General features: G+C 38.8%; 1 long non-coding RNA gene across 5 annotated transcripts; it reads right to left on the bottom strand.

Moving 5' to 3' along the window:
* Nucleotides 1–35,201: 35,201 nt before the first annotated feature.
* On the bottom strand, nt 35,202–43,845 carry LOC143154266 (uncharacterized). Of its 5 annotated transcripts, none has more exons than XR_012994033.1 (3): nt 43,742–43,845; nt 37,892–38,117; nt 35,202–37,055 (listed from the first exon to the last, which is right to left on the bottom strand). It is a non-coding gene; the product is annotated as an uncharacterized LOC143154266 (long non-coding RNA). The 5 variants fall into 5 exon arrangements; XR_012994035.1 differs by lacking the exon at nt 35,202–37,055 and adding an exon at nt 37,239–37,336; XR_012994034.1 differs by lacking the exon at nt 35,202–37,055 and adding an exon at nt 37,520–37,770.
* Nucleotides 43,846–72,089: the final 28,244 nt, after the last annotated feature.

Below are 72,089 nucleotides of genomic sequence, written 5' to 3'. Positions count from 1 at the left end.
TACGAAAGAATATCTCTTTCAACGTCCCTTGCAAGGATTTTAATTTCTTTGCATCTTTTAATGGCTTTTCAACACCAACGAATACCGTTCCTTGTTATTTTTAATAAAGGAATGTATTCATCGTTTCTCACCTTTATTTTTTCCCTTTCTTTGCATAAATATACAACCATTCCTTCTCTTGATATTTTCTCGAGAAAAATTAAAAAAAATAAGAATACAAGCGTACACATAATACATCCCGCGCAAGAACTTACCCTATCGAGTTTCACTTGCCGCGAAACTGAAACAAACCTCCTTAATTTATTCAGTACTCATTCCCTGCACCGGGATCTCGTTTCGCGATACAGTGGTCGTTGAAAGATTTGGTAAAAAACACTGCTGCCAATCGAGTTCGACGTAAGGAGAAAGGATTCGAGTCTCGCGAGATCTTCCTGTCACTTTGCAATGTTTTTTATTACGCAATTCCGTTCGATCGATAATCGGTCCGAAGTGGCCCGTTTCCTCGCGTCTTTCGTTTCGCTCTTTCATCGGCGTTCTTCGGTTATGTGCGCGCCCGCTGACTTCACTGAAAACATTTAGTCCTGCAAACCGGTTTTAAAAGGTCTAACGAACTGTGAAGTCGGGCTAATTGAGACCGTTGCAAAACGCGGCTGTATCTCCTTGCCGGAACCAGTTTACGGCACTACGACAGGTGTAACGCGAGGCTGTTTCATTGCTTTACGAGTGCTAATTATCTTAAACGGGGGAGGTGGAGGGAATGTCGACGAGAGGAACAAAAAAGGGAGTAATTTGCAAATCATTCGTCGCTTTGCCTGTCTTCCCCCGTTCGCAACGTGCCTGATTATTTCGTCCACCCTCCTAGTCGCAATTTATTTCTCTTGAGGCGCGCTTTTGTCGAATTTTTACGTTTTAGAGGGAAACACCGTGTTTACACCAATTACATCGGAACGGACGCGATTTAATAACCTTTTCTTTGTTAAAGTTATTTCGTAACGAATAACGCGCGGTTCGATACTCGATTTCGATGTACTCGGGGTTGTTCGTTTATTTGGTTACTCTCGATGGCGATAGGTTGGGTATTCTTGAAGAATCGAACGAAATGTTTTATAAGTTATTTCGTAACGAATAACGCGCGGTTCGATACTCGATTTCGATGTACTCGGGGTTGTTCGTTTATTTGGTTACTCTCGATGGCGATAGGTTGGGTATTTTTGAAGAATCGAACGAAATGTTTTATAAGTTATTTCGTAACGAATAACGCGCAGTTCGATACTCGATTTCGATGTACTCGGGGTTGTTCGTTTATTTGGTTACCTTCGATGGCGATAGGTTGGGTATTCTTGAAGAATCGAACGAAATGTTTTATAAGTGTTTGAAAAAAAGATTACCGACAAGATGAAACAGGAAGCTCGAATATTTCAACGCGCGAACTGACAACCGTGTCGCGAATATTCTCGTGTAATTACGAAGGGTACACGCGATGTGTGTCGATGTAAAAAGGACATCGTGTACACGGAGCATTGGCTGCGTCAAAGGATATATTTTCGATTTCTTTCGAATAATGCGATATTGAATTTCGTGTCACGTTGGATTTAATATTCCTTATTCCCTTTCGACGTTCGTTTCATCGCGCGAAATCTAAAATCGCGATGTCTGATCGCGTATTCCTTATTTGCCTCGTATACAACGTTGGATATATCTCGTACGTTAAATGACAAATTCTACGTTCCCTGAACTTACCATCGCTTCAGCGACGCTTCGACGAACAACGTTTTCTCATCCGTTGTATCGGAGAGAATACACTTTTTTTTTCGTTTAGACGCAATTTATCGTTTCGCCGTGCAACGACTTTATTCGCTGTATAAAAAAAAAAAATAAAGAACAGAGTACGAGTACAAGAAGTATTACATTTTATAAACGCTAGGTGAAGGGGCGAGGTTCGCGGACTATGGCTGTTCTGTAACCTAACCCAAGGTTGAACCTCGTTTTTATTACTGATAAGAATATATGAATATATGATTTCACTGTCGGTGTGCCCCATAAATTGTTAATCCGATGATCGTCGTAAATGCAAGTCGAGTACTAAAATACCGTGTAATATTGATCGAAAGTAGAGTGAGAAATATTTGAATATTTCTTTATTTCAATCTTCGTACAAAATTCATATTTCGATTGGTCTTGATGTTAAACTTGGTTACTCGATATGTATAAAACACATCTGCTTTCAGAAACGTGTAATTAATACCAAGTCTATTGTTAAAGATCCATTTTCCACGAAAATAACCTGTCAATGATCGTGTGGGACGTAACAATACAATTTTTACAACTGTCACATTAAAGATCAGAACACTAAACGATCTGTTTTCCTCGAAGTTAACCTGTCAATGATTCTGTGACATGTAACAACACAATTTTCACAATTGTCACATTAAAGATCAGAACACTAAAAGATCTGCTTTTCTCGAAGTTAACCTGTCAACGATCCTGTGGCACGCAACAACACAATTTTCAAAGTTGTCACCCTGAAGATTAGAACACTAAAAGATCTATTTTTCTCGAAGTTAACCTGCCAATAATCATGTGGCACGTAAGAACACAATTTTCACAATTGTCACACTAAAGATCAGAACACTAAAAGATCCGTTTTTTTTTTCAAGTTAACCTGTCAATGATTATGTGGCACGTAACAACACAATATTCACAATTGTCACCCTAAAGATAAGAACATTAAAACTTCTATTTTACTTAAAGTTAACCTGTCAATGATCATGTGGCACGTAACACCACAATTTTCACAACTGTCACATAAGTTACTATATATTCCACGACGTTAACGATCGAATTCCAATACTCGAGTTCTCGTCACACGTTGACCGAAAGATCAATTTCCCACAAAGTTAACCTGTCAACGATCGCGTGAAACGTAACAACACAATTTTCCCAACTATCACACACGTTGTTATAGATTCTTTGAACGTTTTCGATGAAACCCCATTATTCGAGTTCCCACACGTTGACCAAAAGATCAATTTTCCTCCAAGTTAACCTGTCAATGATCGCGTGGCTTGTAACAACACAATTTTCACAACTTCATTATATGTTATTATACATTCCTGGAACGTTAACGATCAAATTCCAATACCCAAATTCTCGTCACACGTTGACCAAAAGATCAATTTCCCACAAAGTTAACCTGTCAACGATCGCGTGACACGTAACAATACAATTTTCCCAACTATCACACACGTTGTTATAGATTCCTCGAACGTTAACGATGAAACCCCAATACCCGAGTTCTCCTCACACGTTGCCCAAAAGATCAATTTCCCACAAAGTTAACCTGTCAACGATCACTTGGCACGTAACAACCCAATTCTCGCAACTTCGTAACACATTATTACCCATTCCTGGAACGTTAACGCTGAAACTCCAATCGTCGAGTTCCATTACACGTCCAGTTCGTCAAGGTTTCCAGGTACGAGTCGTTGGTTCGACTCGCTCTAAAAGAGATTACGAGCTCGTGGTCCATTCCGCGGTTTAAAAATTTCCTTCCCCGGCGCACGTCCCGAGCGAAATTTCCCGACGATACGGTGCCCCGTTTATCCATTACTCCCGTGTCCCGTAATAAACAAACAATGAACGTCCCCGCCGATTTGTCGAGCGTAAATCGGGCTTTCGGTCGAGCAAAGATCCGACTACGGTAATCTTCCCTTATCAGAATGGATCGTATAATGCCTCGTAACGAGGATGCAATGTCATCTGAAATCCCTGCCACGTAGGGCGGCTCTGCGGAGGATCGTTGGATTCGCAGGAATGACGAAACGCATTTCTGTATGTAACGGTAACGGTACACACCTACGTACGCGTATTTCGGAGCCACGAGCAAGAAGCGCGCGGCCAGAAGGGACGACGCGGGACAGAGATGGAGAACGTTGGAACCACGAGGCCTGGACAGAGAGGGACCGTAAACGGACGAGCATGCGAGCCAAAGGCAACCAAGCGGGGAATCGGCGGGAGCTAGAGCTGAATTAGCATGGCTATCTGGGTAATATATTGGACTGTATCGTTGGACACGACCAGCCAGAGCCGCGTGATATACTGACACCCCGGGTTTTATTGGCAGTACGTAGTCTACCCTCTCCCTTTTCAGCTGGCCTCACCTCTGCCGGCCCTTGACGCCCGGCTTATCCACTTTTCCCCGTTAATCCGGCAACCGGAGTCGGCCATCGACTCGAAAAACTGTATTCCCTTTCCATTACCTGGTTTTTTTTTTTTTTTTGCGAGGGCTTTTTTTCCCCGCGCAACGCTGCTATAGCTCCTCGCTGCGACCATCGAAAATCGAGACTGGTAAATTTCCAAACCGGTCGAATCCAGAGCGAACGTTCGAAAAGGAGAACGGACGAGATGCAAGATCGGAACGAGAGAGGAACGTTGTTAATTACGTCGAACGTTGACACGAGCGGATAGAAGCGGAGAGCTTTTTCCGCGAGCGGAAAAGTTCATTCGAGAATCGTAGATAGAGCCTCGATTAGAGATAGAATTCTCGCGCGAGATCGAAGAGATTGAATCGTTACGCGCACCGTTTACGTATGTTTCTTCGATACGAGCCGATGTTTCTTATGTTAAGGTTGTGTAATTAAAATCTATAGCATATCTATCAATTACCAGGAAGTTAGCCACCTGTTTAATTATATTTGTGTCACGTTAGAAATGAAAGAAACAACGAACGAATCGAACGTCGAATATAGTTACTTATTTCTTTGAGATGGAATCTGACAAGTAAATCTCAACAAGTAAAATAATAATAATAATAATAATAATAGCACTGCGATAGTGATTCGCGAATGAAAATAATTAGATACCTCGAAAATTGATCGCTACGTTATATTTCCATTCGTATTTCTTTTTCTTTTTCAATTTCGACCGGCTATTTATCCTCGTCTCTGTACCAATTATTCAACCGTAGAATTTACAAAGTCTTAGACCGATTGTTTAATAGAATTATTGCTCGGTACGGTCGCGAGAACTCGCCGGTAAATTGCGTCAAAAATGAACCTACAGCATTAGCGTGATTTCGTGGCCCGCGCGTGACTATCGATCGCGGGCGGTAATTAACGCGCGGTACACCCGAGAAAAATCGAAAGCGATCAAGCGTCGGTACGCGCTGCTAACTAATTACCCGCCATGGATCGTGATTGCATCGCTTTGTCAGTCTCTCTGACTAGCCCTCACCTCGCCAGCTGGATTTGCATTCCGATATTTGTTTCACGAATCCACCGCTCCACCCTATTTTTAACCGATATCTCGATCGCAACTGAATTCGTTAATAGTCTATCGTAAAATATACTATCCGCTGATACCTCTACCTTTCGAATCAATTTTTCCGACTTGCCAATCGTTCGCAGCTTCGCTATTTATATCTGGTTCCCGAACTGGATCGTAATTGGGTCAGCGATATTTTTTTTCAACGAGATTGCGTACTCTTATCGTCGTCACGTGGCTGTTAGGGTTCAAATCCAATGATCTGTAATATATATAATATATATTACCCTCGTACGATCTTCGATACGAGAAATACGGAATCGAGAATAGATTTAATTAACGAAGAATCACGATAGGGAGATCGGCGAGAGAAAATTGATTTGAAGAAATGTTGCAAACGAGATAGACGTGTTCTTATAAATATTCTCGTAGAATTCATCGAGTTCGATATATTCTTCCAAGTTCCTAGAAATTGTTGATTGTTCTAAAGATTGATTAGTATCGGTAAGCACGTTTTTATCGCTCAATGTCAAATAGGTAAGTACTTCGATGACGTAGATCGTAAATACTAGTAAATATTTAGTAGTATACATTCTATTAGACGATTATGAACAATTACGCAATTTTTGCGGAATAAATCATTGCACAGCCTACCTGAAAAATCGACACGCTTCAACTCCAAAGTCAGCTACCAAAATAACTTCACGCAAGATGTCGATATCCAAAGTAAAATCATCCTTTCCACGATCAATTCCCCATCGATCCAGACAATGGGTCGAGTTTCAGGTAAATCGGTCAAACGTTTTGAAACCACTTAAAACCACTCATAGAAAAATTCTACTCCAAAAAATTTCACGCAAGATGTCCGATATCCAAACTAAAATCATCCTTTCCACGATTAATTCCCCATCGATCCAGACGACGTGGGTCGAGTTTCAGGTAAATCGGTCAAACGTTTTGAAACCACTTAAAACCACTCATAGAAAAATTCTACTCCAAAGTCTGCTACCAAAAAATTTCACGTAAGATGTCCGATATCCAAACTAAAATCATCCTTTCCACGATTAATTCCCCATCGATCCAGACAACGTGGGTCGAGTTTCAGATAAATCGGTCAAACGTTTTGAAACCACTTAAAACCACTCATAGAAAAATTCTACTCCAAAAAATTTCACGCAAGATGTCCGATATCCAAACTAAAATCATCCTTTCCACGATTAATTCCCCATCGATCCAGACAACGTGGGTCGAGTTTCAGGTAAATCGGTCAAACATTTTCAAACCAGGGAGCAATTCAAATCGACCGGTGACGATTGGGACACTGTAGCGGAAACGGATCACCAGAATTCCGAACACGGTGCCCCGGTGCAGGTTCGAATTTACACGCGCAGTCTCCTGGAGAACTTGCGGCTCTTAGGTTCCAGGAGTTTGTTTTCATCGTTTCGAATCGTCCGCGCATAAAATTCGAACGTGGGTGCCCGGCGCGTAACCGAGGGCAATTTCCAAAAAGGGACACGTTCGCGAACGTAACGTAAAAATTGATAACCGCGTCCAGGGTATCGTCTCGTGAATTGATTCGCGTGTTCGCGACAACACTCTTACGGACGAGGTAACGAGTGATATTATACCGTGGGCTATTCGGCGCAGGTGCGCGTTGCCCTCGCCCCCACGTCTCACCGTGTCGCGCAACTTTTACGTTATTGCGATCTGCTCTTCGACGGAATCGACTTGTCCCCGGGATTTACTCCCTTTTAAAACGGTCGGGGAACGCCCCGGCTTTACCGCGCAGCTCGTTCCTTCTGGTTTCTCACGGGCGGGGAAGTTTTACGATTCAAAGTTCCTTTGTTGTGCGTTAAAGCCCGCGCGAATTCACGGGCGGAAGATTGGCGACGGGAAAGCCACTTTTCAGGAAACGCACGATCGTATTATTTTACTCGGAGCCCTCGCACGGTACCCAATGTGTATATGTGTGTATGTATGTGTGTTAAAACTTTACGAGCACCGGTCAGAGTGCGGCGGAATTCTTTCGATCGTCGTCCTCGTAGTGCCATTTCCTTTTCGTTTTCTGATCGGTTGCCCTTGGATGCAAACGTCGCGATATTTGCATCCACGTTGTCCGCGATCTCTGTATTCTTTAAAAATAAAGCTTTATTTTAAACGTACCGATACGTTTAGCCGTCTCGGAGTAAATTAATATTGACAATTCCATAAAACGTGGCGTCGTTATCGGGTAGTACTTTGTACTATGAAAAGAACTTTATTTGCGTTCGATAAATAGAGAAAGCGCCGCGAACTGAATATTTAATAAAAGCATATTATTGAATATCGATTTCAATCAAATGCACGATTGAACAACGAACGAAGTGTCTGCTTTTTAATTCGCAATCGAGGGGTTACAGATTTGTATTCGAACGGATGGCCATTTCAAATAGATTTTCGAACGTTCGCGATCATTTTTAACGCGCTATCTGAGAATCGAATCTCGAATTCGATTTGCGGGTGTATTTAACGTGTATCGTTTATCATCGAATTATCCGTCGCGGATTGTATTCGGTTCACGAGGAGACATAACTGACCGAATGAAATTTTACGTTGATTCGATTACGTTATCGGCTTTCGGGACCGGTTCCCTTGTGTTTTATTTCTCGATAATAAGGTCGATGGACGATTCTCTTCGAGCAACTCTCCCGAAATTAAATAAAGCGACCAATTAGTCAAAGTTTTCTCGTAACAATTAGCCTACTTTTACCGCAACTTTGAGAAATTTCCAGTTTTCCTGGAAAAGCGTACAAAGTAGAATTGACCCAATATTGGCCGAGCTCTGTCCCTTTACTTACTCTGTTACTTTCGAGACCGAAGCCAACTGTGGTTTCGCGGTAATCAGCTTTCGTACTTATCAAAAATAATGCAGTGTATTGTTTATTCAGTGACCGATGCTAAGTATTACAGTCAAGATGTATTTTCCAAAAACCATTACGGAGTCGTATAGTAATAATTTTGCTACCGTAGTTATTTGGGTTAGGTCTGGGTTAGGTTAATTTACTATTACCATTATTTTAACATGTCCGTGTTAAATAGTTAAAAAATTGTTTCGAAAAACCGTTTATTCTCACATTCGATACGACTATCTCTGTTACAAAATTTACGACTCGATGTCGTTTATTGTATCGAGTATTTATTTGTAAGAAATTTTGAAAATACCACAATGGAATTAAATGTTTGGAATGATTCTTGCACCTAGGACTATTCAACTTTATAAACCGTATTACGTGAAAAATTTTGTGGTAGAAATATTTTAAACGAATCGTTTACAATTATTTTCAAATGTTTCATCGAATATTACAGCATCGTGTAAGTTTTTCTCAGAATTCCGTTATCGACAGAATATTAACAAGGTTAAATTTTGGGTTCAGAATATTCAACTTGGAAGATTATTTCTATGTTCGATTCTTTAATCAATAAAAAAGCAACCTTTTGCATCGTGTTAGTTATTCTCGAAATTCTGTTATCGACAGAATATTAACAAAGTTAAATTCTGGGTTCAGAATATTCTACTCGAAAGATTGTTTCTATGACCGATTCTTTAATCAATGAAAAAGCAACATTTTGCACCGTATAAGTTATTCTCAAAATTCCGTTATCGACAGAATATTAACAAGGTTAAATTCTGTGTTCAGAATATTCGACTTGGAAGATCGTTTCTATATTCGATTCTTTAATCAATGAAAAAGCAACATTTTGCACCATATAAGTTATTCTCTAAATTCTGTTATGGACAACACAGAACTCCAGCAAGATTGAACTCAGCGTTCAGAATATTCGACGTGGAAGATCGTTTCTATATTCGATTCTTTAATCGATGAAAAAGTAACATTTCGCATCGAATCGACCAGCAAGACGAAAAATTAAAGAAGGTGAGCAAATGAAAGAATAGAGTGTAACGTGGGGTGAGCGTAAAGCGTACCAAGAGGGGTAGAACAAGACTGTGAAGAATGTTTGTCTAACCCCTGCCTCGAGGTGAGTGCAAGTTGTCTATAAAGCCCTTAGATCGGTATATAGAGCTAAAGAAGAAGGGAGGAAACGAAGGTTGACTGCGCGCACACAGAGAGTGAGACAATGAATGATGAGATTGCGTGTGTTTGTGTATGTGTGCGGTAGAGTGGGACAGACGTTGGCTGCAAAGGGAAGAAGACAGAGGGATGAGAGAAAAGGGCCGATAGAGTCAGGTGGAAAGATTGAGTCTGTTCAGCGACTACCATCGGTTTTTACGCGCGACCTGTTTACACGACAATACCTTTGACACACTCGACTCTGCGGTATCACGACTTCAAGTGACATTTCTATCCACTGTGCGTTCTACCTCGAATTGTACGTCCCCCTGCAACCGTGTACCATTGTATTCTTTAGCAACGTGCCTTGCGAGAGGTGTTTTCGAACAGTCCAACGAGTAACGCTGAATCGCTCGTCGAGAAACTCTCCCGATTTTCGAGGTTCTTATAAGCACGGAGAATTGTTCTCGGAATGTGTACGAGACTACGGGAACCGTGGCGACGGCTTACGAGTACTTCTTTTTCGGTGGGGTTTATTGCGAAGCTGGAGGTGCACCATGTTGACGCATTGTATCTACACGAGTCTTCCACCGTTTCTTGAATAACGCTGCGAGTATGTCCTCGTGCGTAAACAGATATTCGAGCAATTTCACCGTACGTGTACTCGAGACGCGTCTATTTCATATTTTTTTCTTCTCTTTTCTTTTTCTTTCGTCAAATCTAATACGTTGCAACTTTCGAAATATTACAAAGTATCGACGATTCTTTTTAATTTCTGAACAGTGTCTTGTCGAGTTATGAAAGTCGTTTCGTTTTCCAAAATGGAGAATATAGAATTGAGTAAAATGTTTATACACTCTTCAAAAATCGTGTTTCATTTTCACCAAAAAAAACGAAATTACTTTCCGAACAACCCAATGTTTAAGAATGTATCTTTGAAACGATCGTACGATAAATTAAAGTTAGTTCAAAGTTTCCCTTTATTTTATCAACGCGATTAACCGTCCAAGCCAGTGATTTTACTTTTTCCAATTAATTTGATTTTTACGCGACAACAACGACGCGATGATAATATATCTTTCTAATATCGTACCCTTGTAGTTATCTAGAAGTAAAATTATATTCTTAAGATTGATTCGCAAATGGACAATAAGTAGAAAAAGTATAATCGTCGACTCGAACAGACCAAGGTTTGTAATGCATGCACGATTAACTGAAATTTAAAAATGATTTCACGTCCACTCGCTACCGATCGAGGTGGCAGGCAAGTGGCGTTGCCTCTTTTTGCGAATCGTGACAACATAATGCAATGTTGTTTCTGTTAGATGAATTCAGACGTCTTATCGTCTGAAGTTGACAGCTACATTACAAATCAGACCGCCAGCAACAGTTGTGACAGCTTTTATTCCTTTTGTCGACGAATGGAGTCGACTTATTTCCCATTTATTCTCTTTTTAAAATTCCTCGGTGACTAGGTTGCTTTCTAAAATGTGACCAAAATATTATCAGCATTGTTACAAAATAGAAAGCGTATTATTTGCTCTTTCTTTCGTACGTTACACCTCAAGGAAATGCAGTTAGTTTTTCAATTAATTGACATCAAATTCCCACTTATTCGATTCGGTAGTTATGTATCTTATTATTTATCGATTCAGTTCTTGTACTCTTTCTTTTCCATTAGTTAGTTTCTTTCTCTTTGTACAGTTACGAGCTATTCACGTATTAACTATCTCCGACAGTAATTTGTACCTTGTTAAAACAAGTATTGTAATTATGGCTAATAGAAATTACTATTTTCCCGCGAATTAAATAGTTTCTTTTCGATGAATGAAATACACAGCAAATAATCCAACACTTTACGCGTACACAGTTTAACCAAATAATTACTTCCATGGGAAATGATGTATTTGCGTAAAAAGATCCGGTGAAAGAAACGGAAAATTAAAGCAGAGAACGTGGAACAATAAAATTCGTTTGTACAAAGTCGAGAACACATCGAGTGGCGAGTAATATGTATATTTCGTAACGTGCGAGAACGTGTCAGCTAATTTGAACGTGTACATAAAAACTGCAACAAATTCCCGTAGTTTGAATCGCAAGTTGGAATTTAATAACTGTAATTTACAACTCGTACGAAACTTGGAATATTTGTTCAGATTTATTTGACCGACAGTGCAGCGTATTAACGCGATGTCTCTGGCCGGTAACGTTCAACTAGGTTGATTTAACGCGCGCGAGTTAGGAAAACATCAAACCATTAAACAAATCTGCTCACCAGGGTCGAAACGTCTGTTTACGGAAGTCTAGTCTGTCGGTTGATTTCGGAAGGCGAGGCCATCCAACGCGTCGCCAAAATGGCGAATAGCGACGCTCAGAGGGCCTGAACAATATTACGGATGATCGCGTAATAGTGTACTCGAAAATCGATGATAAGTCACGGAGCACTAATCGCAGATAATGGAATCATTGAACAAAGAAGTGTAATAGTTGTGCATCGACGAAGATTAATGTCAGGATAGAAGATGTACGTTAAATCGTTGTAATTTACAATTAATTACATTTGACACTTCTATGGTGCTATTGTACAGATCTCTCTAATTGATATTTAACCACGATTTTGGCTGTTGCGTTTATTAAGTAAATTTTTCAAAGAATACGAGTTTAGAAAGGATCACAGCATCGGAAGAGATAACAGAGTACGCGCAATTTCACGCACATACCTCTAAATGATTTTTACGGACACAAAGGTTTAGAGAAAAAATATTGTCTTGTGTCTTTCATTTATTTTTCCAACCACCACTTCAGTTGTACCCGCGCAACTGAAACCTTTATAACTCTGTAAATATCGACAATGAACCGATACAAAAACACGATCCCGACGAACATTTCGCGTTTCAAAGGAGCTACACGCTACAAATATTTATTGTTTCCGATATTAAAGATCGCAGGATTATTTCGAGTTTCTAGAGAAATCATTTTTCGCAACGAAAATTGTAACTTTCATTTCGAGAGTAGTGAGCATAAAAATTGCAACAAATTCCCGTGGTTTAAATTGCAAGCTGGAATTTAATAACTGTAATTTACAACTTTGAAGTATGAAAGTAATTTTGAAAGTAACGTTGAAAGTAATTTTAATACCAACTTGTATATCTCTGTAATCGTTCGGTATTCTATTCGACAATTTTCCCTGATATCGATATTAATAATATTATCAACTCAATTTTCATAACGTCAAATCTGAGCTAAGTCACGTTACAATACATCAAGTATTGTACACACGACTTTGGAAAGACGGTAGAATTTAAAAAACATCCAAGCTCGAGTAGAACTGACGAAATTATCTTTCCTCGTTCAACTTCCATCAACAATTGGAGAAATATTCGCGTTAAACCGACGATTAAAAAACGTAGTGTACAACTAACGAAAAATAGAAAGAGCTGGTTGTGTTCAAGACGAATCAGCGTCGAACGATTCCCAGCGGATTAAATTAACTTCAGTCAATTCCGTAGGGATTAACTCGTCATTAAGCGGATCCCTGGTTTGATGTATTTATACAATTTGTTTTTTTGTTTCGCATTCGCCGGCGGCCCTGATGTAGCTGTAACTGTAATATAACCATGGTCAAACGAAATCCGCGGAGCGTACATCCGGCGACGGTATCGAACGTTTCAACCTAGTAAAACGATATACAAGCAAACGAATGAGGTAGGGAGGCGCGGAGGGAGGTCTGTGACATCGAAGCCAGCTTGTCGAGTTTGTTTCCGATGTTTGCCGAATGCAGTCAAAGTGCATGTGAATTACCGCATTAACCTGGAGTCAGCCTCTACTCTGTCAGCGTCCCGTGTAATTAAAACATTCTTGTCACCGAGCGAAACGTCACTGTAAACAGAGATGCCGATCATTTCGATTTCGATTCGTTCGACGATCGAATTGATCGCGTAGCGAGCTTTCTTTTCACGGTCGTACCCGGAAGTCGTGCACGGATTCTGCAAACAGAGATCGTGTTTGGAAATTACAATATCGTCTCGTACCATGTCAGAAAATCGGAATCACTGACTATCGATACGTGAAACACGAACGAAGTTTTTATAGGAACCGGTCGAACTGGACGATTCCTGATCGCGAGCAACAAAATATTCTCAACGCGAACGTTATCGTAAAACGAACCTCGTTCGAGGCAGGCTCGAAACTCTCTGCAACCGCTAGGTTATCCATGGAATTGAACGAAACCAGAACTGGTTCGATCGGATCGAGACAATCGTTGGGACCGAATGCAGATGATCTCGGATCCTCGAGATTTAATAGAGGTAACCTGTGTTACCGGAGCCTATCTACGAAACACCTTGCGGAAGATTAAAGACCGAATATCGATGCAAAGTACACCGAACACGCGACACAGACGGTCTGTGGGACCCGATACGGGTAAACAGTGTTCCTGGAACACAGTGCACGGTGGCAGATATTGGTTAAGGTGAAACCTAGGTTTACGACACGATGGTGCGTGGTATTTTTGAATCGATGAGAGTAATTTTGAAAGTTACGTTCAAAGTAATTTTAATACCAACTTGTACATCTCTGTAATCGTTCGGTACTCTCTTCGACAATTTTCCCATATATCGATATCAATAATATTATTAACTCGATTTTCATAACGTCAAGCCTGAGCTAGGTCACGCTATAATACATCCAGTGTTGCACACACGACTTTGGAAAGACGGTAGAACTTAAAAAACACCTAAGCTCGAGTAAAACAGACGAAATTATCTTTCTTCGTTCAACTTCCATCAACAATTGGAGAAATGTTCGCGACCAGGTCGCTCGATTATATAAAATAAGTCACAAGGGATCGACAAGTTGAGTCTACTGTATATATCCGTTCGTTTACAGCGAAGAATGTAACAAAAAGGAAACTGTCCATCGAAGCAGAGTTTCGAGAGAGATGAACCGAAAAATTTCATCTCGAAGTGGACGAAAGAATTACAAGTAACAATATTATAAATAAAAACTTTGTACTGTTGAGAGCGGTCAGCAAATACGAACGAAATGTGATGTCTAGGAATAAATGATTGTTGAGAAAAGTAGCTTCTTATTTCCTAATATACAATCGCGTGTAAGTTTTCTAATACAGTCAGGGATCTGGAAATTGTAAATCGGTCCTGATCATTCGTTCACATCTACTCGTGGGACCGATTATAGATGTTTTATCAGCGTAAAGTTTCTACACATCTGGTAGCCACGTGCACTACTCTCATTCTCTCATCCTCAATTACGATCGACGTATCGTGAACCCAAATGGACGACAGTTAACGACCTCGCTGAACGTACCATCGTAGACTTCCTGTACCCTTCCACATCGCATTTGAGAACTTCCGTACGCCACAAGGTGGATGGTAGATGACTTTTCGTGACGAGTGTCCCACGAAACTCGGTCACCGATTTGCCAATCCTGCGATCACCTATACGAGACTGTATTTAAGTATCCTCAAAGATTCGTTTCAACGGTTGAGGATCCTCCAGGGTTCTATTTTACATCGAGGGATCTTCAAAGATTCGTTCCAACATTTAAGAATCCTTAAGAGTTCGGTTTTACGTTCGGGAAACCTTCAAAGATTCCTACGTTGAGGAAAGTAGGGGCGGTGAAAGCACGCTGGTACCCACTTACTCCCTTCCTTTTTTTTTTGCGTTTCCGTAATTTAACGTTTAGGGCGTCCTCAACGTTTGAAATTTCCATCGGCGATAAAAGGAAGGCCATTTGTCTTCGAGAAATATATGTCCGGCATTCTGGAACCGTTTTTCCCTTTCGTAACGATACTGTGAGTTAAGGAGCTGCTCGACCCAATCCGAATCGATTCTGGATTTGGTCCGCGAGCGTTCCCGCGTTTCGAGGGCCAATAAATAGTGAGAAAACGACCATCGGGCAAAGAGGTTCCGCATAAATAATCCCGTGACTCTGACAGTGGAGTACTCAGACTGCATGGCGGTTCTGAACGTGCTGTAGCCATGACGAGTGCCATGTTTTATGCAATGTTGAAACGCATTTAAAGCCCAACGCGACAAGTCTGACTCGAGAGACACTTTACACGTTGCGAATTGTTCGGACGTAGCTCTTCCAAGTATTAACAAATGTCGTTTCGATAACTTCGTGGACGTTTCGAGATGCTTACGTGTTTTAATCACTCGTTATTTATCGGATTTCTAGAAACGAACGAAACAAGATCGCACGCATTATGGTGGAAGTTTTGAACGATTACTTTCACAGTGTAGTCACAATCTACAAACATTTTCATTGATAAGAAATTAATCGTTCTCGTTTACAAATGAATCTGGAAAAATAGTATTCTTACTTTCTATTTTGCAATGTCGTACACTGTCACGTTGGACACTGATCCACTATACATTCTAACAATGCTTAGTTTGCGAGTCAATTAGTATCGCTTCGTTCTTAGAAATTAATCGTTCTCGTTTAGAAAAAATCTGTAAAAATTTTTTACTTTCTATTTTACAATGTTGTACATTCTTATGTTATTTCACGATTATTTCACGATTATTTCACGATTATTTCACGATTATTTCACAATGATTAGATCTTACAACTATTCCATTATTTCACCATTATTAGATCTTACAACCATTCCATTATTTCACAATGATTAGATCTTACAAGCATTCAATTATTTCACGATTATTATAACCATTTCAATCAGTCGTAAAGTATACTACCACCCGAATGTACGAAACAATTTTTACCCAGATGTGAAAATATAACTCAATTCGGTTTCTTAGAGTAGGGTAATACCGTAATGACTTTCGGTTAGCAATAAGTCCGGTGAAACATTGTCCCGTCTTAGTACAACAACGAGTTCCGACAACTCTGTGCCGAATACTAACTTACGAAGCACTATGCCTGTAATTTAATTAACGTTGGTGCAATACGTTTGTGTCCAATGAAAGACAGACCAACGAAACTCTGTCCTCCGAGTTCGGTCCTTTCTTCCTTCTCAAAGATCAAGCTCCTATTCTCTGTCGAGTTTACTCATCCACTATTGGTTCGGCCGTCTTATCAGCAAGGCTTTCCGAAAGGCTTTTCGCTTCTTTGATTCAAGAAACAAAAGACTGCAGATTGAAATTCGCTTGTTGTAGCTCGGCTATCCTCTATCGAGTTCGACGTTATACTTCGATAAAGCCGGTGAACTCGATTGGAGGTTTCAGTTCGACGGTGCATCCATTCGATTTTTCCTTCTTCGTTTAGTTCTCCTTGCAACGATTGAAACTCGTACACGTGACTACCGGCGAGCCGCCGTGAATTTTAATGTCGTCTTCCATGTAACAGTTTCTCTAAGAAATTCCGCGATTCGTGGTCCTGTAATCGTTTCATTTCTTCTGGGAAAGTGTTAACCGTTGCGTTACATTTGATCGGAAACCGTGACTCTTAATCGAATTCCGAATACGCTTCGTTTTCATTTCAAAGTCGTTCGAAATTTCAACGAACGACTTCCGACTGCACTTTCGAAAGCGTGAAAACTGCATCGTCGAGAGTCTCGCGACGATGCAATTAAAATGCATTTTTTAAATTCGGTGACAATTCTTTGAAAACGGGACCGATCTAAAATTATGAAAACACTCGAATACACAGTGTACTAAATACAAACTATTAACGAAAGATTCACAATTATACAACGAGAAAATTTTCTCGCTTGTAACTAAAAGTAACTAGTAACTAAAATATCCGACATGAAAAACAACTCCATCAATTCCCACTCAATCGTTGCATATTAATATTTTAACATTGCACCTACCGTACAAATATAAAAAAAAGTCTCATCGAGAACTTGTAACTAAAAGTAACTAGTAACTAAAATATCCGACATGAAGAACAACTCCATCAATTCCCACTCAATCGTTGCATATTAATATTTTAACATTATATCTAGCGTACAAATATAAAAAAAAGTCTCATCGAGAACTTGTAACTAAAAGTAACCAGTAACTAAAATATCCGACATGAAGAACAACTCCATCAATTCCCACTCAATCGTTGCATATTAATATTTTAACATTGCACCTACCGTACAAATATAAAGAAAAGTCTCATCGAGAACTTGTAACTAAAAGTAACCAGTAACTAAAATATCCGACATGAAGAACAACTCCATCAATTCCCACTCAATCGTTGCATATTAATATTTTAACATTGCACCTACCGTACAAATATAAAAAAAAGTCTCTCGAGAAGTTGTAACTAAAAGTAACTAGTAACTAAAATATCCGACATACAGAACAACTCCATCAATTCCCACTCAATCGTTGCATATTAATATTTTAACATTGCACCTACCGTACAAATATAAAAAAAAGTCTCTCGAGAACTTGTAACTAAAAGTAACTAGTAACTAAAATATCCGACATACAGAACAACTCCATCAATTCCCACTCAATCGTTGCATATTAATATTTTAACATTGCACCTACCGTACAAATATAAAAAAAAGTCTCTGGAGAACTTGTAACTAAAAGTAACTAGTAACTAAAATATCCGACATACAGAACAACTCCATCAATTCCCACTCAATCGTTGCATATTAATATTTTAACATTGCACCTACCGTACAAATATTATATAAAAAAAAGTCTCATCGAGAAATCATCGTTCGAGATTATTTCAAAAAATGAAGCAAATATCAAGAACGATAGAGTGTTCCGTTAATCTCTACTGGCTCGAATGAAAATCAACCGATGTGAAATTATACCTATTCGGTTATACGATCCAACCGAAAGATTAACGTGTGTAGATCGGGCGGGTGAAGTTCGAAGTTTATCTTTCAATTAAAATTATTGTTCCTGCGGCACGAGGAGCGGAATACGAGGGCCTCGTATACGGGAAGGGTACTTCAGAGTTTTCTCATGGAGGAACCGGGAGACAGGCTGCGCAGAGACGGGGATAGACGTGCACGAAAGGTAGCCATGTTGGCGAGAAGAATAAATAACGTCGATTCTGGACGCTCGTGAAAATTCGAAGCGGATGGCGACGTTTGTCTATGCTAATTCATCGTGCCGGTGCTACGCTCTTGATCTCTGTATCCGAATGTTCCTCTTCGTACACTTTATCTTGTTCCTCGTCGAACGTGTCTTCTTCCCTGACTGGCGTTCCGCACACGAACGCCTCCCACGATGCCTGTCGGCCCTTACCTTATTAGAATATTTTATGTTTGAACCGACGAAGGAAAACGTTCAATGGCTGATCGTTCGGCGTAACCCTTCGACGTACCCGTCGTTGAAACGTTTCTTCGAGAAACTTTCGTTAAATCTGGAATTTTTACCATTGTAAAATTCCTTTCTCGACGAATCACCTGAACTTTCCACCAAGCTTGGAATTTTACTGTTACGAATCCCCTTTCCGATAAATTACCGAACGTGGCATTCCCTTTTCTGGCCAGTTCTCCCAGTCGAATCTGTGGAGATTGCGTTTAACGGAAAGGCATCAAATATTTTATAATCTACGATCGTACGAACAATGAGTTCTTATAAACTGGAGGAATTCATTAGACGTTGAATCGTTCCAATTGCTCTTCCGGTAATTAACACTCGCTAGTCCGGAATGCGAATTGATGGTAAATTACGCATCTATCGGGATAGCGATCGCTGATACTAATAATCACATTGACGAGAAATTTTTAATCGATTCGACGTTCAGTCGAAGTATGTTTTTATCGATTTCGATTTATTAAATTTGTTACTCTTTGAATGTAATACATTATTCGAAGAATGCTTCTGTTTTAATTAAACGGTTACGAAACTCTCTTACCAGTAAGTGAATAATGAGAAATAAAGAATCGTAAAAATCGAAGTAACGTATTGGTAAAATTTTCTCGAATGATAGAAACGGTATTTAATATACGAGGCAAGTGGTACGCTCGAAATAATACCAGAAAAAATATATGATACGAATGATACAGAATGAAACCGAGAAAAGTATACTTCTGTAGTATCAATTATTCGCGAATTTCCGTATTGAAAATTTCCTTTCGCGCCTATATTGTTGAATTGCAAAGTTTTCAACACTTTGGAAAATATTGGAGTGTTCCTCGTCGTTGATGATTGATTTCGAAGCGACATCGAAAGCTCAGGTGTTCCTTAACCGAATTACACTTGTGTGTAATGTGTTGTGAGTTTTATTCACCGAATAAAGTAAAAGGTGTTCGATATTTCCAACAACCGCGATAACAATTTCGCGGTGGATGAACATATTTCGTCGTCATCGAGAGGATCCTTGGCTCGAAAGCGGAGTATTTGCAGAAGACAGTGGACAAGGGCGATTGAAACGGATGGCCGCCATAAAGAATGTCATCGTAAATCCAAAGACGCCAGATTTTCTCTGTGTCCATATGCTCGGTCGAAGCTAGGATAAAACGTTGTTGTAAACTATACACGGTTGCAGCTTTGCTCGAGACAGCCTCGATGCAAAGGGCTCCAAGTATTCGAAGACGTATTTCAGTGTTGAGAAGTTTTCACATGTTGCCCGGAGTCTCTGTAATCCCTTTACTCTTTTTACTCGCAGATTTGAAACTTGAAGGGAATCTCGCATTGGTAAAAATATGAGATTCATGTCAGGGAAGAACAGCGTATCGTATTATTCGATGAACATGGAAACCCGACTCGTTAGCCAAACAGAAAGAAACGCACACGCAGGTATCGATGTATTCTGGGCAACATTTTATATTTCTTCGTTTCATCGACATTTTCTTCCTTTTCTTCGACAATTTTTATAATTACGCGATTTTATAACTGGAAATACCATTTTAGTTATTTCTTTCATCGTATTGACGCGAATCTAATAATTCGTCACGAGGGATGACTTGCATCGGGATATACCTTGTGGTACCATAGCGAATGAATTTATGAAAAGCGAATTGGACGAAGTTAATACGTTTCATGGCTATTGTTTTCGGTTCAGATAAACATTTGAACAATTCGATTCGTGTACTAAAGTTGTTTCGAATTTTAAATATTAAAAATTTCTCAAAACTGCATATCATGTGCACGGTGTCCCAATTGTCACCGGTCGATTTGAATTTCGCGCCGTTTCTAAAACGTCGAACGGATTAATTCGAAACTCGACAAATATGTCATCTAGATAGATGGGAAATTAATCATGAGAAAGTATACTTTGAAAAACGGCATAAAAATGATTCAGACGTATTACGAAGAATCGCGATCTTTAACGTTAACGATTCGGGAAAAGAGTAAATCGACCGATGATTAACCGTTAAAATTGCGGATAAATATTCACAATGAAATTGTCCAATACCGTAACGCAGTAACATAATTTAAAGTGCAATACCAGCTCGAATTTGTATTCGTTTCGAGGGAAATAATTCGTCTTGGAAGATTTCGCCCGGTTAACAAGACGGGGAGGAACGGTTCGCGGAGCCACGTTTCCTACGATGCATTTCCAACTGTTTTAATGACATCTTCTTCGCGCACAAGTGTAAGTAACGTAAATGGAGCGACCACGTGAACCGTGACGTATGTACGTGGTTAAGCAGCTCGAAAGTTCGACGGAAGATTAGCGACGAGCCGAGCTGGATTTTTCCAGGGCCGTGCATCAGAAGGCAGACCGTATACGCTCTAGGAAAGGCATTACATCAAATTTGAATAAACTAGCTGTTGCTCTGACACCGTGAAACTGTACAAGCGTCGCCGCAGCTCGAGTGGGTTGCTTACTCGTTGCGGTGGCCGACGTCGACTTTTATGAAATACTGCCTGGCGAAAGTTCGCCGTTGGACCACCGAGCCGCTGACACCTGCAATCTGCCTTCTCAGCTGCATTCGAGATGCACATCGGAGCGCCTTACAACGGTGCTTGTATTTTACGATTACTCCTGTCGCCTGTCCGTGTGCGCCACGTCCTTTGCGCCCGAAAAACGCCACTTGGTCCGTGCATCCGTTCTTTCCCAGTAATTTTGAATGCCGCTCCGAAACGTGTTCGAAAAAGCTCCACCTCTGCCACCGGTTTCCACGGAATTATTAGGACACCTCACATTCATTTCGACGCTGTTCAAATATTTTCCTCGACGGGTTTACGTGTAATATCTTTTTATACTTACGTATTTGGGGAAAATTGCATCGATCGGTCACGGTTATTAGTGACTTGCACTACGATTTTGTGAAATACTTTTGTATTCTTCACTTTTATGCACTTGGTAAAATTGTATCGATCGGTCATGGTTATTAGCGACTTCCACTATATTTTTGTAAAATATTTTTGTATTTTTCACTTTTATGCACTTGGTAAAAATTGCATCGATCGGTCACGATTATTAGCGACTTCCACTACGATTTTGTAAAATACTTTTGTATATTTCACTTTTATGCACTTGGTAAAAATTGCATCAATCTGTTACGGTTATTAACGACTTGCAACACAATTTCGTAAAATACTTATGTATTTTTCATATTCATACACTTGTTTAAAATTGTATCGATCGGTCACGGTTATTAGCGACTTAAACTACAATTTCGTAAAAAATTTGTGTATTTTTCGCTTTTATACTTTTGGTAAAAATTGCATCGATCGGTCACAGTTATTAGCGACTTGCACTACAATTTCGTAAAATACTTTTGTATTTTTCATGTTTATGCACTTGGTAAAAATTGCATCGATCGGTCACGGTTATTAGCGACTTGCAACACAATTTCGTAGAATACTTTTGTATTTTTCATGTTTATACACTTGTTTAAAATTGCATCAATCGGTCACGGTTATTAGCGACTTGCACTACGATTTCGTAAAATATTTTTGTATTTTTCACATTTATGCAATTGTTTAAAATTGTATCGATCGGTCACGGTTATTAGTGACTTGCACTACGATTTTGTGAAATACTTTTGTATTCTTCACTTTTATGCACTTGGTAAAAATTGTATCGATCGGGCACGGTTATTAGCGACTTCCACTATGATTTTGTAAAATACTTTTGTATTTTTCACTTTTATGCACTTGTTTAAAATTGTATCGATCGGTTACGGTTATTAGCAACTTCCAGTATGATTTTGTAAAATACTTTTGTATTTTTCATTTTTATACACTTGTTTAAAATTGCATCGATCGGACACGGTTATTAACGACTTGCAACACAATTTCGTCAAATACTTTTGTATTTTTCACTTTTATGCACTTGGTAAAAATTGTATCGATCGGTCACGGTTATTGGCGACTTGCAACACGGTTTCGTAAAATATTTTTGTATTTTTCACTTTTATGCACTTGGTAAAATTGCATCGATCGGTCACGATTATTAGCGACTTCCACTATTATTTTGTAAAATACTTTTGTATTTTTCATGTTTATACACTTGTTTAAAATTGTATCGATCGGTTACGGTTATTAGCGACTTGCTGTGTTGGTTAAAGTTCGCTTAACAGATTTATGATTTTGCGTAACGACTTAAAAACTTATTAATTTATTACACAACCGCGTACTTGATCGTTGTCAATAACACGCACCACGTGGTACGTCGCACACATATTCGATTCAATTCCAGTGAATATTGACGTCATTAACTCGATGTAATCTGAACGGAATCTAGCACAGTACACCTCCTTTATTAGTTTCATTATTTGCAGTGATATATTCATATTTTCATAGTATCGGTTGACGCTACCAATTAAAACAATTGTACCGCGGTAAATTGGAGTATACATGACTATAATATCTGCTCGAATATCGATGCAATTCTTTTTCTTTAAATTGAGTCGGAATACATTTTATTCCTTCGATAATATTCACTAAATTATTAACGACGAGTAGCGTGTTTCTTCGTGACACCTAATATAATAATAGAAATTATCCTTCTAGCTCCAAAAATATTTTACTATTAATATTTCACCGCAGTGTCACACTATTTGCGATCATTTGAATAAAGTGAATGTTTCGAATATAATAATTTCGCAACACTTTAGGGTTCGAGTGTTACATTCGTGGAGAAATCACACAGCAACCGAGCGGAAAATTATTTATGTCGCATTTCGTTCAGGGATCCCGAACTTTTAATAGCTCGGCGACATTTGTTTTCCAACGGGAGCACACGCGACGCAACGCATATTGAGATTCTTCGCTAGCATCTTGCCACCTTATTTTCAAACAAGTTTCACAATCGAAGTTTCTTGAGTTGTTTATGACGTCGGTAGCTCACCGGGAGTGTCGAAGGTTGAGTTACGACGCCGAGCTTCAATATTTAAGAATCTTCGCGCGCGATTCGTATCTATCGAGTACAAGTAAGCATTTTAAATCTTCGAAAAGTCCGTGTAAAGTCAGATTTAAACTTTTCACAAAGTACAGCGGGGATCGTAGTACGAAGTTTCACGTAGAAAAAGAAGTTGAAATTTCAAAGTAAATTTTTCCTTCACGATTCTCCGCTTCCGAGGGAACCGATTATGCGCATAGTTTCGACAACGTCGGCGAATAGAACGGATTACGAACGATTAATCGTAAAAATTACGAAATTTCCGTATCTACTTCTGTTTTAATCGATTAATTTTCATCGGTGTGTACCGATCATTTCGTCGAATACGTGACCGAACTCGATCAATGTCTCGTGAATTATTTGCAAGGTTCACTAAACTCTTAGTCTTTCACGCGGTTAATAATTTGTTTTACGCGAGCAAGTTTCTAATTACTCGTAGCGTAAGGTAAACTTTCTCGTAACAAAACAAAAGTCGAAACGTGTAAGATTGAATACTTTCAAGATACTATACTTCAAGCATCGAGATTGCTCCACCAGATGCTATTCATCGATACTAGTTTCAATATAGGTAATACTTTGCATGCAGAATTTATTTTTTTAATTAATATCTTTGTTCTGCAAGTGTAAGAAACAAGGTGTCAAAACGCAGCTGAAATACTATTATTCCAATAATCGTATTAAGACCTAATCTCGATTAGTAACATACCAGACAATGGAGTGAAAAATGACAAAATTTCGACGAAAGATTTGCATAATTTTCTTAACCTCTCGAGTTAGTTTCTTCTGTGTATAAAATCATTCTATTTTAACCTGCACATAATTCGTAATAATATTTTGTACATTAAGTGTATTAAAGTTTCGAAACAATTGCATCGGATAAACTCGTCGAAAAGTGTTTAAAAATTCCTACGAAGAATGAGAACGAACCGAAAGTTTTTATCTAGAAAGTAATCGTATCTATGTACGTTCAATTTAATACCATCACGTGGAACTGTGTCTTTGCTATCGTAATTATTCATTCACGGTCATTTCGTTGTCGTGAGATCGGAACTGCAACGAGCATCGTACCTATCTTTGTTCCACTCGTTGTTTCGTTCTTGGTTGCTCGTTTTATACGTGCATATTTCTCCTTTTCTTAGCGTGCTTCTGCTTGCGCCTGGGCCTTCTTCATCCATTCTTGTCCCGTGCGGCTTTTACTTGAAAGTCAGAAGACATTATTAATAGCTAGCTCTCGTGTGAATTATCGTACTCTCGACGGGATATCATCGGGAGCACGTGCGATATTCACTGACTTGGCCTTCGAACGCATGAACGCGACGTAATATTCGGTGTGCCGAGGAAAATGCAACGAATGTGAATATTTTCCGTATTTTTGAGTCGAGTGCGCGAAACAAACGGTGCTCGTTCGGTTAGAAAAGGATATTTCTACGGAATATCGATAAAGGTGTACAAGGATTGAAAATACAGGCAGATATTCTATTTTAATATTGAGGAATATATTAGCTCGAGTGGAAAGTTTGTGCGTTTTTCACGATATAAATTTATATTATTCTGCTACGTGAATAATTAACGGTGGTATTCACGATCTCGTTTAGTATTTGGAAAATTATAGGAATCGATGCAAATTATATAATAACATAGAGTATTTTACAAAACGTAAACAACGTTTCATCAGAAGGGGTTCTGAGAGTAGCGAAGAATTTTGTACGATTTTTACTTTCGCCATTTTGTACGATTTTTACTTTTGCAAAATTGTAAAGTAAAGCTGAAAGTTCTATTTATATTCTCTAAAAAATACCACGTTTTTCGATTGGTAATTACTTGGAAAAAAAATGGTGTAACCTCTTGAACCAGTTTATCTCATATTCGTGTGTTTCGAACATAAAAATAATTTTATAGGAAACAAAATCTGTCGATTGTTCGCGCCTCTATATTCTACAAAACTAAAACAACGTTTCACCAGAAGGGGTCCTGTGAGTAGCGAATAACTTCTCCATTTTGTACAATTTTTACTGTCAAAAAATTATAAAATAAAGCTGAAAGTTCTATTTATATTCTCCAAAGAATACCACGTTTTTCGATTGGTAATTACTTGAAAAAAAATTCCCAAGTTTACCAATTGTTCCACGTCTCGAAATGGTGTACCCCTTGAACCAGTTTATCTCGTACTCGTGCGTTTCGAATATAAAAATAATTTTCTACGAAAGGAAATCTGTCGATTGTTCGTTGCTCTAACCAGAAGGGGTTCTGAGAGTAGCGAATAACTTCTCCATTTTGTACGAATTTTACTGTCACAAAATTCTAAAATAAAGCTGAAAGTTCTATTTATAATCTCCAAAAAATACCACGTTTTTCGATTGGTAATTACTTGAAAAAAAAATTCCCAAGTTTACCAATTGTTCCACGTCTCGAAATGGTGTACCCCTTGAACCAGTTTATCTCGTACTCGTGTGTTTCGAACGTAAAAATAATTTTATAGGAAACAAATTTGTCGATTGTTTGTGCCTCTATATTCTACAAAACGTAAACAACGTTTCACCAGAAGGGGTTCTGAGAGTAGCAAATAACTTTGTACGATTTTTACTTTCGCCATTTTGTACGATTTTTACTTTCGCAAAATTATAAAATAAAACTGAAAGTTCTATTTATATTCTCCAAAAAATACCACGTTTTCCAATTGGTAATTACTTGAAAAAAAAATTCCCAAGTTTACCAATTGTTCCACGTCTCGAAATGGTGTACCCCTTGAACCAGTTTATCTCGTACTCGTGCGTTTCAAGTATAAAACTAATTTTCTACGAAAGAAAATCTGTCGATGGTTCGTGCCTGTATATTTCGCTAATAGGATATTCTAGGAGGGAAACGCGAGGTCGTGAGTTTCGCGATTGTCTAGTTACCGCGAACAAAGAAGCGACGGTGTCGGGTACGGGCAGCTCGGAAGATTAATTAACCCTACAGAGTGATTAGCATATCCGTCTGTTGACCCGTGGCCCGACGTAGCGAAATCCCTCGAATCTTTATGCGCGCACATGCCTCCCTCTTCCTCTTGGTCGTCCTCCGGCCGAACAATAGCGATTGTTAGCGCGCGGAGGAAACCGCAAAGAAGTCGTCGCGGCGTCGCTTTGACTCGTAGCGGATTCTCAAAATTCCGCGAACACGGTACGTGGATCTAGTTGCCCAGCGCGGAACGCCGGAAAAGAAAGGGGCTGAATTATTTATCGTTGAATTTGACTCCGATATTTTCAGCTCTGGCGACAGATTATTCCGTAAGCCGCATACATAAGTGAGGACAGTGCATGATTTATAGGACGTTCGTTGTTTCATGAATGGGTGAGTATGCCGCGGCCACTACTAGCAGAGTCATTCGCTTCCTCTTTGCATGCGCCGCTCACACATTACATTTGCAAAAGAGCTAGCTCCGCAAAAGGAAGATATATTGGCAACGGTGCTCCCTCACCATCGCGGGTAAAAATCTCGCGATGGTACGCGCAAACACGCACCTTTACTATTCCCGATCTTTTGTAATGAACGCTCGATACCAGATAAGAAGCCAAGGAACATCGCGCGCGGTACAATCAAGAGGTATACGGGGTGTCCCGGTCAGCACCGGTCGGTTTGAATTTCCCGCTGTTTTCGAAACGTCGAACCGATTCACCCGAAACTCGACACGCGTCATCTGGATAGATGGGAAATTGATCGTGGGAAAGTACACGGTGAAAGAACGCGTGTAAATTATTCAGGTGTGTTACGAATAATTGTCGTCTTTAACGCTGGCAACTGGGATCGACTGCGGTACAATCTACGAGATTCTTTTTAAATTTGACGAAAGAGTCGCAACACCTGTTGTTTCGCGACGACGAAACGGAAAATATGTATTTATGGAATAGATTATCGGAAGCTTGATAAACATAACCAATTAGAACAAATACGAAGCGAGTAAACAACAGTGCGCGCAAATATCCATTGGATCGTTATTCTTATTTCGCAAGCGCGAAACACGGTTCGAATTAAACTCTGCAACATGTAAAGGAAAAATTGCTCCGACATTCGACATATATCATCTGGAGAAACATTGAATACGGTAGAATAGAAATAGTTTTTGGCAAAATCGACCGAGAGTCCAATTTACTATAACGATTAATACGAATGTTTTCCAGCCGGATGAATGGGAGGGATGGATATAAATCGTACGGAATAATGAGAACCGATAAAGAATATATATCATACGAAAGCAGTGAAATTTCCCTATTTTTCGACACGCCTCTCGTTCGAATAACTTCGATCGTTGAAAAGTTATTAATTTTTCGAAACGATTCGCACCGTCCTATAGACTCGCGAGAACATCGACGAGCGTTAACGAAGATTTACGAATGCGTGAAATTTAAAGCGAGCCCACGTTGAGGGATTTCGTCGATCGTAAATGTAATCCTGTAATCGCGAATATTTATTCACAATTTTAACGTTGACTTACGGTATTTAAAAGATCTCGCAAACGCGATGTATACAAAGTGCCGCTATCCGTGAAGGGGTTAACAAATATTCGGATTTCACCACTGTAGCTGCACCAAGAGTTAAAGTGGTAATCGTGCAACGATCTAGTAGCTTGAACGTTCAGTGTTAATATTGACGGTTCGATCGTCGTTCCTTCCGGGACCGCAGGGAACATTTCGCTCGGTACGCGAGAAAGAAATATAAACGATTTTTGCAGATTCGATGACGTGTACCCGACGGTATAATTCGTGGCTGGTGGGAGCATTTATTTTGTCTATCGCGCTTCCATATACGTGCACACGTATCCGGAGAACGCAGCCGAGGTAATTTCATAAAGTCAATTATTCCGCGGTGAATATTCCATTGTAGGGATATCGACGAATCATCGACAGAAACGATTGACTCGATTTAGGACGTGGTATGAGCGTAAAAGAAAATTAAATTTACTCAAAATTTCTGTGGTGACCGACGCTCGTCCGACGTGTCCAGACTCGCGACATCGTTGAAAAAAAAAAATATATATATATACATGTATATATATGTGTGTCCAACGTGCACGTAGTTCTACATCGGAATGTCTAATAACTATGACGAATATCGTTTTTCAATGGCGGTCCGTTGCTCGATGTCGAACAATCGAAATCAAACGCGATTTCGGTTACGATAATCGTAATTTATACAGATCCCTTTTCGTGGCTTTAATTATCACCATTTTAGATTAATCGCGTATTTTGGAATACGAGTTGTGGGTGAAAATCGAATTTTGTTTGCGAAATTCTGAAATTCTGGACGCTATTGGAGAAGCGAACTGAACGCGATTTTGAGGGAACTCGAATTTATTTAGAAACAATAGAAATTAGGCACGAAGAGAGTTTCGTTGGATCGATACTCCAGACGTTTAATTTATGCTTTTCTGTTATTAATATAGTGGAACTTTGGTTTAGAAAAATGATTTTCGGGTCGTAGTTTCGTTCGAGGTAATTCATCGATTAATTTTAAGTAGATTCGGATCACACCGGTCAGACGCGAGAGTTCCAAGTACAATCGAAGAACTCGAATTTATTTAGAAACAATAGAAATTAGGCACGAAGAGAGTTTCGTTGGATCCATACTCCAGACGTTTAATTTATGCTTTTCTGTTATTAATATAGTGGAACTTTGGTTTAGAAAAATGATTTTCGGGTCGTAGTTTCGTTCGAGGTAATTCGTCGATTAATTTTAAGTAGATTCGGATCGCACCGGTCAGACGCGAGAGTTCCAAGTACAATCGAAGAACTCGAATTTATTTAGAAACAATAGAAATTAGGCACGAAGAGAGTTTCGTTGGATCGATACTCCAGACGTTTCATTTATGCTTTTCTGTTATTAATATAGTGGAACTTTGGTTTGGAAAAATGATTTTCGGGTCATAGTTTCGTTCGAGGTAATTCGTCGATTAATTTTAAGTAGATTCGGATCGCACCGGTCAGACGCAGACAGTTCGAAGTACAATCGAAGAACTTGCAGAGTTTCGTGTTCGAGTACTTTTAAAAATAGTTCGATCGTGGGAATTCAAAGTGCATTTAATTAAAAAAATTGTCGTAGCACAGAAATTTATTTATTTAACCGCAGTTCTCCGTCTGAGATCTCTCGAGATGGTTGTCGATGGAAATGGAAATGTGAGAACGCTAATGAGGATCTTTTGATCGTTCTGAGTTTTGCGCAAGCATGCTGCATAACGCTCGTATGCAATGCAAGGAGAAACGTTGCATGTGTTCTTAATTGGAGAAACGATCTAGAAATTTGTACCCGCGTTTCGAGTCATTTTTCAATGGGTTCGTAATATTATACATCGAATCTCTTCTGAAACATGGAAAGACACTTTAAGCTCGTCAAGGGATAATTAGGTGCAAGCCTAAGAAAGCTAGAAAATTATGCAGGATGTTCTCTGTGAGAGATGATTTGAAAACATAAAGTGTTTGACAGATCGTTCCAAACTAGAAAGGTTATACATTATATTTTATAAATCTATGTGGATTTGATTTTCAGGTAAACGTAGCTTGGCCCTGATATTAAAAGTTGCACTATGCAATTTTTCACGATGATAGAAACTTATTTATATACTTCGACGAAAATGGATGGAAATTAGTCGTTTGAGGTCAGTGTAATAAAGTATAGAAAGAAAATTTCGCAAAAGATAAAAAAGAATCCAATTTAGATCCAACTAGGACTAATCACTAGAATTAATAACTTTAGATTGTACGTGAATGCGGATCAGTGAAATACAAAAATTAAGACATGTGATAAAAAGTCTATAATTTCATAAAAAACATATGCAACATTGCAAATAACCTCGATAACGAATGGAGATTAGCCTAATCTTTTATATAACGTTTCACGTGCATTTTCGTTTCAAGTGACCTGTCGAATACACTGAAAACAATTCGTTAATTACTCCGTGAACCACAAGTATCGAAAATTGAGCGAATAAGAGTATAAAATAAGTCTTTGATCACTCTGTGATCTTGTTTTTTCCTACTGAATCATTGGATTTAGATTTACCTATTAAAACAACCATGAAGCATTTCTTTTGCGCTTCCTTACCTGTAATTTTTATTCAAGAGCACGTGTTTCGTGTCCAAGCTGCGTGTTTCGTAAAGTTTCATTATCGAGTGACCTCGAACTCTTCATAACTCATCATTAGGTCGAATGGTTGAAAACGAAACGCGATAACGGTCACACGCCTACGAAATCGTCCACGAATTTCGTCGAGACGTACAATTGTTCGCGAAATTCCTCATTTTGGTATGAACGGGTATCGCGCCTGATTTATCAGTTACGAGCAGCGCGTTTCCGGCTCTCCATTTTCTCCTCGTTAAAAGGACCAACCGTACCGGGAAGACCTAGAAAAATCCATTCACAGCCACCGAAATATCTGGCTGCGGACGGGAGATTGTGAAGCTTTGACAATGAACAGAAGGTCCGCGGAATGAACGCGGACTATGCAACGTTTAATGGACCAATGTCGCAGAATGTCGCACTCGATGAACCAGAAATTTCATCCTTGGCTGATTTTACAGGGCTTTCTATTTCGAATCACCTTTCAAGAACACTCCCACAGCTGATGGTTACGATACATTTGTCAACGCTGGAACTACCGATAGATTCGAGTAGCTCGAAGTCTTCCGTATGTGTATCGTGTATCTCGGGAAAATCGATGATCGACGAAAACGAGGAACGTATGAAATCCATTACACGTGTTGAATAGAAAAGTCGTGATAGATTGATGGAAAATATGCTGTGGAATTTAAAGTAAATTTCTTCAGAAAACCAGTCGAAGTTAACATTTTGATTGATTGATAACTCGAGTGTTTTAATTGTGTATCGTTGACTCACTGTAACTATTATGTACCGGACGTTATATTTTGTACGTGTATAAATCAGTTAACCAATTTGACTGATTGATAACTCGAGTGTTTTAATTATGTATCGTTCACTCACTGTAACTATTATGTACCAGACGTTATATTTTGTACATGTATAAATTAATTAACCATTTTGACTGATTGATAACTAGAGTGTTTTAATTGTGTATCGTTGACTCACTGTAACTATTATGTACCGGACGTTATATTTTGTACGTGTATAAATCAATTAACCATTTTGACTGATTGATAACTCGAGTGTTTTAATTGTGTATCGTTGACTCACTGTAACTATTATGTACCGGACGTTATATTTTGTACGTGTATCTTTTTACTAATCTGTAGACTTTACTCTTTAGATCAATATTAGAACGAATATTAATATTATCAAAATTATAATCGACCGTAATTTAACTTATGGAATATACCAGTACGATATCACAAGTGTACGTATTATACAATGTACCACAACGGAGCAACATCGAGACTTTGAGTGTCTTTGAACGAAATAAGTGTCTTAAAAGATTTCAATCGCGGTATAACTAGTTTCTTGGAAATTATAAAGACACGGGTTCGAACAGCTAAGGTTTATGGGTTCCTAGTTTAGCCACCACTGGTTCTGAGATTCCTAGTCGGACCTAGAGGGTCGTGAGTTTCTATTCGCACCGCTAGAAGTCGTTCCTATTTGGACCACTAGAGTTCTACTGTTACTTCCACCATTGAGGGATATGAGTCCCTGTTAGGATCACTAGGTTGCCATGGATGCCTGGTAGCAACGCTAGGGGATCGTATGTTCTTAGTTGGTTCGCTAGCGTGTTATGGATCCCTGGTACGTGATGCCAGGGACCACTATAGAACTAACCTGTCCAATGATTCTTACCATTCCGTGTACCTAGAATAGATTTCATACGACTTTTGAATTAGTCGAAGTAGTTCTCTCTCGCACTGCATCGCTAGAAAATTATAAAATTGACGAATACACAACTGGTAGAAAAATACACGTCCTTTGACAGACAACGAATCGTCGATTTCTAGAATCGTATGTGATAATTTTCAAAAATTCACAACTGTTTCCAGATTATCGTCCAAGGTTAACTGTTTCTGACAGTAAATCCAGAACGTTTCTCGTTGTGTTTCCATCGAGGATTTCCAGACGAATTTAACGCACGTTTTTTTTCTCAGATCAGGCTTGCAACGAAACGAAAGCAGTATGCCAGAATATAACCGTGTTTGGCACTTTTTCATTGGCTTCGAATCTTTTCTAGAATAAATGTACCTATATTAATTAATCAAACAATTCGCAACGGACAAAACGTGATTACGGCATAATATAGGGCGGATATTTCGATTCAATTGCGAGGCACGTATTCAATGTAATTATTCGCATTGAGCTGAACAGGATGAAACATAGACACGGCTCATTTTTGTGCAGACGTACACTCGTACGCGTGGTGGCACGTTAATCGAGATAAATCTCGATATTTATAGTCGACAATCGGCCGGATACATCGGGCATTGTACTTCTATAAATACACCAGCGTATCTGCAGCTGCAGCCAGAATCGGGATATAACGTTTGAGCTTATTACACACGATCGCAGTATAGGAAACACTAGCCGTGCATTTTTGTTTTGCGTTTACGTACGCCAAGTGAATACGGAAGAACTGAATGCGATGTGTGATTTATAATACACAGGGGAATCATTTCTCGGGCACGTGATTTTCGAAGAGAAAAAATTTCTTCGCGAGATATACGTCAAATTCGAAATTACCTCGTCGAAACGTTTCGTCAAGTAGAGATTCATCGATATTTAAACAACTTTCTCGGTCATTGGGATCACTGTCGTTTTCAGTGTCAGGTTCGGTTTTAAAAACGCAAATACGTGACTTTTATCATCGATATTCTACGAAAAGTGAGAAATTAAATTGCAATTGAAACGTACTGTTTCAACACAAGTCATTGAACGTTATTAACCCAATTAATAGTTGTCTTGATTAGACATCGAATATTATCGATTGTAATACTTCATAATTAAGTACAATTGTCACGATTTATTTCGATAATCGTGAGGATAGTATTTAAAAAATTTTTAACTATAATAAGAAAAAATGTAGCATTGTAGTCGGTTAATGCCTCTGTACTACGTTAGACGGGTTAATGCGTATAATACGCGTGCTAACGAGAAAGACGTGAATACACATAGAAGATAAAGGATAAGCTAATTCGAGATGTCGCGCGACACATTTTACGCGAGCTTAGCTATTAGGCCCTTTACGACACGATTACTCGCCTCGTGTCGATCGTAAATTCGCTCGGATTAACAGAAAGGTACAATTTCTGACGACAGATACGCGGAATTGGACCGTCGGCACTACCGATTCATTAAGGCCAGATCGACTGTGTCATCGAGCGATAAACGTCATCAGAGGAGCGAGCTGCTAATCATTCTTCCTTTGAAACGATCGTACGAGTCAAAGAGGTGTTTCGTTAGAAGATGCGGTATTAACCAAACAAAGCTTACCTGATTTACTCGAGTTACTTTAAGTTTACAAAATTGGAGCATCGATCGATCAGCATTACGTAAACGTTAATACACGATACGTTTATATATAAATGATAGGGCCTCAACGAACCAATCGATACTAATTTTATCGTAAATACACTTGAATCCATTCTTCGCTTTCATAATCGTCACTCGGGCATTCGTAAACTGAAAATATCAGCTGAACACTGATCAGTTTGTACTATATGTGTATTTGCATTCGAGACTTTTCTTTGGAATTTTTTTTCTAAACTTGCAATTTTATTTACTGCTTTTAAACGATACTTTTCATTCTGGAAACAAGAATTAGAACGCAATATGCTTATAATACGTCAGAATAGTCACTTTGTACATTTTTCATCTTCGAATATCACAGAAATTAAGTATAAAATTTAATCAATCTTGTATTTTTTCATGCATCGGTAGTTGGACTCTCGAACTATTCACGAGCAATTAAGGTCGCAATTTATTTTTTTTATCGAACTCTTTTAACGAATATTCTCTTCCGCTGTGTGGACGGTTGAATTTTAACAAAAATTTTACTCTGCTTCGTTTCAACGTTTTAACACGAATTTAGCTTACAGTTCATTGGTACAAGAGCCAATGGATACAAGAGGTTCAATTTTACCAAATAAATGAAGATTTTCTTCAGGGATGAACTCTACAATACGAATCTACCGAACGTAGATTTATAATAACAACTTTACTATAAATTTACGATTATTCGACAAATCTATCGCGAAAAATATTTGCAAACAAACTTTCAGGGCACATTGGTAAATATTTTCAATATCCAGACACGAATTGATCAACTAATCTATCACAAAAAATATTTGCAAAGAAACTTTCAGGGCACATTGGTATATATTTTTAATATCCAGACACGAATTGGTCGACAACTAATCTATCACAAAAAAATATTTGCAAACAAACTTTCAGGGCACATTGGTAAGTTTACTATTTTTAATATCCCAACACGAATTTGTCAACAACAAATCTATCACAAAAAAATATTTGTAAACAAACTTTCAGGGCACATTGGTAAATATTTTTAATATCCAGACACGAATTGGTTGACAACAAATCTATCACAAAAAATATTTGCAAAGAAACTTTCTGGACACATTAGTAAGTATTTTTAATACCCAGACACGAATTGGTCGAAAACAAATCTATCACGAAAAATATTTGCAAAGAGACTTTCAGGGCACATTGGTAAATTTACTATTTCTAATATCCCAACACGAATTTTTCAACAACAAATCTATCACAAAAAAATATTTGCAAACTTTCAGGGCACATTGGTAAATATTTTTAATATCCCGACACGAATTGGTCGAAAACAAATCTATCACAAAAAATATTTGCAAACAAACTTTCAGAGCACATTGGTAAATTTACTATATTCAATATCCCGACACGAATCGGTCGGAAACTAAAACTGTAGACACTTCTTCTATTTACCAATGAAATCTAAAGATATTTACGGCCAGACGTCTGAGTCTACAATGTGCAAAAGCATTCTATTAGCAGCATTTGTGGACCAGGGAGAAGTTCATTACGTTTGTAAAGTGTCGTTTGAATGCCATAGTTTAAGCACATTTTCCGGAGTTTTAATGGCGGACTCGGAGCAGTGTCGGTTAAGTAAAGGAGAAAGGAGCATTGAGTTGCGCGTTGTGTTTGAAGAATTAAAGAGGTAAGCACTTGACGCGCGATGTTCATGCCGCTTTTGATTCTTATTTATACATTTAAATGCATTTTTTCTCTCCCGCAATTATACCGACATTCAGTTCCTTTTCTTCGCCGACGGGGTAGCCAGACGTCAGTCAAATGTACATATTAACGTTGCAACGCGAACACAAAAAGGGCGGTAGGTAAGTGTGGCCTACCTAAAAGGTAATTTCGTTTCGAGCGCGATGAACATCAACCAGTCCGTTTCCATCTCGAAATACGTACATCTGAAAAATTCACCGCTACTCGGTCGTGTGGTGAGAGAATCCACGAAATTTTACATGTGCCCGGAATTAATTGCAATCACTGATGCATGCCTCGGTGCAATAACTTTTCCATCGTTTTCACAGATAGTTCTCAATTGTTCCGTTAGCTATGAGATTATCTATTTAAGATAATCACCACAACTCGATTGTAGATCGAGTCTCTTCTGATTCGTTATCGAGAAAAGATATTATTTTTCAAGAATAGGCCCTTTTCAGGTTCGAGACTCTGTCTTGCACGAATTGTTCAATGAAAAGAGTAAGTGGAACGTGTCGACATCGAGAGAGACAAATAACAGTAGATAATTCGATTATCCGGGGTAAACTTGAACCAGTCATCCGGGGTAACATTTGACTAGTTATTCAGCTAACATTCGACACAACTTCGGTTATTCCGTGTGAAATTTAATCAGTTTAGAATAAAATTTCACAGTTATCCAAGAACAGTCGAATTACCCGTTTAAGATCGTCTTTTGACCAGCAACCTTCCGCACTCGAGTGTCTTCGCGATTTAATTGTTCACAGTTGGTGGAACATCGTTGTGAAAATTTCCATAAAACCGATAGGAATTCCTCGATTAATCCCAACGATTCGAGACAGTCGTTAAGGAACAATAGGACAAATTATTTTCCCTTGGTTAATAATTACCACGGAACAAGAGCGATACAAAGAAACCGTGGTTAATGGTTGGCTCGACGTGGGACGCTTTGATTTATTTTCATTTTATATTAGATCTCAGGGTTGCGTCGGCAGAACGAAACTTTATTACGTCCGCGTTGGTCAAATGCCTTGTGCACGCCATGATGAAGCCGACCCTATGATCTGTTGCCGGCAATTACTTTTCTTACGAGGTGCGCGCTTCTTTCTCGACCGTTTCTCTAACTTCTCGCACCGGTTTTTTGCTAGACGCTTTTCCAGTAAGCTCGCCGAACCACCGACGGAAGATTGTCCATACTTGGAGTACAAATATGCTCCACTGATTAGCTTCCCTCCGAGTAAACATCGGTGACCATTTTTTTTTTCCAAGGATTTTTCAATTCTTCCACAATTATCGGGTCAACGCCGCTGCATCTGTGCAAGAAAAGTTAAATACGTATACAATGTAGCGAGTCATCAGAGGAGATTTTACGTTGAGATAACTATGATAGAACGAAGAGTATTTACGTTCTAATCTTCTGGTAGTAAACTCAGAGAATATTCAAAAATTGTTCAATCAGATATTTTGCTTTTGTAATTGCACATTACACGTTCTACTGACGCTCTTAGGAAGCAATTGTTACTAGTATTGATTATAATTTCTTCTGTAGAGAGCAATTGAAAGGTAAGTAGAAGATGTAGACATTGAGAGAGACCTGTGGGATTATGGAATTGTTTAGCACGGGAAAATGTAAATAGGACGTTTATTTTTCGATAAATGTAATACAGTGATGCAGCGGAGTATGGTTATAAACAACTGACTTGACACCATTCCTTGACTTCTCAAGTATTGCATGGTTCAATGTTGTATTCCAACAAGACCAATAACAGTAGAACGGTTCGATTATCCGGGGTAACATTTGACTACTTATTCGTGACACAACTCCTTCGGTTATTCAGTGTGAAATTTGATCAATTGTTTAGAATACTCCTTAACTTGGACGAGTTAAAATGAATTAGAATATCATCCTGATCGTACGCGTATTAATCGCGAAAGAATTCTAGATTACCGTGTATCGAAATTCAGTTCACTCGTTTCTCGTTACTGTACCTCAGTGTTTAATTGTCGAGGTGCCGTCTCGGAGAATATCTAACAAACAATAAACAGAATCGAATATCCCGGTCACGGTATTTCATCGAAGTAGTATTTCTTTCGAAACGTATATAAGTTTCGCGTCACGGGATCGAACATAGTTTTCCAAGGAGCTTACTTTAAGGAAAGTAGAGGAAAAAGCAGATCATCCCGCTTTATGGCTTGTGTACGTGTCCACCATAGGTTTGAAGTCGATATCGCACGATGTATCGCATTGTCCTAGGTTATTTATCACGTTGCACGCGATACAATTCCAGGATCTCCTTCCTTCGTGCTTATGAGTAATGGCCGTTCGTTCTTTTCGCGTTGTTCATACGTAGCGACTAAGATGGTAGAAATCGGTGCTGTGAATTTCAATGAGAATATTTATTTCCGCGTAATATTTACTAAAATGTGTACACAAAGTTCCCGCTCCGGCGAGAAACATTGATACACAATGTAAAAGTGTCGCTGAGACAACTTGAATGAAACATTTCGTCGGGAATAAATTAATCCACCATTCGGTATTTAAAATAGAAACTAATTTTCACTCCTTTCGGCGAAGGTACTGGCGATTATGCATTCAGGTTTTGAATATGCAGTTTCTGTAATTAATTTTCGCAAACTGGCTTTTCTGCTTTTCCAAAACGAAGAAAAGTGAGGAATAGGTTTCGGGAAAAAGTGATGTCAAAATGTAGGTTACATTTCTGTATTAATTCGGGAGATGATAAAATATGTAGGCTACCATTTTGTGCGAACAATGATTCCAATAATACGTATTTCCTTTTTGTTGCAGGTACGTATACGCCAAATCGTAGTGTATCGATAATTCGTGTCGAAAAAGAAACGGTAAGCCAGTGCAACTATTATTGTACGCTATGAAATAATAATAAGACACGTAACATTTTATTACTGAATTTTTTGTCTTTTACGTAATGCGTGAAAATAAATAATAATTCTAACGACAGTACAATGATCAGAATGTTACATCGGGAGAGGTAATTCAACGAATTTTGAGGGATGATACTATTAGCATAATACTCGATGCGTTAAAATTTCTCAGTTTCTAACTTACGTAGTGTACTAGGTTGTTCGATAAGATTTGTCGTGTTTTCCATTGTACAAAGAATACCACTTCCACTTTGAATGAGAACTACGTGAAAATTTACACACGTTCACCAAACAGTAGTACAATCTTTCGAAAAATAAAACGACCAACCTAATAACTTCATTTCTTATCGAACGACCAAAGCTTCGAAGTAAACCTAGACGAAATATTCCGTTTTCGAATGTTGTGCACAGTTATTTTCTCTTCATTTCGATGGTACTCGTTATTTGTGAAATGTAAAGAAAGAAATGTTCCATACAAATCTCGAAGAGAATGAAATTCTATCGGATTCTTCGGAAAGTGATTTCGTTTTCCAAAATGGAGTACAATGTAATAAAATGTATATACACTCTAAAAAAAATCGTGTTTTATTTTCACTAAAAGAAACGAAATGACTTTCCGAACAATATTACACAGTTTCCAAAGTATGTAGTCATTCTTACGAATTTCAAATAAATACCGTTCGCGTGAGGAAAAATTGAACCAAAAGATCCAAAAGATGACCACTTGTTCTTTCTAACAGTGAACACGAGCAGAAGGGATATTTGTCCCTCGAAAGGTAGAATGATTCGGTCGTCGATCCAGCATACTGATCCCCGTTTCTTCACCCTATGGTCGTGGTCGTCGTAGACGCCACGTCGACGACGAGTCCCGTAATCAAAAAGTCATTATCCACGGTTATCCGCGAGCTCTCCAACTTTCCGACTCCAGAACCACGAGCACAATTCCTCACAGTTCCCTGGGATCGGTACGATGCCCAACCAGAGACAATGACACTACTTCATATTAATTTCCCTCCCGATGTTGCCCCCTTATTCTTTCTGTCGTCGGACCTCACTCGACGTCTCCTCTCGTGTCCTCCCCTGCTCGACTCGGGAAACCACATTGTTACCGCTTGCTTTCATCTTCCGTTTGCCCGGTCAATTTTGCATCATCCAGCCGTGTACATCCGTACGGAAAACTGAAAGAGGACTGGTTTCGAATTCGTGATTATTGCTCGACGAACGACTCTGGCTGTTTCACTGTGTATCTACATCGCAAACTTTACCAGTGATCTTGATTCGAACGAAGGGGAATTTTGCACGATTCTTCGTGCGAAAACAATTCGGAAATATTGATATTGTTCGTTTTAAGACTTTTTATCATCGAGGATAAATTTATATTTTTCAAGATGTCACCGATACGTTCTCTGTTGGACGTATACCACGTGGCACTAGACATCGAAATAAACAGCACTTGGAGAAACTTGGAAGAAATATTCTTCTAAGTCTTATCTTGCACTCGATGCATCTTAACGTTGCATTTGCAAACGAAGAAGTATTCTTCCTTCCAAATTCTCTCTTAAAATATCTATTGCGCGACGCTCATCAGCGAAAGAATATGAAATGTATATTCAACTATCCAAAACAATTCGAAAATATTGATATTGTTCGTTTTCCGACTTTTTATCATCCAGGATAAATTTATATTTTTCAAGGTGTCACCGATGCCTTCTCTGTTGGACGTATACCACGTGGCACTGTACATCGAAATAAATACCACTTGGAGAAACTTAGAAGAAAGATTCTTCTAAGTCTTCTCTTGCACTCGATGCACCGTAACGTTGCATTTGCAAACGAAGAAGTATACTTCCCTCTAAAATTCCTATCGCGTGACGTACATCACCGAAAGAATAAAACACGTGTACTCGACTATCCGAAATCAATCGAAAGTACAATCTCGAGAAACATTCTTCCAAGTTTTTTCTTGTACTCGATGCACCGTAACGTTGCATTTGCAAACGAAGAAGTATTCTTCCCTCCAAAATCTCTATCGCGCGACGTTCATCATCGAAATAATATAAAACGTGTATTCAACTATCCAAAACAATTCGAAAATATTGATTTTCTCTGCGTTCTCTGTTGGACGTATACCACGTGTCACTAGACATCGAAATAAACACTACTTGGAGAAACTTAGAAGAAAGATCCTTCTAAGTCTTCTCTTGCACTCGATGCACCCTAAGATTGCATTCGCAAACGAAGAAGTATTCTTCCCTCTGAAATCTCCATCGCGCGACGTTCATCATCGAAAGAATATAAAACATATATTCAACTATCCAAAACAATTCGAAAATATTGATATTGTTCGTTTTACGACTTTTTATCATCCAGGATAAATTTACATTTATCAAGATGTCACCGACGCGTTCTCTGTTGGACGTATACCACCTGTCACTATACATCGAAATAAATACCACTTGGAGAAACTTAGAAGAAACATTCTTCTCTTGTACTCGATGCATCGTAACGTTGCATTTGTAAACGAAGAAGTGTTCTTCCCTCCAAATTCTCTCTTAAAATATCTATTGCGCGACGCTCATCAGCGAAAGAATATGAAATGTATATTCAACTATCCAAAACAATTCGAAAATATTGATATTGTTCGTTCTCTGACGTTTTATCATTGAGGATAAATTTACATTTATCAAAATATCACTGACGTATTCTCTGTTGGACAGACTGTATACCACGTATCACTGTACATCGACTTGGAGAAACATTCTTCTAAGTCTTCTCTTGCACTCGATGCACCGTAAGGTTGCACTTGCAAACGAAGAAGTATTCTTCCCTCTAAAATCTCAATCGCGCGACGCTCATCACCGAAAGAATAAAAGACGTGTATTAAAGTATCCAAAACCATTCGAAAGTACAATCTCGAGAAACATTCTTCTAAGTCTTCTCTTGCACTCGATGCACCGTAAGATTGCATTTGCAAACGAAGAAGTATTCTTCCTTCCAAAATTTCTATCGCGGGACGTTCATCAGTGAAAGAATAAAAAACGTGTATCGAAGTATCCAAAACCACTCGAAAGTACAATCTCGAGAAACATTCTTCTAACAATAAGTCTTCTCTTGCACTCGATGCACCGTAAGGTTGCATTTGCAAACGAAGAAGTATTCTTCCTCTAAAATCTCAATCGCGCGACGCTCATCACCAAAAGAATAAAATCGTGTATCGAAGTATCCAAAACCACTCGAAATTACAATCTCGAGAAAGATTCTTCTAAGTCTTCTCTTGCACTCGATGCACCCTAAGATTGCATTCGCAAACGAAGAAGTATTCTTCCTTCTAAAATCTCAATCGCTCGACGTTCATCACCAAAAGAATAAAAAACGTGTATTAAAGTATCCAAAACAACTCGAAATTACAATCTCGATGAAGGTTCACGTGGTTCGTGTTTCCTTTCATTGTTACCCCGAAAATCGTCGTACGGTCAAGGCCGGAATAAATGATGATCATTAACCGTTCTAATCCACGACTCGGAGGTTCCCTGGAACACGCTTGGCCTGGCCTCGCCTCGGTAATAAAAGAGGATCGGGACATCGCACCTCGGCCGGGACATTGTTTGGCAATACATTATTTAAATCAACGCTACGGTTGTTTGCTGTCTCTGTGTGCAACATGTAAATACACTCGCCGCTGCGCAACCCCACGTTGTCCCCGTTCGATGGTAGACAACCACCGAAAATAGGCAGCGCGTACCGACCACCTCTCGCTATGACGGCGCCCGTTGATGACGGACACGGCGGTGCCTGCCATCCCGCAAACTCGATTCTCCTGCTTCCATCGGACACGCAGCGTTCCGAAAATTCGCAAACGCCGACGTACGCCCGCCGATGATCGAGTGCCGATGCCATTGTGTGATTGGTGTTACGATAAAAAATCTTGTCCGCGTTTGACGTGTTATTTATTCACGGCGGGCGGCCAGAGCCGGACCGGATCCGGCCGTCTCCGACGCCCCGTGTTCGCGTTTTACGCCACTCTGGCGTGAATTCGAATTATCGGCCTACGAGCATTTGCATGATTGGGAAAACTCTGTATCGCGGCGCGATCTTACTCGTTACGAACACCCTACCAACAACCACCACCGAGATCAAAATCGTACGGTGAATTCAATAACGCGAACACATCGCCCGTTAATTTCACACCGGGTGCGATCGAGTAATTTCTCGCCTATCGCGAATCTACGTGCTAGGGAGGCAATGTCTCGCGTCACGGGGTTTTTTTAGAGGATTTCGAAGCGAGAAACGAACCGTTGAGAAACGATGAAACACCGGTTCAGAGAACAGGAGAAACGGAACTGCGGTTTTAGCGACTTCTTATCTTGAAAATACCTACAGGGTGTTCCAGTCGACGTCGGTCGATTTCAATTTCGCGCTGTTTTTCAAACGTTAGACCGATTGACTCGAGAGTCGACATATGTTATCTAGACAGATGGGAAAATCATCGTGGAAAAGTATTACGAAAATTGTGACGTTTAACGCTATTATTCGGGGACTTTGTAATCATTTCTCGTTTGGGGAAAGATCGGTGGTCTGTAAAAGCTGACAAGGCGGTCATTCGGAAAATATCTTGCTCTCATATTAACTCCCAAGTTTGCACTTTCAAATAAACAAAAAATATCAAGATTACTCAAACTGTCTGAATTTTATTCAAAACGTGAATCGACCGGTGGTGATTGGGACACTGTATATGTATTGGGTTGTTCGGAAAGTGATTTCGTTTTCCAAAATGGAGAATGTATAATTTAATAAAATGTTTATACGCTCTGCAAAAATCGTGTTTCATTTTCACCATAGAAAAGACGAAATTTCCGAACAAACCAATATTTTAGCTTTCCTTTTTCGGAAAGAAAGGCAATGTTGAATCGAGGAGTGTTGACACCAGAAATGTCAAACCGAGTTGAGTTGAATCGAGAAGCGTTGAACGAAGATTCGCGAAGCGTTGCAAACAGTTGTGTCATAATTATATTATCTACTGCGATCCAGCTATCGTCAAAGTGTCAATTATTTATGATTTAAGAAAATGTACCACGTATATATAAATCGACGGACTTACTGTTGCGGGAAGCTTTTTGGAGATTGTACGAAATCTGATTATGCAACCGTTTATGCACTTCACGCGCGATGAGTGTATGCATTCGACACTGGTAAATTGCAACTTGTTCGTTCGACGTACGGAGACCAAGTGAAGACACCGAGCTCTCCGTACCGCGTATACAAACGATGATACGGCAATCGTCTCGCTGGATCGCACCATAGATGTCGCGATTTCGAGGTATCGACTATAATATCGACGTGTAACACAAATCGGTCGATCAGTTAGAATTTCGATATTTACGAGAACGATTCCAGATAATCTACGTTAAAATAGACGGTGATAATTTTACCAGATCTACGTTAATTCCGCGCAAAGATATTACAAAGTACACGATTCGTTGTCGAAGAATGGACTAGAATTTAGAAATTCAGGTGAAAGTGTGCATAAAATGGTAAATCGACCTACAGTTACGATACAGTTTCATCGGAGAAGAGCAATCGACGGTAACAAAGCTTACGATTGAAATAGAATTACTTTGTGGACGAAATAAATTCATGGTCGAACATCTGCCAATTGAATGGCAAAAAATACGAAAGAGGTGAATGTTGGCCCAAAGCCAAACGCGTACAGATTATTAATAGTATCCAAAAGCAAGGAGGAAGTCGTCGAAGTCTACAAGAGTGCGAGAGTATTGTACAAACTGGCACGGGGAGGAGACGAAACAATTCGAAGGTAAACATTGTCGATTCAGCGTGTTGGAAAAGGAAGGAAAATCCAACGGTCCCCTCTATTGTGGGCAACAATTCCCAAAACGGCGAAAACGGATCGGGAAAACCACCGTCTGACAAATCCTCGATATTTGAACACGCATCGATACAAGCGTCCGCGAGCTGTGACGTCCGTTGATATTTGCACGATGGGGAAGTGCGCGCAGCTAACGCAAGAACTATGCTACTTGCCGCGCTCTTCGATATGATTCCATCCTAATGTTTGCAAAGCAAATCCCCTGAAACCTTTGCGTCATCTTCCGTATCGGAAATCGATGAGAGTGGGTACATTTGCGCGTGACGTGTTTAAAGAGAACACGTCGCGGTGCAACAGTCGTTGCAACGATCGTTGCAACGATCGTTGCACCGACTCTTGCACCCTCTTTCCCAGGAAACGTAACGACCTATCGTTCGACGAAATCTTATCGAAATGTAACTGTATCGCATCTTCAAATCATTGATAACGTCGACGAAGAATCAAATCTTATTAACCCTTTGCGTAATATTTCTAATTTAGCCTAATTTTTCTGGAGCTCGAAATATCGTGTCTCAATATTTTGAGCGTGACGTGTTTAAAGAGAACACGGCGCGGTGCAACAGTGACGTCCGTTGATAACGTCGATAAAGAATCAAATTTTATTAACCCTTTGCGTTGCATTTCTAATTTAGCCTAATTTTTCTGGAGCTCGAAATATCGTGTCTCAATATTTTGCGCGTGACGTGTTTAAAGAGAACACGACGCGGTGCAACAGTCGTTGCAACGATCGTTGCACCGACTCTTGCACCCTCTTTCCCAGGAAACGTAACGACCTATCGTTCGACGAAATCTTATCGAAATGTAACTGTATCGCATCCCCAAATCATTGATAACCTCAACGAAGAATCAAATCTTATTAACCCTTTGCGTAATATTTCTAATTTGACCTAATTTTTCTGGAGCTCGAAATATAACGATCGTTGCACCGATTCTTGCACCCTCTTTCCCAGGAAACGTAACGACCTATCGTTCGACGAAATCTTATCAAAATGTAACTGTATCGCATCCCCAAATCATTGATAACGTCGACGAAGAATCAAATCTTATTAACCCTTTGCGTAATATTTCTAATTTGACCTAATTTTTCTGGAGCTCGAAATATAACGACCGTTGCACCGACTCTTGCACCCTTTCCCAGGAAACGTAACGTTCGACGAAATCTTATCGAAATGTAACTGTATCACATCCCAAAATCATTGATAACGTCGACGAAGAATCAAATCTTATTAACCCTTTGCGTAATATTTCTAATTTAGCCTAATTTTTCTGGAGCTCGAAATATCGTGTCTCAATATTTTGTGTAAAGACACACAGAATATCGAATCCGAGAAGCAACGTTCCAAAGTAATCGATGTATTTTCAATTTCGGTGTACAATATTTCGTCGAGTTTCAGTTTCTTTTAGAAAACTAATTTCAGATGAAAATGATCAGTATATACCAAAAAGAAAGCTCCGTGGAGAAAAATATTCCGAAGAAACCACACGAGTAGGATGATCCATCCACATGCGTATCTCCACGTTTTTTATACACAACGTATGCATCGTGAACGTAACAACGTACACGTCGATCGTTAATTTCAACGAAGAAGAGATCGGTGATTCGACAGCCGTAGATGGAAAGTTTTATTCGTGAAATGTTTCACGTTCGAGGGTAGAAAGTTGTCTCGGTTGGTGAAAATTTCTTTCGTCGAAAGTTGTGCGCGTCTAGCGCCACGAGGGGCACTTCCTTTCTATCGAATCGACGCCGAGGTCTACGCGTCGCGATGCTTCGACCGCAGCGATGCACCGATGAACGTTCGTTCGTTATTTGCGCACCGATACTTTCGGTGAAAGGTAAACACACCGCGACGCAATCCACGCGCTGCTGCATCCGTAAAATTTCAATCTTGAAAACGACGCTTTCAACGAGCTCGTCGCGTTCGACGTTGACGACCGCGAACACCCGGGAGTCGGCGTCCGCGGCACTGCAGCTTCAAAACGGCAACTATTGAGGCCAGGTGTTGGAAAACGGAATATTAATGGCATCAAGGGAACCGTGGGAAACATTGACGCGCGCAGCCGCACCACCGACCTCTTATTTCATCGCCAGGATTTTCATGACGATTTCAATTTTTACGGTGTCGCGCTGCAAATCCGCATCCGCGAGAAATATAGCGGTACGCGAGGCGTACGGCTCGATATGAAAATGAAATCAAATATTTAACGTGCGGAAAGGACGTGGGAGAAAGACCGAAGGCACACCGATTGTACCGTGAATTTTTACCGGCTGTATTAATTAATTAAATAATTACCAAGAGTGGTGGAATTTTTATTCCGATGCAATGTAAATGCGTTCCCGTACTTTCGAGAAATAACTGTTTCGGATCGGAGAGAATACACCGGGGAATACGGATAATTACTATACTTTCGATAAGGATTAATTAAACTATGTTAAATTACGATTCTTTCGTACGGTTGAAGTTTACTCCGACTCTTGTAATTTTTTTAAGTGCCACGCGCACGTATATGAGCTGTGTTTCTACTTGAATTTCAAATTCTGTGTATAATTGATGGGGGGAATGTAGCAAAGTATTTGAGACACTCGCGAGTAGTGTGCAAAGGAGTATCTTTGAAGACAACTCGTCAAATTTTGTTTTCGTTACTTTGTATAGGATCAGATAGTTCGAAAATATCTATTTTTAATAGAGTTAAGTAAGTTATACAAAAATACTACGTGTAAGAGTTCCTGGGCCCTGACAAGTGAACTATCGTGTTCGATAATTATTGATTTTACGACCTCGTGCCCTTCCACGTAAGCATAACACATTCCAAGAATCATTCTTATACGTTCTTCGCTCCACGAACATGAAACCTAAACAGCTACTGGATCGCTTTCTCGCTATTCTAAACACTTGTCGCTCACACCTAGCACGCGAGAAGATCGTTCGTCTCTAGAATGTTTTCAAACACTCGCGATGAAAGTTCGTCTTCGGACATTCGATGAATCCTGTGATCACGATACCGTCTACGTGGTATCTAATTTTCGAGTAATCTTCTTGGGAAGAGATATAGAATACCGATCGATTCTAAATTTAATCGACAATCGGACGTTCCGAGAATTCGTTTGCAAGTTTTAATTTTTTCACCACCCTAATATCCTCTACGTTGATCGATCGAGAAATTGTAACACGTGTTCGTGGAAAACACTCAGTATTCGAAAGCGAAGAAACCGTCTCGCGAATAAATTACACGAGAATGTATCGTCTTGTCGGATACAAGACTAAAAGCCTAATCGAAGGTGGTCCAACGATACGATCCAGTGGAATAAGCCATTGGCGCGAGAAGCAGCCAGCCGCAGAAGTGTAGATGCACTTTCGCGTTGTAAACTATCGACTTCTGGCCGGAGCCGGATACCAAATGGGCTGAAAAATTTAAAATGCCAATCAACGTTACGTTTCAAACATATATGTACGTATATATTTTCGATCGATCGTTGCCGTAAAAGGCAATGGCCTGGTAATAATAGCACGCTCGTAACTGGAGCCGAAACTGTCCGAGACCTGCACGTACAACCGCACAAATTTTAGCTTTACTCTCTTTTCACGGTCCTACTTATAACTCATCTTTCACTGTACACGTGTGCAGATCCGTTCCATTGAACTTGAACGTTCGTAGGTATAGATTGTTTCGATGTTTCGTAGCTTTAACGATGCACTCTTTAATATTCCTTCCGGTTCTCGTAATCGGTGTACGGAAAAATATAAAGAGACAGAGTTCTCAATTCGTCCGCGTTGTTATTCTTAATTCACGAATAAATATTTCCATCCAGTGAGATTTCCATTGCGAGACACCTAATGTTATCACTGCAATAATCTTCGTCTCTCGCCATGTGTCAAAATGTCCGAAGAAATTGTTCGGTTTGCAAAGGTGAAGTCTACAATTGACAAGTCATTTTTTTTTTTTGCGAGATTTTGAAAATATTGATGTTTCTCTTAACTGGAATCACGTGCTTTGCTTTCAATGGTGTAATTAAAACCGCGTAATTTGAAATGTTTTCAGCGAATGAGAAAATCGGTCCGATGAATTCGTCGCGAATCGTGGTGGTTACGTTAATGATAAAAAGTAAAATTGTAACGCGATAAAATGTTAAGTATTGCCCTTTTAAATGCCATTCGTCGTGTACGCGTCCAAAGTTATTAAAGCTCAAAATTGCGTGCTCAGTTCGTGCGTAGTTAATGGGATTACGCAAAATCGTAAAATCGGAGCTTCCGACGAAACTTACAATCCGGAATATTGCAGAGAGCCGCGTAGATTTACAGCGGTTAATCGAGAAGAATTAGAAACTGGAGATACACAATTAAATGACGACTGGCACGGATAAATCGTCCGACGTAAAAATAATCCGGTGCGGATTTAAAATTCGAAAGTCTCTTCTGTATGAGTTTCTTGGGACTTTAAGGATTTTGGAATACGATCGTGAGCAAAAGAGAAGAAAATTTAGGATACAGGGTTCCGGAGGAAGGATTAGGTTAAGTCGAGCTGGAAAGAAAATATTTAGTTGGAAGATACATTACGTCGAGTAGAGATCACAGGACTCTTTGGAAAATTAGAAGATCAGACAGAGATCACAGGACCCTTGTATTTGTAACAATCTAGCTAACTGACAAAGCACGCTAACATTGTAGAAAATTTTCCAATCGATAGCTTAAAATTCGAAGAAAATTCTCTTATTTCTTCAATTACTTCTTCAATTTTCTTATTTCGATTTCGGTCAGAGTCGTTTGTTCTGCGCCGAATAACGTTGGCTCCAGAATGCCTACTTTAACATATCGAGACCCTGTATCGGTTACAGTGAGCCCCTTAACGGTCCAAGCTTCCACAAATTAATGAACGATAGCTTTGAGCCTCTCGTGTATACCCACGTTCCCGTTTCGGATTTATCTGCCACTATTTTCTCCGATCAAATTATTCATGGAGACTTCCACCTTGACCCACCGATTTTCGATCGACCTGCATCCACGTTTTTGTGGAATTCGAGCTTTATCAACACATTAGAATAGTGTGTCCACGATTGTGACTCTCATTTAACTCGTGGCAAACTCTGTGCCCACATATTTTTGCATTTTATTTAACTTATGGCAAACTCTTATGTGCACATATTTATGCATTTTATTTAACTTGTAGCAAACTCTGTGCCCAGATATTTGTGCATTTTATCTAAATTGTGGCAAAGTTTTGTGTGCAAATATTTGTACATTTTATTTAACTCGTGGCAAACTCTGTGAGCCATATTTTTGCATTTTATTTAACTTATGGCAAACTCTGTGCCCACATATTTTTGCATTTTATTTAACTTATGGCAAACTCTGTGCCCAGATATTTGTGCATTTTATCTAACTTGTGGTAAAGTTTTGTGTACACATATTTCTGCATTTTATGTAACTTGTGGCAAACTCTGTGCCCACATATTTTTGCATTTTATGTAACTTGTGGCAAAGTTTTGTGTGCACATATTTGTGTGTTTTATTTAACTCATGGCAAGCTCTTATGTACACATATTTATGCATTTTATTTAACTTGTAGCAAACTCTGTGCCCACATATTTGTGTGTTTTATTTAACTCATGGCAAACTCTGTGCCCACATATTTCTGCATTTTGTTTAACTTATGGCAAAATTTTGTGTGCACATATTTGTGCATTTTATGTAACTTGTGGTAAAGTTCGTGTACACGTACAATGCAATACAACGTATCAAATCCAGAATGTTTGAAACAAACTGTTGGTCCAACCCTCGACCAACAGACAGTAGTGAAAGTGGCAGTCCCGGAGACAGTGTTTAACGAAACACTAACGGTCTCTAATGTGTTGAGCATTCTTACTATTTATATCTTGAGCACGATGGCTGGTGTGTATTTATGTTTGTTATGTCTAGATGAATTTGGTATGCGAATGTTGGAGTGTGGGTGTCCAAGTACGCCCGGTAGCTGTAGCTGACTCTTCAGCTGTTTTCATTTCGTTTTGACTTGGGTTGCTCCGAGTTCTGAAGACTTGTTACACGATGTCGGTGAATGTTGTAAACGGTGGATATATGTGTTTAGCGGAGTCGTCGACGATTGACAATATATGAGAAAATTGTTGACACGTTCTGGATTATACTATCAACAGCATTCTCTGGTGATCTTTATATTTCTATACTTGTGACGTTTCTTAAATGAAGAAATAGTAACGCTAAAAATTATGAGGAATCGTTTAAAAATGATCTCGATTAAAAATAGTCACACCCTCGATTTCATGTTCGATCGTCTAATAAATTATTTCTTTTGAAAAATTCTAAACAATGGATATCTTACAGTACAACCACAAGAAAGTTTAGAAATGTTGACTCGTCAGAAATGTTGTCAGAGAACAAAGTTTCGGGGAGATGACACAATTTATTCCACATAATATTCTGCACCTAAACGAACACATTGCTATGCGTGTGTTGTGATCGTGACGTTGTTCCATCCGTCAGTCTCATAATCCTATACTAGCGTTGGATTTGATCTCCATGGCAGGTGCTAAATCCTGCCACGAAAACGGTTTACAAAGTGTTCTAATGGGTGCTAAAAAGGAACGAACTGTCAGCTTGTTAACAAACATTTATTCGACTGACAATGATAGATGCAACGTAGACTGGTATAATATTACCAAACTGAAGCTGAAGTTGAACTGTACGGATCAGAACTCGATCTTCGACCAAAATACTAAGACTGTGATTAAACTGACATTAATATTGAACTTAAACTGAAACTCGCGATGAACTGTCATTTTGCAATTGATTTTAAAAGTTTTACAGCTGAAGTAAAAATCATGGAGCAATTTTCTGTACGTGAATTATGCCAAGACTAGAACGACTCAGAGTCCAGATGGCGGAATATGTAAGATCTAGCGAAGACATCTTTTTAGAGACAGAATCGGTGAAGTTAAAATAGAGAGAAAGGAAGAAAAAGAAAGTTCTGAGTTTTCTTGGAAATTCGTCGATAAGGTTGGCTAGCAGACGCCAAGATATTCAACGGTTGGTCGAGGAATGTACATATATATGCATGAATATCAAGAAAATCTTGAACTTTCTTTTATAAATGTATTCTTTAATATATTATATATATAGAGAGAGACAAAGACAGGAAAAGAATGTATATATGAAATACGGTAAGAATAGCATAACTTACGAGAAAAGATGAATCAGATGGATGACTCTTTGTTAGCGAGTACCACTGAAGCTTTAACGACAAATATTTACAGTGTCAAGGAGGGTCTACTTAGTTTCTTATCATCCACCGTTAATAAGAAGTTACATAGTAAAACCGAGCTCAAGTTTTGGTCCCGTTTACGACTTAATTGTGTATCTATATATGTTCAAGATGATCTGGCTATAGTAATAATCTAGATTGTGTGCACAGGTTATAAACTCTATAAGCTCCCAAACTTCTGTGAAACTTAACGTAAAAGATTATTTGTACGAGAATATTGGAAGAAAATGTTACAGAAGTTTTTAGATAACACTATCGGAAATAGAAGACTCCAGATAATTTTACAAAAGAACGTGCAAAATGTTCCAAAATAAGTTCGAAATATTGATTGTATTAGAAAATTTCTTCCATTTACCACGAAAGGATGTTTTATTTCTATTTTACGAATGTTATTTTTACCTGAAATTAATTATTTTAAACGGTACGCTATACTTTGCAGTTGACGTTTCGTTGTGCAAATACAAGAAGAATTAAATCATGTGTTGCGCAATAATGTTTACGATCACGCGAGATTGGAATCGATATACGTAATGAGTATCGCGACTGTGATTCTGTTGCACGGAATAAGTGCATACGTGTATGCAATGCGGGAATGTTGCACACGTTCTTTATTCGAGAAAACTAGATCGTCATTCTCTGCTCAAAGCCAACCAAAAAACATTTTCTCCAAACGTTAGAATTTTTGTAACTCTGAACGCGTAAGCTGAAATCGAATGCACAAAAGTGCATACAAATTTGAACTCTAAAAAGTCTCATCTTCGTGATAAATATAATACTTTCTCATACTTCGAACGTTAGATTCTTGACTAAAATTGTTCGTTTACCTCTTAGAAAGTTCAAATTCTTCCCTCGAGACTAATTGCATCGTCGATTGTTGAAAAACAACTCGTCATTCTCTGCTCAAAGTCAACCAGAAAACGTCTTCTCCAAATGTTAGAGTTTTGATAACTTTGAGCGCGTAAGTTGAAATCGAATGCAAAAAAGTGCATACAAATGTGAACTCTAAAAAGTCACATCTTCGTACTAAATATAATACTTTCTCATCCTTCGAACGTTAGATCCTCGAGAAAAATTGTTTATTTACCTCTTAGAAAGTTCAAATTTTTCTCTCGAGACTAATTGCATCGTCGATTGTCGAACAAACAACGAGAGAAGGGTGATTGCAATCTGTATGTTTCGATCGGCCGTCTCGGTAAGAGGAGACTGGAGATAAAATCAGACATTTTCGGAAGAAGGTGAAACGGATATCGGTTTTCTAAGTTTTCAATCTTGATCCTTCGCAAATACAGGCGTCGATCGGGGTCGTGTAACCGGCACTGCCCTTGTAAGAAGACTCTCGTCACGTCGTTGACACCTCGGGTATATCTGTCCTCGGAGTAAAGCGATGTTTGCACAGAGCTTTCTTTTCTAAACGTGACCGGCTTATAATCGAAAGCTTCGCGCCAGCTTAAAGTGCTCCGCTACAACTGCGTGACCGGATGTTCCGACGAGGGTGAAAACGATCGAGTTTATTATTCCAACGACCCCGACGTCGACCTCTCTTTTCACGTTCCGCAGCCAGCAGAGCGCAAAAACACTTGAGAACATGTGTCCTTATCCCTAAAGGGGTTGCCACTCTACTTTCTCCTACGAAATCGTATCCTTCTCGTATAACTCGCGCGAATAATATCGCGTTTCAATGGATTTCATCTAGCGGACTTCCGTGCGTTTTTCGAGGCGTACTATCGAGGTTTACTATCGAAGTTTACTATCGAGGTGTAGTTTCCAAGTAGCGGTATCTTCACTAGCAAATACTTCAATGTACAGGACAATTTATATATTTATAATGGTATTGCGTAACTGTTACGCAAATTATCTATACGTATGTCCTTGGGGGAGGAAACGAACTCGTTAATGAAATAAGTAGCAACGTTCCAAGTGAAGAGAAATTACTATAAAAGCAAAATTTAAAAATACTATTTGATTCATTTTTTAGCGATTCTATTGGTTATATACGATGTGGACGTACTTCGTGATGAAACTAAACTCGGTAGATTATTCGTCGCGGAGTGAAAAATAAAAAATTGATTAAAAGGTAATTACACGAGATGAAACATTGGGTGGAAAAATTTGTAATAAACGTGACTCTTTGTAGCTCACTGTTTCTATTCGTATGTATAAAAATTGACACTGGTATGGATCCGTAATATAACCAGTGTATAGTTACTTATTTATTTTCGTACAGTAATATAATTTACAATTGTATATTCTATCGTGTATAATATAATATCATAATAATTATATTAACGTTGTATAATATAAAACTATATATAATATAATTTACAATTATATATAATTCACAATTATATCATAGTACGAATTGTTAGAAAAGTGACCTGGGCTAGGTCACACAGAGTTGGTGGTAATTTTGCTGTTCCATTATCACCGAGAAACCAAGGACCGAGCACGATAGTAACACAGATAGAAAGCACGTTATACCACTGTTAATTTTACACATAAAAGTGGAGTACCGAATTCTAAGAAGTTGCTTCAGTCGAGGCACAGTCGAGTATCTACGCAAGCTCCGTGAACTTTTCAAACTGGATTTTCACAAAAATGGACCCTCGTGTAAAAAAATTTCATTCCATACTTTCGACACTTTCACAAGGAATCGTGTACCGCGAACTGCTCCCCACGCCGTATATTTAGAGTACTTTTATAAAGTTACTTTTATTCGAAAAATCTGTAACAGGCGTCCATACAGACACGGCACTGGAGGTATATAATAAAACTTTTTTTTTTTTTTTTGCTTCTCGTGCGCCTTCGAGGAAACTTTAAATTATGAAGTTGCCGCATACGCGGGGCCAACGCGATGTTTCTTCGTAAAAAAAAACAAAGACGAAAAAGTAAGGGTGGAAATTGCAAGGGTCAGCGAGTCGCGATTAGAAGTGAATTACGTTAATACATCATGATAGGTATCGTGACTAAGCGTATCTAGGTCTTGTGCTTATTCCGAGTTTCGTTTCGCGGCGTACGCGTGTAATCAAAGAAAAATCTCATTAGCATATCGTAAACGAAACAAACTCTCTTTTAATCATTTCGTAATCATTTACAATTACATTCTCGCCCGCGGGGCTCCAGGTTGATAAATGTTAACGAGGACGGCGCATAAGTTTTCTGTAATTTCCAATGGGAAGTTTAAATGAAAAAGAAAGTGGTGAGTAATTAAACGCGGTGATTGACATTCGGAGTTGTGTAAATGAAGACTCTTTTAATTAAGGCAACGTTCGTATACCATCGAGCTTTGTGTCCTTGTCAATCGTTGTCGGGCTTCTTTCGAGAGATGTTTGCAACTCTCGATCCTAATGCACACTGTGTTAACTGCTCGAAAAGTACACCCGCCAGCGTCTTAAAAGCTTGCTTGCTTCTTTCTTCCTTGGCTCTAATTAAATTTGTTGAATTTTAGTTAATAGTTTCTCCCAAATAATTTCACGTAGAAAATATATTTCTTGCGATAAAACTGTCCGAGATTCGATCGAGTCTTCGAGTATCGAATAAGAAGTATCGAATAAGAAGTATCGAAAGAAGCGAATGATGAGAAATATTGAAAGCTTTAGTTGTAATTCTTTCGACAGTTTTCTCTGTGATTCGTTTTCTTCTTCTCTTCTTGTGTTTCGTCCTACCTGGATAAAAAACTTCTATGATCATTTAATTTGTGATTTCTTCCCATTCTTTCACATATTTTTGCACTTCGTTTACATACGTTTACATTACGTTTAAAGACGTTAAGTAAATAAAAGTAAAGAAGAAAGTATCTTTAGTTGAGTATTGTGTAGCTCTATCGAGCAAATGTCCAGTGTAAATAAATTTGGAGACCTTGAGATATCCTCGACATTCTCACATAGAACCGAACATAGAACAAAATGTAAAATTTCTGATAGAAACATTTTTTCAAATGGTAAAAATAATCAAGTTTTTATTTAAAACATCTATACAGCTGAAATTTCAATGAAAACTCCATTTCGATCGAAAACGTTGATTCTTCGAGCTCTCGTCGAAGACGATACTCAAGGAAACATTGTTTGCGAACATACGAAATCATTCTATTGCAACAATGACTGATATATTCCTTCTTCGATGTTTCCTTCTCGTTTCCATCGCATCACTTCATTCCACGATCATTCGTATAAATTTGAAAGGTCCACCGTAAAGTTTCGTTACGCGAACGTGTTTCTCCCGGTGTAAAAATAAATTCTCAGCCGAACAATGTCTAAAATACACCTCAGCCCCTTCCTCGGGGCCAAGTTTCGCCAGGTACGACGCGTAACGCGTAAAAAAAATATATATTTATATTTTTGTACATAAAAAAAAATATATATTCTTGTACATAAAAAAAATATATATTTTTCCAGATAAAAAGAAATATACACGCAAAAGGGTACAGCGAGGGAAATGAAATCGATCGTGGAAGCGGATTAAGCTCAACTTGGCACCGTAAAATTGTGCTTTTCCGCTTTATACATACTTTACTCTCGCACGTGGCATCTCTCACGCACTTACTGTCCTTACACCGCTTTCGGTAATGCAACCATAAATAACAAAATAGTCTCGGGAACCCCTGAAGCTCGCTCGAAAACGCCAGCCAGCGACACTTCTCGAGCCACTCTGGCATATCGCAACACGGCCACCCATTTCTTTGCAGATGTTTCCCCCCGTAACGTCTACGACGAGCAACCGAATGATCCGTCAGTATCCAGATAACGGATACTTTGATTTATTTGCGGTGGGTGCTCGTGTCGTTCAGTTCGTAACGTTTAGCGACGTTTCGGAGATTTTTTCAATTTACTCCTGGGGAGCTGATAAAAATTCAAAAAGGAAAGATCGGTCCTTGAGGAAATTCTGAGATTTACGAAGTTGGTGTGCACATTTTTGGAAAGAATTGTTGCAAGCTGAATGGATTCCAAAGAGTATGGATGAAAATAGAATCTTTGAGAAAATAGTGAATTGTGGTGGGTTCGTTTGTATATATTTAGAAGGTATCTTTGGGAATTATGAAGAATATTTACATAAGAGAAAGAAAGATGAGTCTTGGAAGCAATTGTCACTTATATCGAGTCAGTTTGTAGATTGGTAAAAGGTAGGAAGAAAAAATTGTCAGGACCTCTTGTTGTAACTTAAATTGATTATACAAGGACCATGAAAATTATAATATGTTGGAATTTGATCATAGGTCGTCTTCACTGACCGGTTGTAAAAATTCCAGAATAGTACTTGGAGAATAAATTTAGAAAATTCCTTTAGAAAATCCTCCAGCTTGTTACAACCATGAAAACAGTTGTACCAGTAGAAGAGAGCATTGGTAACTGTCCTATAGAAATCGTTTAAATGTAAAAAGAATTAACATTTGAAAATAAAAGGAACGTAGCAGATAAATATTACAGTAATTTGAAAGAATTAAAAACGATAAAACTGCTCCGTCGATGGAGCACGTTTTAATAAAGAATCATCTTTAATCGAACGAATGAATTTTTGTACGAAACGCACAGTATGTTCTGTAAATAGAGGCGAATGAATCGAAACTGATGAATCGTTACGTGTACACCGTTTCGGTTTTCAAAAAGTTGGTGCTTCGAATGGAACTTACGTTCAGTGAACCGTGAGTACAAATAAAAAGACATGGAAACGGGACAAGTGGATGAAGGTAAACATTCCATTTCGGTCGTTTCGAAAAGCCGCATTGAAATGTCTATAAAAGATTAACAGTATCCACTCTATTTGTTTTGTTATTTGAAAATAACGCTTTTAGCGCCGTGTATCTATTTCTTTCACTTTCCGTACACAAAATCCATCGTGGATTACAAAGTGATGCGAGATACACGTTTAACCGTTACAGAAATACATCCAGACGGGTGTATTTTTTCAATTATTTCGAGAAATATCAACGATCGAATTTCCTAATAACGTAACGTTGCAACACAGTCGCAAGATAGTTACCTTGCGGATCAATTTCAATTTGAATCTTCGTTTCTCCATTTCGAAATAATTCACTATCGATCTTTCCTCGGAAAGAATTCCAGCTTCGGTGAAAAGAAAATCAGTTCGTATCGAAAATAGTTAAATAATCGAATGAATAAATTAACTGAATAATCACACATTACGGTGTGATCACGATTCATCCAATCTTCTTTGTTTTGTTATTTGAAAATAACGCTTTTAGCGCCGTGTATCTATTTCTTTCACTTTCCGTACACAAAATCCATCGTGGATTACAAAGTGATGCGAGATACACGCTTAACCACTACAGAAAAAATATCCAGGCGGGTGTACTTTTCCAATTATTTCGAGAAATATCAACGATCGAATTTCCTAATAACGTAACGTTGCAACACAGTCGCAAGATAGGTACCTTGCGGATCAATTTCAATTTGAATCTTCGTTTCTCCATTTCGAAATAATTCACTATCGATCTTTCCTCGGAAAGAATTCCAGCTTCGGTGAAAAGAAAATCAGTTCGTATCGAAAATAGTTAAATAATCGAATGAATAAATTAACTGAATAATCACACATTACGGTGTGATCACGATTCATCCAATCTTAAATTGGACGACACGTATAACAAGATACGCGAACCTAATGCTGAACGAGTCGTAGTTCTTCGTTCTTCGTGAACGAGGTGAGCACGGATTTGTCAATTCTGATAATTTCGACGTGACGGACCACCCTGACGCCGGTTTGAACGGAAATGCCAACATCTCCGAGGATTCCCAACTGTAGAAACGGACGTCTACAGAAATATCGGCTTATGTATATCGCGAGTGCAACTATTTTCGGACGGTAAAACGCACGCGTAAACAGCGTCACCGGCACGCCGACGAAAACGATGAAGATGACGATGGACGGTGGAAATCGGCCACCCAGCTGGCACGTTGTAATGGCCTCAATGACTGAATACGAGGGACGAATAAAACCACGTGAATCTCCGGTCCTTTGAACGAACGTAGCCCGCCGATCTTTGAAACGCTTGAAATATTTCGCGGCGGACAAAAGAAACGGGGAAAATTCCGCGAATGATAAATTTCAACGAAAATACACCTGTGACGAATCGTGGATGTCCCGTGCGATAAAACGATGTAAAGCTTCGACGCGAAATTACGCGTTTGTTTTGTAACTCGGTTTACACGGGCTCGAACTTGTCGCGATAATTCGTACATTAGTTCGATATTGTACCTCGTCACCGAGATCGATAATTATTTCAAAGGAGCGATCGATTTATTAGAAAGAATGAGGTGTTTGAATACACGGTTGAAAATATAAAACATTGGAATAAAAATAGAAGTATCGTATCAAAGTTAGCTATTATGAAGTTGAATTGTTCTTAATTCATTACGGTGTGATTCATTTGGTTGTGAGTATTTCAAAGGAGCGATCGATTTATTAGATGTTGAGGTATTTGAATACACGGTTGAAAATATAAAATATTGGAATAGAAATAGAAGTATCGTATCAAAGTTAATTATGAAGTTCAATTCTTCTTAATTCGTTACGGTGTGATCCATTTGGTCGTGAGTATTTCAAAGGAGCGATCGATTTATTAGATGTTGAGGTGTTTGAATACACGGTTGAAAATATAAAACATTGGAATAAAAATAGAAGAAGTATCGTATCAAGGTTAACTATTATGAAGTTGAATTCTTCTTAATTCATTACGGTGTGATTCATTTGGTCGTGAGTATTTCAAAGGAGCGATCGATTTATCGTAAAGAATGAGGTGTTTGAATACACGGTTGAAAATATAAAATATTGGAATGAAAATAGAAGAAGTATCGTATGAAAATTAACAATTATGAAGTTGAATTCTTCTTAATTCATTACGGTGTGATACATTTGGTCGTGAGTATTTTATATACGTACATATTATCGATGCTTTGAACATCCCTGTATTTAAATTACTCTTACCTATGGGAAAAGAAGAGAAAGAAAAAAAAAGTTTTTTCCAGTTTTCTAAAAAAAATTTATATCGTATTCATCGAAGAAACAAGAAAAGAACGCAACATTTATTTTGGTTATTATATGAAATATAAATGATCGTAAGAAAGCTTCTTCCTTTCCTATAAACAGTAATAATTCGAATGTAACAAATAATACGTCGGTACAAGTAAACGAAGCGATACTGATTAATTCTCGTAAAAAATTCAAAGAATTTTCGACAGCGAAATTAGCGAAATAATCGCTACTCCGAACAATTTCGACGGTTACGAAATACTTCGATTCTCGACAGATGAAAATTCAAGGAACAATGAGAATTCGATTGCTCTCAGACGTTAAAATTTTCTTCTCGTTTTATCAATTAGGATGCTCGGTCGTTGAAGGTATTTGACAAAGCTGGTTGCTTGCGCGCAGAGGTCTACGAACAGGGGTATAGAGATCCGTTGCTTGCCATTCATCGCTGCAGACTCAGATAGATGTTACAGACTCGGTGGCGCCTAATTTAATCACTAAGTAATTGTATAATATCCAATTTGTAATGTAGGTTGCGCACCACTATGTTCCGCGCCAAGCCACTTCGGCGCGCACCTAACCGTTTACAAGCTGTGCAAGTCCCAATTATTAGAGATGCGTGCTACGCGGGCTGAGTTCGCGCAATGTGAATTTCGCGACCTCGGCGTAATACGAATGAAAATGAAAATCTCCGAGCTTCATTACCGGGGAACGCAGTGTCGCGTTTAATATCATCTGTTGTGATTTGTTTACGCGTTACGACGGAAAGTATCCGTTTATTTCACCGATCTCGTTCGCTCCTGTTTAGTACCAGATTTGAATCGGTGTTGACGAATCTCTTTGAAAAATAAAGAAAAAATTCAAGATGCAAGATGCAAGATTTAACAAACGAAAGCAAATATGTTACTTCCGTTATCGAGATTATATATTACACATTACGGTTGTTTTTTAATTCCCCGTTGAGTAAAAGTAACATTTTTTATAAAATTTGCAAATTTTTCGAGTTTTTCTTTTCTATCGACTGACATTCGAAACGTTTTCCTTCTGCGAGTCGTTTATCGGATAACTTGGGTAACATAATCAGTGTTTCTATCAACGTTTGGTAGATGTTTCTTCAGAATGAAGTTCCGAGCATTCGTAGTTTTTTCAATCGTGACACATTGCAATAAATACACGCAACGATTGTATAGAAAATAGGAAAAGAACTCGACGAGGTATAGAATGTCCCAATCATCACCGGTCGATTTACTTTTCGTATAAAAATCGAACGAGTTTTATAATCTTGTCCACGAGTTTAAGTAATCTTGATATCAGACATGTGTCAAGTTTCGGGTAAATCGGTTCGACGTTTGAAAAACAGCGCGAAATTCAAATCGACCGGTGATGATCGGGACACCTTGTGTATGACATCGAAACCAATGAAATTGCGCGAATGAAATATCTCGTGGACGAAAGAAAATGAAACGTGGGTCGAAAGATGAGGAAAGTGAAAATAAAACTAGAAAAAAATTCACATTGTCACTTGTTTTAATTCGATCGAAGAACACGGCAAAAATGTGACTCCTCGCGAACGTACGAGAATATCGTACGAGTTTCGTAACGTTCAAAAATGCGCGCCAACGAGGTGAAAAACACACTAGAGAATGTTGTCGTATCCCACAGGTGCAACGAACTCAAATACTTACTCTGCGTACTTTTCTTGCGAGGCTTGGACATTTATTACGCTCATTTCCATATTTTGTTTAAAAGAGTGAAATACGGAGGGAGAGAGAGACACGAAATGCGGGACTAAAGGAAGAGAAATGCACGACTTTGCGCGGATTTTATATTCCACGCGAACTATGTATTTTCTTAGACCGGGATCGCGAAACTGCGTACGGAGCAACGCGAACTGTCTCTCGCGTTTAAACGCATTATTTCAAACAAACGTGAGTGCCAAGGGAACGTGTGGACGAAAGTTTGCGCGCAGTTCGAAATCGCGAAATAAATATTTCCCATCGGATGCATCGGTTTTAAGAAATACGACACCGAAGATCTACACTGCCACTTTGCTGATTGTATTCGATTTCACAATTTTTCCACTCGCGGTTTCACGAGAGAAAAAAACGGTACACGAGAACAATGAAGAGAAATATATAAAAACACGAGCTTACTGGAAATTGGTACCACGCGAAAGGATTTGTAAATGTTGCGGGATGAAAGGAGATTGTAAAAAGAAATGTTTCTCTACGAAAAGTGTACAATAGAAAATTACACGTACTCCGAATGGATTGCAATAATATTAGTTCGTACTAAATTCTTCGTATTCGCACTAAATTCAAACAATAAAATTCATTCGCCGCGCGATAAAAAATTTGAGAGACTGTACTTTCAAATTTTCAAATATGTTCAACCGTGTTCGATTTGGACTACTCGAAAATTGAACGCATAATCCAAGCTCCGATAAAAAGTTGAATCAAAATGTTTCGTCGAATCACAGTGATCTCGCCCACGATGGAAAGAAATGTTGTAAAGGCTTACGGTAAATTTTGCTGCCGCACGGTTGTTCATTAAATGCTCGATAACTTGTAAAGCCGTTTGGTTGAGAATCAAGGTTCGCCCAGGAAAGAATTCACTCGAGAATTTCCCATCAGATTTTCACGAAGGATCGCCCTGTTTCCCATTGTACCGCGATATTTCCGTTCTACTCCGTATAATGCACACTTTATTGGAGGATCATTGAGAACACTGGAGCTTTGTTTGAACAGAGTCTGTAAAGCACACTTTAATGAGGGAAAGTTTACAGCCGGCTAATTATTCGTTTTGCAACGGTTTACCTTGTCAGACACGTGGCTCTGCGTGCCGGATGAAAATTCAAACGAGTTGCAACGATCGTTATCCGTACGCGAAATTTCGTTTCGGTAGGGTCTCCTTTATTTTGATCCGTGAGCAGCGATATTTTCGCGGGGCTTCGTTCTCGTAGTTTTAAGCCGCGATATATCTTTGTACATCCTTGTCTTTCGAGTTTCTATTTTCGCAAGTGACTCCCGCTCGATATTGGCCAACGTGATAGGAATAGATTGAAAGAGACCGGCCCGATTCGTACACGTTCCGTGCTAGCGTTTGACAAGTGCCTCCGCGACTACCTGTGTAGGACACGCTGAACAAAGTCCTCTTTGCTTTTCGCATAAAAGTGATTTACGTGCTGCGAAACGTCCCACGAGGAAGCTTAGAGAAAGAACGATAATATCACGGTTCGTCGCGGCTTGAAAATGTTTCTCCTCGGTTCGTTATCAATAAAAGTTTGTGGTTCTCCAAAGGGAGATTTTATTCGAATAACACTACAGCGTAAAGACTACGATCTTCGCGCGAGGACATTTACTAGTTTGTTGGTTCGTAGTTTCGGTTTTCTTTGCTCGGAGATATGTAATTGTCGTCTCGGTTCAAATATAATAATAAACATTGTATCTGCTCGAAAGTGAGTTTTCGTCTACGGAATTTCATAGTTTTCGATACAGTGAAAATTTATCAAGGTACTTGTACAGAAACGATATTGGTTTGAAAAAATATTTTAACGTTCAATTTGTACTAGGAAACTTTCATCTACGGAATTTCATAGTTTTCGATACAGTAAAAATTTATCAAGGTATTTCTACAGAAAGGCTATTGGTTCGAGAAAACTATTTTAATTTTCAATTTGTACTAGGAAACGTCGATAAGTGTGAACACGTAAATAATAGGGTACGTGTAATTAGACACGTTTGTTACGCAGGTTTAATTTTTAATTAAATTGCGTGCACGTAATTTTAACGTATGCGCACTTTTAGATTTTATCATTTTATTACTTCGGTCGGAAGTAGCAGATTGACAGCAATTTCGCCCTTCATTGATAATAATTCACGAGAAATTCAAATGTTCGTAAAGTCGGGCCCGTTGTGTACGCTATCCGTAATTTGCTATAAATTTTCGCTTTCAACGTGTTCGCTGCTAAATGGATTTCATAAAACTTTCCTTGACTACCCGTGTAAGCTTTTTCATAGTTTATACTTCAAATAAAGTTATACCGTAAACCGGAGCATAATTTGCTATAAATACTAACAAGTTTCTTTTGGCCAAGAGAAACCAAATAAACAGAGTTCCGAAAAATTAACATATAAAATACCCAACTATTTTTCCATCTATAACAAACTGCACTAACAAATGTTACAAATTAAAAAGTACAGTATCCCAATCGTCACCGGTCGATTTACTATTTGAATAAAATTCAAACGGTTTAAGTAATCTCGATATTCTCTTTTTTAAGAATAATTACTTTCCCGTGATTAATTTCCCATCTGTCTAAATGACACATGTCAAATTTCGGATTAATCGGTTGGACGTTTTAAAAACAGCGCGAGATTGAAATCGACCGGCTATAATTGGGACACTCTGTATTCTCAATGATATCTCAACGAAAACGAGTGTTCTATTTTCGGTTCCAAGGTGATTGAAAATATCGAGAAGAAATTCTAGTAAATATTCTTAAAACAGCACCCATTCGATAGAAACTACGAGAGAGGGGACGGTCGTATCTTGAATATTTTTTGATCGTGTAATCGCGGCAAGATAAAAAACAAAAAGAATCTCTTTCGAGGGGAAGATTTCGAACAGCCCTGGTGCATACATCGCCGGCGTAGGATTTCTCTCGCGAGCGTGGTTGAACTATTTTTCTATCTATAACAAACTGTACTAACAAATGTTACAAATTAAAAAGTATAGTATCCCAATCGTCACCGGTCGATTTACTATTTGAATAAAATTCAAACGGTTTAAGTAATCTCGATATTCTCTTCTTTAAGAATAATTACTTTCCCACGATTAATTTCCCATCTGTCTAAATGACACATGTCAAATTTCGGATCAATCGGTTCGACGTTTTAAAAACAGCGCGAGATTGAAATCGACCGGCTATAATTGGGACACTCTGTATTCTCAATGATATCTCAACGAAAACGAGTGTTCTATTTTCGATTCAAAGGTGATTCGAAATATCGAGAAGAAATTTTAGTAAATATTCTTAAAACAGCACCCATTCGATAGAAACTACGAGAGAGGGGACGGTCGTATCTTGAATATTTTTTGATCGTGTAATCGCGGCAAGATAAAAAACAAAAAGAATCTCTTTCGAGGGGAAGATTTCGAACAGCCCTGGTGCATACATCGCCGGCGTAGGATTTCTCTCGCGAGCGTGGTTGAACTATTTTTCTATCTATAACAAACTGTACTAACAAATGTTACAAATTGAAAAGTATAGTATCCCAATCGTCACCGGTCGATTTACTATTTGAATAAAATTCAAACGGTTTAAGTAATCACGATATTCTTTTTTTTAAGAATAATTACTTTCCCACGATTAATTTCCCATCTGTCTAAATGACACATGTCAAATTTCGGATTAATCGGTTCGACGTTTTAAAAACAGCGCGAGATTGAAATCGACCGGCTATAATTGGGACACTGTAATCTCAATGATATCGCAACGAAAACGAGTGTTCTATTTTCGGTTCAAAAGTGATTGAAAATATCGAGAAGAAATTTTATTATATATTCTTAAAACAGCACCGATTCGACAGAGAAACTACGAGAGAGGGGACCATTGTATCTTGAATATTTTTTAATCGTGTAATCGCGGCAAGATAAAAAATAAAAAGAATCTCTTTCGAGGCGAAGATTTCGAACAGCCCTGGTGCATACATCGCCGGCGTAGGATTTCTCTCGCGAGCGTGGTTGAACTATTTTTCTATCTATAACAAACTGTACTAACAAATGTTACAAATTACAAAGTATAGTATCCCAATCGTCACCGGTCGATTTACTATTTGAATAAAATTCAAACGGTTTAAGTAATCTCGATATTCTTTTTTTTCAAGAATAATTACTTTCCCGCGATTAATTTCCCATCTGTCTAAATGACACATGTCAAATTTCGGATTAATCGGTTCGACGTTTTAAAAACAGCGCGAGATTGAAATCGACCGGCTATAATTGGGACACTGTAATCTCAATGATATCGCAACGAAAACGAGTGTTCTATTTTCGGTTCAAAAGTGATTGAAAATATCGAGAAGAAATTTTATTATATATTCTTAAAACAGCACCGATTCGACAGAGAAACTACGAGAGAGGGGACGGTCGTATCTTGAATCTTTTTTGATCGTGTAATCGCCGCAAGATAAAAAATAAAAAGAATCTCTTTCGAGGGGAAGATTTCGAACAGCCCTGGTGCATACATCGCCGGCGTAGGATTTCTCTCGCGAGCGTGGTTGAACTATTTTTCTATCTATAACAAACTGTACTAACAAATGTTACAAATTAAAAAGTATAGTATCCCAATCGTCACCGGTCGATTTACTATTTGAATAAAATTCAAACGGTTTAAGTAATCTCGATATTCTTTTTTTTCAAGAATAATTACTTTCCCGCGATTAATTTCCCATCTATCTAAATGACACATGTCAAATTTCGGATTAATCGGTTCGACGTTTTAAAAACAGCGCGAGATTGAAATCGACCGGCTATAATTGGGACACTGTAATCTCAATGATATCGCAACGAAAACGAGTGTTCTATTTTCGGTTCAAAAGTGATTGAAAATATCGAGAAGAAATTTTATTATATATTCTTAAAACAGCACCGATTCGACAGAGAAACTACGAGAGAGGGGACGGTCGTATCTTGAATCTTTTTTGATCGTGTAATCGCCGCAAGATAAAAAACAAAAAGAATCTCTTTCGAGGGGAAGATTTCGAACAGCCCTGGTGCATACATCGCCGGCGTAGGATTTCTCTCGCGAGCGTGGTTGACGAGACCCGTGTCGAGTCTCGTAAGAATTCCACGGGAAACCGCGTCTGTCTCATCGGGCCGCCGATCCTCGCTCGTTTTGACTTCTTTTCCTCGTTCGCGGCTTGTTTGCTCACGTCCTAGCCGCGTGAAGAGTTATAAGAATATTTGTCAATGGCCGTCGGACTGAAAAACGTGTCAGCCTCTTCGTAGCGCGTGTTGTTACACGGTTCGTGCGACAGTGGGCGTAGATTCATTCTTTCCTCGTCAAAAAGAAGGGAGAAAGAAAAAAAGGAGAAAAAAAAAAAGAAATGATTCGAGGGAACGCGACATCGGCGGAAAAGTCTGTTAGTTTAGGATGCGCCCCAAAAACTGAGCGTTAAAAGCCGCGCCACTATTCGAAACACTCGGCGCGACGTTACGACTCGCGTCAAGACAGGGAAACGTTCGGATAATGCATCGAGACCGCCACGAGAGTCAATATTTTCATTATTCCATCGAAACCACGGTTTCGAGACCCCGGAACCGGCCGACGGGCACGCTCGAGAAATTTCACCGATTTTTTTAACACCCCTCGTTTACTCTTAGCGGAAAGAACCGGTGCCTCTTGTTTTTTTTATTCGACCCTCGGCGAATATTTTTCTTCCGTTGAAACATTACCGAGGAACCGGGAATGTAAATCTTCTCCAAATCGCCGCTAAGCAATTTTTTTTCGACGATCGATCTTCCACCAGAGACGAATGTCGAGTTACCAAGCATCGGTTGCTTTTCAGAAGAATTATTCGTCACGTGTGCCAAACACGGCAACGCTGGGTTTTTTGTTTTTTTTTTTTTAGAGTAAAAAAATTCGTGGAAAGCTAGCTCAATGGTGGATACACTGGACCTTGGAGAAACGATCGATTCTTCGGTGTGGAATTTCTTGAAATTACGAAGATTGAAAATTTAACGTTTCGCGAAGACGAAATTGAGTTTCTACAATCTCGAGGAAAGTTTTGAAAGTTTTGATAATATTTTTCTGTAAGATTGCATCGATTCATTTCGAAACAACCCAGTGTGTTTAAGATACCAAATTACAGTGCGTTTATGATGAGTCGAGCAATCAGTAATTAACAACGATTAAAAAGAGGAGGAGTAAAAAGAATATTTGATTTCGACTCTCACGATCGAAATAAATTCTGCGACAAGTCTTCTCGTTCTCGAAAAGCGCAACAAAAGTACTTCCACTGCATACTGCTGCAGTACTCTTTTTAGATGCATATGCGTGTACTTGTATGCAACTTAATTCGAGCATTTATCTCACACTGGTTTAAACACATTGAGATTCTTATTAAATGGTCAGAAAAGTATATTTCATTTTGTTTTCAGCGATCAAACGACAGACTAAACGATTGTTGCAGCGTGTAATGAAAATAAATTATTCTCTAAAATTGATATAAAATCGAACCGTTCTAAATTCGTGTAAACCGATTCTGAAATTATTGTATGGAGATCTCCGAATAAGCGCATATTTTTCAACGAGAAGCACGAAGAGACGTGTCATCAATGAATCAGATTTAATAAATACTGTCTGTATCTTTAAGTGGCTGTACAAACCGTTTCTTAGAACCGTTAATTCGAGCAACAGTCCACGAATCATCTTCGACGGAGGTCTTTCGTTCCCTGGTCCCCCCAGCATCCTGTTCCGGTCCCTCGTCATTCGTTACTTACTTCCAGATGCGTTTCTCAGCCATTATCATAATTTTACGAGCAAGCTAAACAAGATGTTTGCAGGATTTTCAGCGTTACTGGGAATTGATGTGACGTGAGAATTACAACTTCCTTTCAGAAACAATTCGTAGTAAATGTTTCTTCTGGAATTTCCTTCGGCCATTTCTATTTGTACGACTTCGTAAAGTACATAATTCACTTCACTTTATTATTCCAATATGCTGGAATTGAACTGAAATGGATCCCATAAAATACGGCCGCAAAATGTAACGAAGTATGGGAACTAAGAAAAGAAAACCGTACAGCGTGTTTCACCGAAAATAATATTCCGTTTCGTCTTTAAGGAAAATTGGTTTCCGGAGGAAAGAGATCCTCGAATTGATTTTTCTCGATTAATGAAAAAGAAACGTTCCTAACTGGATACGTTTCAAGATACAAAACGTCTAATAATACATTGTAGAAATAAATCTGAACAATCCAAACTACTCGTAATTCATGATTCGATACGATTCGACGATAAAAATCGCAAAACCACGAATGTAAATTCGTTTTTGTAATTCGAGTAGATCAATATTCGTGAGAATTTCTACGTGCAATAAATCAAGACAATCTGTACCGTGTGTTACATTTTAATTACTCGAGTGCGGAAAAATTGATTCTCAATGCTTACAGTGTTACAGTTAGAAGTTTTAATTATCGGAAAATCGTGATTTTCTCGCTTTCGTATTTATCGGATAGGAAGTGTTCGGAAAGTAATCTTTTTCTTTCGACTCTTGTAGTACACGCGTTTACGAATCACCTTAACTTGAAAATCGTGATTTTCTCGCTTTCGTATTTATCGTATAGGAAGTGTTCGAAAAGTAATCTTTTTCTTTCGACTCTCGTGGTACGCGCGTTTACGAATCACCTTAACTCGAAAATCGTGATTTTCTTGCTTTCGTATTTATCGGATAGGAAGTGTTCGAAAAGTAATCTTTTTCTTTCGACTCTTGTAGTACACGCGTTTATGAATCACCGTAACCGAAAATCGTGATTTTCTCGCTTTCGTATTTATCGAACAAGAAGTGTTCGGAAAGTAATCTTTTTCTTTCGACTCTTATGGTACACGCGTTTACGAATCACCCTGTAGACAGAAGGGCAGAGTGGCGAGCAACGGTTCCCGGTAATGGCCTAGCAAAAAAGACGAATTGCTCTCGTATAAATAACAGTTGGTAGCCCTCGTTGGTTGCTCGCAACGGGTGAAAGACATTCGTCTGTTTCGACAGGTGCGTGTTGGATGCTTCCGTGGTTCTTAAGCGGGCACATACGTTCGTTCATTAAATGTTTCTCGAATGACCCGCCAATGCACGAGTTCTTCGATCTTCCCACGCGTGCGCACGCCACGCGAGAAAATAACGAAGCTACTACTTTCGGCCGGCCGAGTGGTTCTCTCGATACGTTCGAGAAAATTGCCGCTGAACCTTTCGCACGAAAGACATCGATTACAAACTGTTATCTTCGAAAATAAACGGGGACGAGAAATGTCCACGAACTGTTCGTCAAAAATCTGACCGCTGGTAAATTGCACTCGTCGAACGAAGAAAAGAAACGTTCGGATAATGACCGAGTTGCGTCACGATTTACGATAAAATGCGACCGTTTTCCGAGAATTTCGTTCGCAATATTTCGAATTCGAGGGGAAAGACTTCTCGATGTGTACTGGGTGTTCCACTCAAGTCGACGTAACGAAATACATGGTAGACAGATATAATTAAGGGAAGAGAGAAGAAACGTGTTTTTATTAGTTCTTTAATACGAGAGCCTTTTCGAGGTTACTTTGTCATCAACTTTGTTTCTTTTTTTATCTTAAACCTACGTTTCTTTATTTCGAAATCTTATCCCACGAAAAAGTATGTGTTCATTTTGCCTGAGGCATGTTTTTTTAGAAGCTCTATTTTTGAAGTTATTTAGAGAATCTTATATTACATACATTTTTTTATATTTATTCTTATTATACGTGTTACTTCTAATTCTAAGTTAATTTTTGTTAATTCTAGGAAGAAGTGAAAAATATATATTATTCAATTACTTCTGAAAATCGATCGAGAGGAATTCGAGTAGTGTCGTTTTAAAACGATAGTATTTGTACTGTTAATATGCATCGTGTGTAGACCTACATACACGTCTGGATATCTACGTATATAGTGCAAACTCTAACATCGGCCGAACATAGTCCTTGTACTAACATCTATGGAACGTAAGGTCTCGACACCTATTGTCTTGAATACACAATTGAAATCCTAATACCCGCACTAATATTCTGATGCTATACACGGTTCAGAAACTCTAACGTTTATATAGTCGAATTCCTAACATCCACCGTCTATAGTCCCATGTTTACTAATCTGAACGTAGTTAAATTCCTAACAACCGCTCTGCGTAAACTTGCGTGTTTGTACCCGTACACGATTCGAGTTCCAACATCAACCAAGTCCACACTTTCGTATCAACGGTTGCTATTTCCAAGCTAATCGATACGCTATACTTTCTCGATCGATCGTTGAAATTGACTCGTCAACGACCACAAATTAAGTTTTATCCTATTATCGACACGTTACTCGATATCGTTCTCGGCTTACCGTACAGTCAGCAATTAATAAAGATTAACGCTCACGATCAACGGACAATTAATACTATACTAATGCTGGAATATAAGTGTTTCTGTTAGAAGCGGACAGGTTGGCGATTGCACGCGAACCATAATCTGCGGTTCGTACCAATTGAGTGTAGTAATAACGTTGTTGCGCGATTGATATAAAGCCTAGTTTCGCTGTTAGTCCGCGCATGTGTCGCGCCATGCGTGTGTCCATCCGCCTTGTATATCGTTTACACTTGTAGGTTATGTTCGAAGTACATGTCCGTTATATAGCCGATCGCGCACAGATATACTATGCGGCAATCTAAGCGTGTAATTTAATATCACACCCACGTACAGAGTCTACCGTGGTCGGTGTGTATCAAGTGAAAAGTGTAAATAAGATCTACCGTTTTGCCGCGTAATAAAGTTTCATTTCCTGTTTGTGTATCGATCGAACGAAAAGGAATAACTCGGGCACATTGCTACGTTTTCTCTCGCATAGATCAAATGCAATTTTCAACGCACGAGCGGGAAAACACGATACCGAAGGAGGTTTCGTTTTATAGATTTCATTTTTTATACTCTTTACAATTTCACGGTTTGCATATTTCGCTTTCGTCGAACCGACTACTTCGTTTTAATTTTTCATACAGAGCGAACGGTGCACGCGAAACGAAACGATTCATAAATTTTCTTTCGCGTATTAACGTTACTCGAAAATCGTAAAGTCGTTAATATTGGAATAATGATACTTTACTGCATCGGAATCTAAATTATTTTCATTCAGAAAAATGTTACTGCGAGCACAGAATGATATCGATTCTACTTAAAAATTTACCATCGACATAAAGAATCGAGTTACAATTTCCACACTTTTTCAATACATGTTTTCAACATTTCGTTCAATTATAACGAGCCCGGGCAAACTTTGATCCGGGCAAAAAATTCCGGATATTTTTTAAAAATATACGCTACTTTATTGCGCCAATTTTCTTGTATGTCGACTGTACTTGCAAAAATAACTAGATTCCATACTAACAATGAATAGCCATTACTGTAAAAGTTCCAATAATCCATTAAATGTATCACCATCTTTATTATTTCTCTATTAATACAGTATGTTTTAAATTGTGCACATCAAGTGTCTAACAAAAATGTACGATTTGCAAAATTTATACAATTCAACCTTAATAT

This window comes from Ptiloglossa arizonensis, chromosome 14 (assembly GCF_051014685.1).
Source record: "Ptiloglossa arizonensis isolate GNS036 chromosome 14, iyPtiAriz1_principal, whole genome shotgun sequence".
NCBI classification, from domain to species: Eukaryota; Metazoa; Arthropoda; class Insecta; order Hymenoptera; family Colletidae; genus Ptiloglossa; species Ptiloglossa arizonensis.
Note: the sequence above shows the minus strand (reverse complement) of the source record. Positions and strands in the feature narration are given on the sequence as shown.